Source organism: Agelaius tricolor, unplaced genomic scaffold, assembly GCF_023055355.1.
Source record: "Agelaius tricolor isolate 1412-34295 unplaced genomic scaffold, bAgeTri1.0.p SCAF_4, whole genome shotgun sequence".
Lineage (NCBI taxonomy): Eukaryota > Metazoa > Chordata > Aves > Passeriformes > Icteridae > Agelaius > Agelaius tricolor.
The window spans coordinates 816612-888450 of record NW_027269264.1 but is presented as its reverse complement, the minus strand read 5'-3'; the positions used below and the strand labels follow the sequence as shown (position 1 = coordinate 888450).

Genomic DNA, 71839 nt, shown 5'->3' with positions numbered 1-71839 from the left:
TCCATTCTTTGACTTTTTCAGAGCTATTTCAAACAAAATACCGTGTCCAATATGAAGCTGTATACAGTGGCATAGTGGCATTCACTGCTTAGTTGTTTACCCTTTTATGAACAACTTGCCTCTTCCTTCCATTTTGGAATGGTGATGAGAACCAACATTCCTTGCAGAGCCATCCGGTAGATTTGGAGCCTCTTTACAATGGCAACATCTGCCTAATAAAGAAAAAGAATCAGCCTGAACCAAGTCAATGTAGTGGCAGGCACTGGCAAAGCTTCCTACCTGGATTCCCAGGCGTGTCCTTGCCCATTATGTAGGAAGGTGAGCTGGAGGGACCTACGACCCACTAGGGCAGGTCTTTTGTTCACAAAAGGCATCAAGGGATATTAATAAACCAAGGCTTGTGGAGTGGTGCTATCCTAGAATTGCATTAGAAATCACTTCTTAACTAGTCTTGTAAAATTTATTTTTACTGAATATACCACAGTAGTACTCTTAAAAAGGATGATGGTCCCTGCTGCAAAACAAGACTGCAAACTCGTGGTTGGAGAGGGTTCCTGCATTATGAAGCCTCTTTAAAGGCAGGATCATTAACTCCAATTCCCTCCCAGGAGGGTGGCCTGCTTCATGACTAATACTCAGCACAGTTAAGTGGCACAGCTAGAGTTCTTGGCAAAGCAACACATGGTGGTTTTGAGCATTGTAGATGTTTTGTTGTGTATGTTTTCCACTCTGTTACCTCACAACACTTCAGGGCACTGCTTGTCTCTGTTTATTATTTCTGTGTTAGTCCTTTAGACTTTTGTTTTCAAATGTTAATTATTTAGAGTATTGACAGCAGAAATTTTTAATACAAAGATAGATATACCGCAAATACACCTTTTTGGGTGTTTCTTGTAGTTGAGACTCCAAATTATGCAAATGATGCATATTTTTGATGACAGGCTCTGTCTCTGCTTTCCATCATATTGTGCACTCACAAGCTGGGGACTCTTTGTACAAAGCACCAAGGCCTTGGGTTTTTGCCAACTAGAAACTCAATACACTGTTTGACTGCTTGCCTGTGTTCTTTGGAACAACAGCATTTTCATTTGCACAAGTAGCCTTACATAAATAAGCTTGGTTCAGAGGCAGGCAGAAAGATACATAGGCACACAGAGCAATACAGCCCAGCAACACCGAGCTGGACATTGAGTTAGTACGCTCTGTTTTTTCAGGGAACTCTCTGGAAAAGCCATTGTGATGTTTCCTGCAGAGTCTAAAGAGAAAGTCCCAGAACAATCCTTCTGAGTCACCAGTTTCCATTTGCACAAACCTGGTCTTAAATGAAATGATAGAGAGGAAAATAATTGTTAATCCAGAGAAGAGACAAAACCTATCCAATTAAATTAAACAGTGGTCAAATTCAGATGGAAAATGCCTCCCCCCAGTCCACTAAAAAGGAGAAGGGAAAGTGGATTACTTTCTACTAAAGCTCTTTGTTACAACTTATTTTCTTACAAATACACATTGCAAGCAGTTCAATTAAAAGTATGAGGATAGATATATCAGATTAGAGGTGAAATTGCCAGCCTTGTTTGATCTGAAAATCTCATCTGAACCATATCTAATTAGCATAATTGTAGCTCTAAGATCTATGAGTTGTACAGGTAAAGAGTGTGGATTTCATGCTGCCTATATGAGCTAGCAGATGCATATTGTAGAGGGGTGAGGCACTGGTCCGGGGTGCCCAGAAAAGCTGTGAGTACCTCATGCCTGGAATTGTTCAAGGACAGGTTGGATGGAACATGGAGCAACCTGGTCTAGCGGAAAATATCCCTGCCCATCATGACTGGGTTGAAGAAAATTATCTTTAAGGTCTCTTCCAACCCAGAGACCTCTACCTACCATTCTATGCTACTATGATAACTTGTTCACATTCACAGGACTGATGCTAGAGTGAAATTGATTGCTTCAGAGAGGGTTTGTGGGGGGCAAACTGCACTAGCCTGCACTGCTGAGAATGGAGCAGCTTTCTTCACCAAAGAAGGCAGGTGGCTGTAACATTAGTTCTCTTCCCAAAACTGTGTCCCATTATTTCTTGAGTATACACTGAGGAACAAGGAAGGAGGATTTTTTTTTTTGCTAGGAACTTTTTGAATTTCTAAACTTTCTGTCCACGGTATATTTAAGAGAGCAGCTTGTTGTATAAACCAAACAGGAATCTGTTAACAGCAGTACTACTGTTAAAAGGCATCCTGCCCTGGAAAAAATGAGGACCTTTGATTTCTTTCAGTAGGCCAAACAACTGAAAAGTGATTCATGCCCAATAAGAAATCTGGCATGAAAAATGTAAATACATGTAGGGCACCACTCTGCAGGTGGCTGCTCCACACTGGCTCAGCAGTGTCACCCACAGCAGAAATGTGTGGACCTCCAGGAGAGAGCTCATCGGTGCCTTTGCCTCATCATTCTTGCTCCCTGCAGAGATACTCCTTCCCAGAAGCCTTCAAGCTGCTGAAATAGTCCCCAGGTAGCCCTGCTACCATCCATAATGGACAGAGATTGTCAGTCTAATCTACACTGTGGATGGGGTGAGACCTACCCCAAAATGAGCAGAAAGCAAAATTGTTTCACCATAATTTTGATCCCTAGGTTTGGCAACATGTATCCTGAATAGGAAACCTTAAGACTTTTTTGAGAGAGCACAGAAAACCCAGGAGCCTCATGACCTTTGAGAAGTCAGGATGGTGACTGCCTTAAGTCCTGAAGCCAATGTCAGTGGCATGAAAGGAGCTGTGGGTCCTGTATGAGCTCTGTAAGGGACTGGCTGGACATGACTCCAACCCCACAGAAATCCAGGTGCTTTTCAACCCCTCTTCTGATGACTTTTAAACACCTCAGGATAAAATACGATGAGCAAACACTCACAAGCGAGGTAAACTGAAAAAAAAAATTTAAAGTTACATTGCATTACACTGGGTCACCCAGCCACATACTGACATCTATGAATGAGGAAATAGCTGAAGAGTAAATCATAGCCAGTTAAATCAAATGGCACCAAATTCAGCAAAATAGTTCTCTTGAGGGTTCAAAATGAAATTAAACTGTAACTTTTGACTGCTCAAAAAACCCAGTGTAGGCCTATTCCATCTACACTGCTGACTTTCTCTCCAACAACTACTTTTTTCTTGAATTTGAAGTATAGAAAACACATCATCTAGAGTGCTTAGTCACTGCAGTATTGTCTCTGCAGTTTATTTTTCTTTATTTATGTCTATGTTTGCAATGATTTGTGAGTTTAAAAAACACCATATCTCTTAAATTGAGTTTGATATGGACTCTGTAAGGTCACCATACAAGAAATAAAATGTAGATAATTTATTTTGCTTTAAGCTGATATCTAGTAACTTACATGTGTTCCCTGATAATTGACTGCAGTTTGTTTGACTGCAGTTCATTTTCTGCCTGGGCAACACCTTCTGTCAACCACTTGTTTCATTCACTAAATAAGTTTGGGAAATTATGTGATATGATCAAAGAGAGGTAAATTGAGCAATGTTGCTTGTGGATGAACATTCTGACTGATGTTAAACCTGATGTTTTTGTAGTGATGCAAAGCTCATTTTCTGCAAAGCTGGGCTTTGTAGCCTAATGGTATTTCATTCTCTCACCTGACAAATTACGGGACTTTCTTCTGTCCTGCCTTTATATGCATAAAAAAGGAATGCATATGTGATGTAAACAAAATCAGGAATCAAGTCAAGAGCATTGTCATTTGGAAGATATGTTCCCCCCCCCCATTTTGGCTTCAGAGGAGGAAGCTTAGAGTAGCAGGTCTGCAGGAAGCATATTGATTAGCTGCATATATTCCTGTCTTGGACTATAAATGCACCTATGGATTAGAAAATATCATGTGTTGGAATATTACTCTGTAATAATAATACCGTAGTCCTAATAATGCTACCATGTAGCATTAACAATAACACCACATATTGATAGTAATGCCACAAAATTAAGAGATCCTGGAAAAAATCAATAGAAAACTGGATCCCCATGAAAGGGGGACTGACACTGACTGAATGCTTAACACATATTTGCACACACATATTCACTCCATGTGGGCTTTCCTAACTGTTCTGTTCATTCTGTTAACACCATGACTGACCTTTTCATTAATCATTCAATCCAAACTCCCATCATTCACCCCTAATATTTCCCCCTGTAACAAAGCCCTCTCAACCACAAAAAAAACCCTTGAACCTGACCATGAACTTTGAACAATTCACAAGCCCCTCTTAGGAATCCCTCTAATCCTTCTTTCAGTATTATTTCCCACCCTACCACTTCCCACAACACCCATGACCAACACTCTTCCGCCCTCTAACTACAATTCTTCCTCTTAATTACTAAACAGTAATGATCCCACTAAACAAGGGACGACACAAATGATTTTTAATCCTAACATCACTAATAACACTCCTACTGATAATTAACTTTCTAGGCCTACTAGACTACACATTCATGTCAGCAATCAAACATTTCCCCATTGTGTATTTTATTGTCAAATTCTACAGCTCTGTGGTACCCAAGTTACTGCAAGACCCTTTCTGTGAGACTGATACTTTTACCACATGAGAACACCAGCCTTTCAATCTGGCCCAAGGACACTCAGCAATTCCTACATTGTTTTAGTAAAAGTCCTCTTCTGGAGGGAGATGTAAGAAAACACAAAAAACTACATGTGTGCTTTGGATTTTCTCTTGTGGCAAATGTCCATGGTTTCCCCATTGGCTGAGCAGGTTTCCTTCTTGGAAAATTAGTTTTTAGTTCTTCCCTCTTCATGCGCAAAATAAATATATCTAGCAATGAGTAAATACACAGCCACCCTGGGTAGGCCTACAAAATGTTCTCAGTGGTGCTGAAAGCCTGTTCAGAACAGGTATAGGAAAAATTTCAGGGGAGTACCTGCCAACTTGCTGTCATGGGCATGATCCATGGGCTCTAGGAGGCAAAGTGTGCTCTGCCAGCCCTCTGCCATCCACGCAGTCACAACCTCTGGGCACAGCAGAGCCTGCACCTACAGCCTCACTCCCGTTTCAGAAACATCAGAAACTGAAGACTCATTAGAAACGGATGACTCAGGAACATTTCAGAACTGATGACTTCTTTCTACCTCTGTGACCTTTTCCATGGCAGGCAGTAATTTCACAGCACTTACATGGTATTAAAGGTATGGAAATGGTATGGTATTAAATAATTGGAAACACAACATGTATGTATTCTATTTTAAGTAGTAAGACAGTGACCCTTTATCATCAAAGAGATACTCCTGCACAGTCTGGAGCCTCATAGGCAGCTTCAACAGGCGAAGTTGTGTCTGTAGCACTCTTGGCTTGCCTGTATGCCATTTCAAAGCTATGTCATGAAAATGCCCTTCTAAAGAAGTGTCAACATTCAGAAATGTTGCAAGACTAAAGTTCTAATATGGTTGTACTCCTAGAAATTGCAGATTTATTGGCAGGTGTTTTTGTTTCAGGTTCATTTTAAAGTGTCCTCCCAATAAAACAGGACAGAACTGCATGCGACTTTGCATTTAGGTCCAGGTATCTGAAGGTAAACTTAATTTATATTTATGTTGTCTTCTTCTATTCTAGTAAATGGGAGATGTACACACTTTTTATGAAGAAGTGAAATTTTCTAAGATGAAAGGTATCATGCAAGAGGAGGAAAGAAATTACCATAATAATACTAATACGAATTCATTTCAAGTGGCTTTACAAACCCTAGCTTTTGCTCAAGCTTAGTGTTTGCGTGGGCAGGTCTAAAGCTCATACACATATTTGCAGTTAGGCCCCATGAATTTATTTGCACAGAATATGCAGAATCACAGGTATATTTGGTGAGCAGTGGAGTCACAATTATATAAAGGAAAGCCTTCTGTGAGAAAGAAGGGATTACGTTACTATCGTTGTTTGTCAAAGTAGTGTTTTCAAACATTTCCTAGCTATTACTTGGCCCAAGGCTCTCTTTCAGTGAAGGACCATCCCTGAGTCCAGAAGGTGTTGGATCAGGCCTTCCTGTATATCCATCCATGTCACAATATTTGAAGCACCACTTAAATAGCTTGTTTTGTCTCATTGACGTGGCATCTGCCTTTATAATCACCAATTCTCTTTGTGGCAGCTGTCTATTCATTCCCCAGACCATTAAACTAGCTCTAACTAGTGAGAAAGAAACTAAAATTAGTGTAACACTTCAGGCTTCAGCAGCTGGGTCTTCAAATAGAATTCCTGGCAGATCTGTGCTTGTCTGTAGCACATTCCGCTGCAGATGTGCTGCTGTAGGTTGAATGGCCCTTTATTGCACAGTTTCTATCTGGATCTACTAGATCAACTGTTTAAAAGTCAACAGGAGAACACCAGACCAAAAAAGGTCCTGATTAAATCAGTTAGCCCGCTATACGCAGAAAATAATGGTAGACAAGGGAAGTTGAATATATACCCAAAAATTAAAACCCTGATATTGCTCAGTCAAGCTGGACGAAGATACTTGGCACATCTGCAGCTTCCTAAACCAGCAGGAAGATTGACCTGAATTAAATTATTTTATGTCTGCTGTGAACTGCACTCAATCAAAAGAAATAAAAATTATTCATGTTAAATAAGCGATCCTTTTTATTTGCTATAAGAAATTTATATTTTACTTAGGAGCATTAGGTCTTCCCTCTAACATCTAATAGGCTTGGCCTCCGCTGGCAAAGCAAAATACAAAAAAACAGGTAAGAGAAAGGCTAAATCTTTTGCTGTTAAAGAAATCAAAAAGCTAAATTTAGAAGATATTATTCATAGCAAGAGCTGTATGATGCAGAGAACAAAAATGGAGTCCTTTTCTGCAAATATCTGTCAGATGCCTGACAGGGGACCCCTGGCAAACACGTGCACTTGGGTGGTGTGCAGTCTGTACCCCAGCTTTGGAAGCTATTTTGGGACGGCCATGTGTCTCCAGGTGGTCACCATCCCAGGAGCAGATTTCCAACAGAAATGCAACACTCCAGCCCTTCAGCAGCCTCTGGAGGCAGTGTTTGGGTTTGTCCCAGTGTTAGCTTCCAGGTGATGGTGGGCACCCTGCTGTAGGGCGTTATTCCCCTGTGAGCTGTGGCTGTGGTTTGCCAGCAGCATTTGCCTTTCTTGTTTCCCTCCCAGGCTGCCCCTCAGAGGCTCATCCACCACCTCTGAGGGATTTGCCACACACAAGAGCAGAAGGCAGGTCTTGTCTTCTCCTGTGAAGTGCCTCTTGTGACCCTAATGTGCATTGGGACAATAACTTCTGGTGCTGACTTATGCAATAAATCCAACATTTTAGTGTATGTTTAAATTTATGTTAGTGTACCTTCAAACTGCAAGAGTAAAAAACAAGCTAGAAAGCAGAGGTCTAAATATTTATTTGGATCATTTGAGCTCCTGCTCAAGCATTGTGGTGTCTGATGCACTTTAGAGCAGTCATTATAGCAATATATTGATTTTATCTAGGTATTGTGAAAGCTTGCTAACATTTTTCTGCAAGATAAATTTCTTGAACACCTTTAATATACTGATGAAATGCCAGAAAAATGAAAATGTCCCTAGGACTAAAGAAACAGACAGCTTGGATAGCAGTTTTAATGTTTCTCTTTCTGATTCACATTGTAATAGTCCAGGTGTTACATTCGTACTTGTCCACAGAATTTTACAACGATGTAGAAATAAAACTTTTACTATTGTCATCAAGAGTCAGAGGCCTGTACATTTCTGGATTGTGTATAAAACTTTCAAAAGGTGAGCATTCATTTTGTAGGACCAATTCAATATATTATCTGATTAATTTCTGTATCCATTATGTATTTTCCAGTATCAACTTATTTTTGTTTTCCAAAAGACAGTCAAGACTTTTTTCCAGTTAAAATTTTTATATTAATCTTTTTTTTTTTGTATTGTATTGTATTCAAAATATAAACACCCCTAACCACTGCTCTGCTAACAATATAGGAAATTATGAAGATAACAGCAGTTCAATGCCTTAATTCAACAAGCACCAAAAGTGTTTACTGCCTGGTTTCTGGCTCTGTCATTAATACTTTCAGAGTACACAGCTTTCTGGAGAAGTTCTGCAAGCAACGCATTAAATTTGTAATACTGACCCATCTCTGGCTTTTAGACAGCTGGCTTTTGCTCAGCAATTTCAAATGAAAATGATAAGTGCTTTAAACCAGCTTTTTAATTATATCTACTGGGATTACTAATGCAAATGCATGAAATGTATCAATTTACGATTACTAGTTTTTATAATCAGGGGAACATCTGATTTAGTCTATTTGGCTTTGGAACAAAAAAGCCTAAGGTGAGTCTCTCTCCCACGGTACTGGTTTCTGTAGAAAAGACAGCTATGATTTAACCCTAGATTAGCAGAGATTTTGAACAGACTTGTGCATGACCATGTGTCCAAACTGACTTAGAAATGGTATTTCTGCAGGGATAAGGTAATTGTTTAACAAAAATAAATTTTGTTAATTGTTTAACAAAAATAAATTTGATCCTCATACACTGTAAGCATAGTACAGCATGTCTGAGACTCAGTGGTCATTGTTTCTATTCCACAAGGAACTAGTGAACACTTCTATTTCAAGTAAAGTACAAGATTTTACTTCCTAATAGTCCTTAATTACTGTAATGAAAGGTATTTCAATTTAATCATGTCTTACTTGAAGTAGTAGGCCAGTTTTGTAAAATAATGTAACACACTGAAATGTAGTTGAGTATAATGCAGAGAGGGGTTGAGTTGTAGTTGAGTATAATGCAGTTGACTATAATGCAGAGTAAATGTAGTTTAGTATAATGCAGAGTATAATGTAGAGACAGAGGTTACTGCCACCATCTAGGTACATGCACAGATACTGTGGGGAAAGGTGCATTCTGAAACTCCAGATAAATACTCGACAAAAAGGACAGTATAACACTCTGTCTTTGGGGGTTTTTTTGGGTTTTTTGTTTGTTTTGTTTGTTTGTTTGATGGTTTTGTTTTGGGTGGGGCTTTTGTTTGTTTGGGGTGTTTGTTTGTTTGTTTGTTTGTTGGTGGGGTTTTGTTTGGTTGGTTGGTTGGTTTACAGTCTAGTACAGAAAATATATCTGAACATTCAGGGTGTCCATCTCTGGGCACTCAGCAGTCGTGTCACCACAGCAGCTGTGCGGCTGTGTGCAGGACTGCCCCAAGCCAGGACAGCATGGGGGAGCTGCACAGGCACTTTTCATGCCCCCCAGTCAACACCCAGCAGATGGCAAACATGGAATGGAAATGTCCTCAGGACTGGAGAGAAAATGGCATTTACTTGTTTACACTTTTTGGTGAACTCTGACAGCAGCTGCCATTTCAGGTGCTCCCCACAGAAAGCTTTCTACACATCAGAAGAAATGCTTAGACATCTCAGGCACAGGTCTGGGGTTTAGTCACTCTGTACAATTTTGTATTGAATTTTCTTCTAGATACAGTGTTTAATGCTGCATTTTTTGGTCAGATGGGGCCTAACTGAGGAAAAGGGGCCTATGGAGAGACATGGCCTGACTCACTGAAAAGCACACTACGATTGAAATGTTCAAAGCTTTACTATTATAAATGAAAAGCATCTGGAAAAATTTGATTCTTATGTTTGGGTTAATACTAATTCCTGTGCATTAAGTCTCAGGAGTTACAGGTGGTTACACAAGCACCTGTAAATTCCCTTGCCATTGTTTTTTTCCTTTAATTGCTGATTGTGGTCCTAGCAGTGATCTTTCTTTTAATTTCCTTGCTCTTCTGTGACTTTTACAAAGAGCATTTCAACTGTCTGGGAAACCAGACATAGCAAAATAAGAAAACATTTTGAAGACATATTTTTAAGAGAGATAAAATAGAGCTGTTAGACAAGGAATGGTAGTTCAGGTCATTTTTTAAGTTCGTAAAACCAGACCACATATACATATCAGCAGGTTCCCACAAGAATGTGTCCGGAGGCTATCAATTAGTATTGGCATGGCGATCGGGTTACATATTCCTCAGTACCTTGGAATCTGAGACCACAAACATTTGTTTCATGGGAGACCTACTCAACCGTGTCAAGTTATCTATGCATGTACCTGGTTACGGGATTTGGCACTTGGGTTAGGATTTGACACCAACAGACACCACAGGTGACAGGACAGAGCTGGCAGGCAAGGGCTCAGTCTGAATGGGTGTCTCCACAGCCAAGCCACTCTTATTTCCTGCAGATGGTCCAGCAGCAGTACTAGAGAGGGCTCTGTCAGCATCTGCCTCTTCATCCATCCAAGTGTAATCTCATCAGATAAAAGCCAAGCTATGTAAAAGTTGTATGAAATGAAAGGGTTACAATTTTGGTCACTTGTCATTTGCATATTCCTGGGAGTAAATTGAGATATGACCCATAATAGTCAGATTTGAAAGGCCCAGCATTCCCTTTTGACTTCATGGCTGTGGACTGTGCCTGTCCCTTCGCCCCTACAGGAACCTGCGTAAGTGCAAACACAGTCAGAACAATTGTGAAGTGAAGCATAATCTGGCAGTCAGACACACACACCACACTGATTGCACCCAGAGGGAGACTGAGGGCAGGATGGAAGGCAGAACTACAGATGCTGATCTGCAGGTAAATCATGTTCCCCATGGTAGAACTCATTGTACCAGATCCCCATCAGAGTCAGACATTTCCAGGTATGCGGCCCATTATTTTAGAACAAGCTTTGACCCCTGGCTGTGGGGTTCCCTCAGCTGGGGAATGGAATAGGCATCAGCTCATAGCCACCTGGGACATGGGTGCACAGGGAAATCCTTCTGGGCCATTCATCTGGCTTTGGGAAACAACACAAAGTGGCCTTTAATGCATAGCAGCAAGCAGCATCTAGTGCCATGGGCACAAAAGCTGAGTGTTAGAAGGACTACTTTTTTTTTGAAGAGGTAGTGAAATGCTAGTGTGTATGGGCTGATGTGTTAACAGAGGCCTCTGACACAAAGATCATGCTAAATCCATGTATCTCACTGCAGGACAGTTCTCCAAGTGCGGGAACTCTTCAAATTACATGACATCAGCACTGTGAGTGCAGGAGTGTGCCTTGGCTCATGTCCCTGAGTCCTAGCAAATGGTACTCATTTGAGTGCTCTGTGCATTGCTGTGACAAAACCCCCACCAGTTTGCAAACAAAAACCTGAAAACGTCAATTGAGGTAGAAAAAAAAAAAAAAAAGACAATTACTCTTAGGCACACTAGGGTCAGATAACTCACAGTATTTTGTCATAAACTTTTATTATCCTCAGCACTGCAGGATACAATTGGGATACTAAAAGTTCTCAGCATACTAAAAGTTCTCAGCAGAGTGGCAGGCTCTGATTTTGTAATCTGACTAGCAGGAATGGTCAGGATCCAGATTTTCTCTCCCTAAAATAAAGTTTACTGGAAATAGCTCTTGACAGATGTCAGAGGGAGAGACAGTGTATCAGTCCTACTGGAGTTCTCCAATAAATAAAATGACACAGGGAAAGAAAGAAAAATGAACTTTGCTTGGAAATGGAGAAAATTGCCTAAGAAGTTCTGTCAGAGCATATAACATTTTGCTTAATGGTGGAATTGCTCAGTGAAATAGTTTCTAAGGAGAATGTTGAACTTGAGGGATGTTTTCCAGCATTATCAAGTACCAATCTAGAATATGCTTCCAGATGGACTATTGTATGCTCAGGAATTTAATACCTCTCACAACACAGCTTCAGCTAAATATCTGTAAAGGGCACACATCTGTATTTTTTTTTGCCTTGAGTAATAGCTGCTATTTTTTTTATTTATGTGGCACTGACAGTGTGTATTTATCGATTTACAGAAGTGTGCCTTCTGACAAGAGAAAAATCCTGGCATCCAGCTGCTCCTTTTTGATTCCCCATCCCATGGGTACTGAAGTGATGCCTCAGCCAGAAGGCAAGGAGGGCAGTGGCAGTGGCAACAGTGGATTAAAACAATCTTTTGTGCTGCTTTAGCTCAGAAGTATCCTATGAAGATTTATGTGGGAAGTAGATTGGGTCTGTGATTACTGCCCATTGAACACAGGAAGAAGTGAAAACCTGTGGATGTAATTTTTAGCAATATTGCAGAACAGCCTACACCAAAAAAGACCAGTTTGGCAGCTAGCTTTGTGAGCATACTACTCTTACCAGCATTAAAACCACTTGTAATATCACCCTGATCTTTAGATTTTTAGGCCATACGCAGCTAACATCATCTAATTATCCCAGACTATCTGCTGATGAATTATCCTTGCAAATTCTCCTATTAGCAATCTGTTAAGAGGAAACATACTGCACTACATATTTTTGTCCCAATCTGCCAGGAAGTTCTATAACATATATTCCAGCCTCTCACCTTTCTCATGCAGGCTATTTTCTCTCAGACATTTAATCATCAGAATTACTCTTTCTTAAAGACTTCATTAAGGGAAAAAAAATCTCATTGCATGACTTACAGCATTTCCTTATCAGTGCCTGAAGTGTGGCTTAGCCTGGTGCAAGAGCTTGTTTGAGGAGAAATCAAGCATGTGTCCCTCACTTTCTCTACTGTGCCCCACAACACTGTTTTTTTTCCAACCAAATATATTTCTGATTTTGACAGGATTATCTAACTAAAGGCCACCATGATGTGCAGGCTCACAATCCATGTTAGCAAGAATAGCATACTATACAAACACTCTACATATGATTGCATGGGTTTTTTCTCCTAAATCATGTATTCCAGACTCACTGCATCACCGTGCCTCTACTGTGAGCTATTGCACTCCAGCCGTCTCCAGTACCTCGTATTTTTGATATCTCATTATGCATGAAAAGGTTTTCTTCACTTAGATGCAAGTGACTGTGTTTTATATATTCTGATAGCCCATTCATTTTCATTGAAAATAGCTTGACAATTTGCAGTTCTGCCAACAGGCAGGAACTAATCAAAAGAGCTCCGCTTTAATTTTCTGCTTTAAAAGAGATAAAATCTGGTATCTCAAGAAAAGCAAAAAACAAAAATAGGAAAGAATAAAAATTGCAAAAACATAAGTTACTGACTTCTGTTTGGCTGTGAGTTTCTTACTAATTAAATCATTTTCAATCCCTGTTACCACAATCCTTACCTGACACTGAAGGTTTCCAACAGATGATTAAAAATAATGTTCCTTTGATCTATTTTCACTTTCTTGATAATTTCAACTATTTTCTAATTTCTGTCTACTGCAGATAGGAATCAATAATGGCTATGCAGATCCTTCTAAGGTAGCTATGCAGGAGTAGCAACACAGAAAAAAAAAGGGTCTGTGTCACTTTGTGCTTCTTGTTGGCTAAATATGGAAGGAGAGATCATTGTCTTCAAGCACACCTGCAAATTCATTGACACAGAGTATGTTTCAGGTTCTTATTACAGTGTCAGCTTCCTGGGGCTATGCTGGGAGCCATAGAACTGGCATCATGAGGTGCCAAAGGTATTGCTACAGGCACAGTTTTGTGGGAGTGGCAGCAGACTACCAGATCAGTCCCTGCATTGGTAACTGGTGCTATCTCTTCTTGCCCTGTTGCCTACCTGTTTCCACTTTTAAATTTTCTACTGGATGTTTTCTTGCTTTAAGTACTATTTTAAAATCAAGGAAAATTACAAATTAGGACAAGAGCTTAAATGAAGGCCTTTAAAGGCTCCTGAGCTGTTTCCCATCTCACTGCTTGTCAGTGCTGCTTCTGTAGTATTTGAGGTGGAAAAACCTATCCAAAACCTTATCAAAAGCATCAAGTACCATTTATGTCAATTTTTCCTACAGCAACATTCCTAATGACTTCACTGGGAGGTTATCGGGACAGAAATCAGGAGTACTTACCCCAGAATCACGACTTTGAGAATGTATGCTCCACAAGAGACCATGAAAGATCAACGGGACAGACGATATGTTGAGGGTCTTCACTAAATCCCTTCCTGTAAAATAGTACCAAGATCCTATCTAACACCCACAAAATGTCTTTACCATGTCTTGTGCACAAACACTTAGTTGACTTAATATTGGCACAGACTGGTATATTCTTGCACATGTACTGTCACATTTTCCAAATTGTTCTGAGGCAAAAATTAAAGGCAATATTTAATATGGTCTGGAAGGTCACTCTTTGATAAATGGGTGTTGGTCAAAGAAAACTCAGTGAATGTGAATAAAACCTTCTAGCAAACTGCTGGTTTTCATTGCGAGAGTAAATCGGTGAAAGCCACAATGTTTAACTCTGTGCTACTGAAATCTGGAATAACCTGTGAAACTGAGGTAGCCTTATGGTGGCCATGAAAGCAGTAAACGCTATCTCTATTTCAAGCTTATTTTTTAATCTGAATTTGGACAATATTAGGGGGGTTTTGCTATAAATGGACTTTATGTGTTCCTGTTTTAAACTACAAAGACATGTTAAATAGCAGTGAGTGTGTCTTGCACCTTTCAGCCATATATCCAGAATAATGGAGGTGGAAATTGTGAAAATTGTGACTGTGATGGACATATGTGTGTTGCTGTGCTTGTTGTACACATACAGTCCCAAGTCACACACATGCTCTTTCAGCTGCTTAAGCATAAGGACTTAGAGTAACTACAAAGAAAAAAATATAGAAGTACGGCATTCTAAATTACACCTTCTAATTTAATCACTAATTTAATCACTTAATTCTCATAGATACTATAGCAAGCAGGTAGGAACCAGAACTGAGAAAAACAAAAGCAACCATAAAACTTAACGGGTTTAATGTACCCATTAGAAACTCTCTTTTCTGCAGCACACACTTCCCTGGAGAACCTGCCATTACCTTGGTAATGCATTCTCATTTATTTGTCTCTGACATATTTGAGGTCTTCAGAGTGCTGCTCAGTGTGACTTGAGTTAGTCAAATCTTGGCCTACAGGTGACAGGAGGAATAAAAGCTCCCAACAGCCCAAAGTAGGCAGCCAGCTTTTTGCAGAAGCTTCAGAACAAGGCAACAAAAGGCCATAAGAAAGTCAATCACACTTGATTGCATTAATAACCAGTTACAGAAAAGCAGTATGGGAGCTGATAAATTAAAAACTCATGATGAAAAAGTGGCAGAGACAGCTGCTGAGTAAGGTCTTAAAGCCCCAGCATGACTGATGTAGTGTGTGACCTATACAGTCTGCCAGTTCCCAACACAAGCAGCTGCTAAGGTTGTTGATTGAATGTACAAATGTGTACCAGGGACAGCATCCAACTTTTTGCTGTGTTGAGGTTTGGCCAAGACTGAAATCTTCTGTAATTTTGCCAGAGCACTTTTCTGTCCTCTGCTTGCCAAGATCTAAGAAGAGCAGTATTTTGGAACACAGAGACTTGAACTTAGAACTAACACCTTCATCACATCCAGAATGATTTTCAAGAAAACCTTTGAGACTTAAAACACATTAGGAATTGTTTGTTTACTGGCATGCTTGCTATCTCTTTTTGTTTCTTTCAAGTACAGTTGTGGGAAACATTTTCCTTCTCCTTTTATAACAGAAAAGGGAGATAAACAAGGAGATAATTACAAAAGAGGTGAGAGTCAGAAATGATGTGAAAATATAGTAAAACTTCTAGAAAACAGAAAAAAAAAGAAGGGAAGAATTGGATGGGGAAAAGGAATGAATAAGATTAATAATTATTCAGTTGTCTTTTATATAGTTATAAATCAGGAGAAAGGGAAGAAAACGAAAATTATGTTCACTTGGGACCCTTGGACTTTTCCAGGGTTTTTTCTTTTCCCGTTTGGTTTCCATTTCAATTTTAATGTGAAATCTAGATTTCAATGAGATTCAAACAGGGAGGGGAGGGGATATTTCAGTGGACACTAGAATACAGCTTTTTTATTTTATTTTTATTATTCCTACCACCTATATTCTTCTATGTCGAGGTTGTTACTGGGTCTAGGGTCTTCAAAGAGACACGAGCAGTTGTTGGCTGTTATAAGGTTGTTTATTGCATGAATACATCAGTCTCAACGGCAAAGAGTTCAAGGTGTTAGAGTCTGTTTTAAAACCTTCCTAGTATAGAGTCCCAAGCTGGAGCAGCAGCTGCAAGGCTGCTTTCTGGTATACAGTCCCAGGTTCTGTGCAGGAACAGCAGCAGCAGCAACAGTTGTTCTCAGGCACAGAGTCCAATGTCACGGGCAGCAGCTGCAGTAGTAGAGTCTGATGTTCCAGAGAGCAGCAGCAGCAGGGACCACAACTTTTCTTCTTTCTTCTTCTGCCATCTTCTTCTTCTCATGGCTGCTGATGTGTTGATGCTGTGACGATTGATGATGATGGTGAAGCTGATGCTGAAGATTATGTTGCCCATGATGATGATGATTGTCCCCACTATCAATCTTTTCATTTATAAAACATCCAATCAGCTAAAAACACAATTCTAAAACATTCTTTCTAAACCAATCTGAACTTCATTCTAATGTGTGAAAGTAGTATAAAAGTAGTGTCAGTTCTCACCTGAAAAACTATGTATACAATATTTACCCAAATGTGCTGTCTGTTTTCTTACTTCAAATTTATGTGAATAAGTTTATCTATTTACGTGAATAGTTCTATCTATTTATGCATGAAGTTTTATCTATTTTACGTAAATAAGTCTATCTGTTCTAGTGGCAAGGTTCTGCTATGTTTTTGTTATGCTTAGGACTAAGTTGCTGGACTTTCAACAAGGCCTAAGGGCCTTTGCTAGTTCATACAGTTTCTTAAGGCACTTAAAATGTATTTCTACTTACTTAAAACCTAAAACTTAAATTTACTTAAAACTACAACTCACGCTTTTATTTACTTAAAACTTAAACCTACACTTCTACTTTATATCTGTGTGGCTTAATATATCTTAGTTTCTCTAAAGGCTTTAATTCAACCCCTGCATTCATCTCCCTCTCTGAGGAACTCAGAGAGGCTTGCATTCCAATACTCCTACAAACACATACTAAAACTAAGTTACTGACTCCAGGCCTCTTTCCATATCTAGTGCTTTTAGTTTCTTTGGAACATCTAGAAGGTACTAAAGATGAAAGCCAAGCTACCTTTCCTTGCCATCATGCCACCAACCAAATTCCCTTCTACCTAAAGCACAGATTTATGCTAAAATGAGTTGGGGTGAGTGGAATAGGTACTCATTTAGGGAACAGAAAGTAATTTCTATAGTGCCATTGTTGCAGCTCCTTGACTTCTGGGGCAAGTTAGGCACTAGCAGGAGAAGGTACTGGGGGACACAGACACTGGTCTGCAGCTGCAGAGCCACAACCTCGTCTGTGTCCAGGCTGTCAGGTCTGCCAGCACTCCAAGTCAGGACTTAGGAAAAAGTGATTAGCACTCAGTCCTCATCAAATAACAGGAAGCTGATGGAATCTATATGGGGCCATATCATCCCATAAAGAGGGATAGAGACAGCCAAAGTGCTGAATGCAGGCTCTGCTATCTACAGACACTAAAAGCTTGCTGTTGGTTTCTTAAAAAAAAAAAAAACCAAAACCAAAAACTACAACCAAAAAAAAACCCCAACAAAAACCCAACAACCCAAAAGCTGAGCCTTTAGTAGCTATCATGTGCTTCTCAGATGACACCTGGTGGACAGAAGCTAAAGAGATGAAAGCATTCTGCCTTCATAGTGCAGAACCTTGATCCTTACAACTGCACTACTGCGCTTACTGCAGGTGCAGCTGTCCTCCATATTCTGCTAATCCACCCCACGCCCCTAGTCCATTATTAGTTTCCCAGAATTAGCACTTATCACCCATGTATCTTCAACAGCATTTTTTTTTCAGCACTCATATCCATTTTCTTTATTCTTTAATTATTATACTGACTCATGTCCTGAGTTTGTTTGGTTCTGACTTGCAAGTCTGAGGCTAGGCTACAGTGGACACACTATTTCCACAAATAAAAATACAAGGAAAGCCCCTGGTAGCAGCAGGTGCTTTTATGGTGTAGGATAACTAGACAATTTTATGAGTGTCTTCATAAGTGGATAGTCACACTCAGAGGGTCAAAGGCTTTAGTGTCTTCTGATTATTAATTTACTGTTTTAAACTAATTCCAGTTTGCTTCTGTTACAGTGTCTGTCTTTTCTGCAATTGTCCTAATGCATCCCAGTTGAGGTCTCAGAAATAAATTAGCAATATAAAGCAGGGGGGGGAAGGTATCTGAAGAGAAACATAGAAAAGTGTTTCTTATGGGGATGCTTATACCTTGAGGTGAAACAGGTGGTTTCCTCAAGGATCTCATGGATAGGAATATTAAGTTCTGGTGCAGTCCTGTCTCTCTATTTGGCTCAAAGGATTTCAGAAAATGTCAGATACTGCTGAATCAATGCTGTGACATATGAGGCCTCTGCCATAAATAAGGTGACTGCCATCAATTGTTTGACTGCTGGCATTGCATCTTCTAGGATTTTTTTTTTCTGTTATTTGCTTTTTTCCCAGTTCTATGTGTTTAAATGTTTAAATGTTTAAATGTTTAAATGTTTAAATGTCTTTAAATGTTAACAACTTTTTTTCCTTGGTGTATTTCCATGCTTTTTTTTCTGTCAAATCTTGGAAGATTTTATGAAGCAAAACACACAGAGAAGTCAGGGACTCATTGACTTCAAACACCTAGCTAAGCCGAAAAATAATGTGGTAGACGTCAGAAGGAAATGATTACATAATTATCTGGATTGCTTCTTCTGGATTCAGATTATCTGTTTACCTGTTTGGCAAACAGGCCATCCAAGAGTTGTGGCATTGTATTTGGTCTGGCTGAGGTGGAGTTAACATCCAAACAGCTGTGCTTTGTGTTCGTAGCCACAATGGCTGAGACTACTCCAATGCTGGGCTCCTAGTGAGCCATGCTCAGGTGACATCAGGGCTGTCTCTCCAACACCTCCCACAAAGGCCTGCAGGCCTAGAGTGTGCAAGAGGCTGGGATGGGAGACACAGCTTGGACAGCTGGCCCAAACTGACCAGAGGGACATTCCATACCATATAATGTGTGAAAACAAAAGCTAAGGGGTGGTGAATTTTTGTTATTAAGGTGTTTGTCTTCTAAAGCAACTGCTACATGTACTGGGGCCATAGTCCCAAGAAGTAGCTGGACATCACCTGCTAAGAGCAATTAGAGAATGGATCTCCTTGCTTCCCAATGTGGTCTTTGCCTTGATCTCAACCAATTGAGTTTTTCATCTCATTTTCTTCCCCTGTCCTGCTGAGCAGAGCAAGTGGTGGAGCATCTTTGTGGAGTCCTGGTGCCCAGTCAAGGTGAACCCACTGCAGGCATATCCTGGATGAAATGTTTTCTCCACAGAAAGAATGAAGGAATGTCCTGGCACAGCTGAAAGCCAGGGTTCATCTTTATACCAGCATTGCAACTTGATGTCCGAGTCCCTGCTACCCAAAGCCAGAAGTAACCAAATCTAACTATGTTCCGACACCTGAAATATCCCTTCATATGGTTTCAAGAACAACTCTGTAAAGTCCTCAGGATTCTGAGTAACTCACAAGTAAAGTAAAATAGTCATAATGATTGACCACCCAGAAACTGGTGAACTACTGAGCAGTACCTGAGTTACACCATGAGTGGAAACACCTTATTAAAGCACTTTCTGAAAAAAGGTGCTTTCTGCAGAGCAGTCCCCAACAAGTGACCAATTTGCTGCTCACAGCAATAGGAAACTTGGAAGGGCTGACAATCACCGAAAGAAAGCAAATGCTAACATAACTTACTTTTTTCTCTTACACCCAATAGTGAAGGCCAAGGCAAAGAGGACTTTGAAACACTGCTGAGAATACTTTTACAAGCTTTTCAGGTAGCAATCTGTGAGAATGGCACTCTTTATTTTATGCTGAAAAGTACTTCCAGGCTTTGAAATGTTCACCTTTACTTTTTAATTCCTATTCAGCAAATACCAAGAGAAGAAGTATAGTCATAAAATACAGAGGAAAATGTATCTGGAAAGTGCTCTGAAGAACATCAATTAGATAATACAACGTCTTCAGCATAGTCCTTCGGGCAGCATCTGTGAGGGCGTTTGTGTCCTGCAGCCGGGGAAACACCGGTTCCTAAAGCCTCTGTGGCAGGAAAGCCACTGGATAAATAATTATTTCTGTTCCACAGAAATGCTAAATGACCATTCATTTGAAAGTTTGACTTGCATACATGAGCGAGAAACAAGATCTTCAGAGCCCGCCCCCAAGAATTCATTGAATCATGTGGAACTCTCCACATTCTGACAGGCTAATGAGGGTCCATCCCGGTGTTCCTGAAGGAAGCAATCCATACAAGCCCTGCAACATAAATCAGACCAGGCCCAGCAAGGGCACCCCGGGAAGGGAAGGGAAGAAGGAAGGAAGGAGTTAATGGTAGCAGCGAGAGGCGCGGCCGCCCCTCCGCTGGGCGGGCCGGCGGTAACATGGCCGCGCTGGCCCCGGCGCTGGCGGCGGCGGCCGGGCGGCTGCAGGTAAAGGCCGTCGGCACCCCGGCCTGGCGAGGCCGCGCCTCCGGAGGAGCCCTGGGCTGCGCGGGTGTGTCGGGCTGGCCTGAGACAGCCCTTCGGTGTGGCGGACTCGGCGTTTCTCTGTTGAACAGTGCATTGGTGTGTGCGGGCGTGTCACACCCCTCACTCCACCTGCTTGCCCCTGCCGCTTAAACTTACCTGAATCGCGCCAATAGAAATCGAGCTCTGCACTGTGGTGTTGTCTGCTTGAAACTACCGAGCATTTAAAAAAAAAAAAAAAAAACAAAACAAAACAACAAACAAACAAAAAAAGGTTGTTAATAACAATTGATTTTGTTATCTACAGAATGAGAGCTGTTCCAGTACTGCAGGTGCTGGCCGACAGGTTCAGAGCTGGAAGATCAAAGCTGACCGAGCTAAGAAAGTTGAATTCATAAGAACTGCAGAAAAGCTAAAAGCTCAGTAAGTTAAACAGTTTATCATAAGTATGTTTTCATTCTGTTCTGGAGGTAACATTATTAACTCGAGGTTCAAAGTAAGAATGTATGATAATGAAATCTTTAGGCTAAAGGTATCTTTTCAGGGGCTCAAATTATTGTGGTTATTACAGTAGCTCAGGATAGGCTTATGAGCTCCAAAATGCCCTGTTGTTTGAATTACTGTTTGGACTTACGCCAGTGGTGTAGTAAGACTTTAGTTCGAATTGCTGCTCTTAGATGCACCAGAAAAGGAAATGTGTGAGGCACAATTGAGTTCTCAGTCTTCCTACTTAGCTGTGCTTACCCTGTAAGGACCTAAAGCCCTTAAGACATGCCGACAAAAAAGGAACTGCAGCAACTGCAGAAGATTGAAAGACTTCATCTAGAATATCTAGGCCACTGTTTTGAAAAACAAGGGTTCAAGACAGCCCAGGCACAGAAATGATTTAAACCTGCTTCCCCACATCTTGATCAAGTGCTGATGACAACTGCACTGGCAGCTGAAAGAACAGGGAAGCTCATCCTCTGGAACAGATCAGAACAGGGAAGCTCATCTTCTGGAACAGATGAGCTTTATGGGGAATAGCTAATGTAGCCATCTGACTGAAGGAGAGTTTTGCAGTTGTGAATCCTGATTTAACAGGGCACTTAACTCACACCGGTATTTTACATTGCGTGTCTGAATCGAGTTCACCTTGATTACCCTGGATCCCGGGTTGTGGTTGAAAATTTGACCGCTGGGTAATGTAGATGTTCCCAAGCCGCTTGAAGCGAGGCATGCCATTTAACTGTGGCTCAGCGTCCCTCTGTAATGTTGTCTGTGCTGGGGCTCCATCTAGGTGTGCCACTGCATTAATACAGCCTGTCTGCCTGCACTTCCCAGGGAACACTCTGGCAAGGCTCCCAGAGAGAATGCATGCACATAAAATTTCAGTGTGTAAACCGATGCATGCCACTGAGGTGATTTCCTTGTTAATTTCTTGTTAAAGTTCTTGAGTTACTGTGGTGTGTAGTCTTATAGCTGCAGAAATATTTTCCTTGAAAACAGTTGTAGAACAAACCAGGGATTTGTACCAAATCTAAGGCAGTCCTATTAACACAGCCTGCCCACTCACCTTGGAAAATCTTGGAGCTTTGCTGAGAGTTACTGAGAAAGGCACCCTTTCTTCCTAGGCTTGCAAATATAGAAAAAGACAAAACTGGACACCTTTATAACAGGAAGAGTGATTTCAGGGTAGAATACAGATTACTTGAGGAACTGGAACACAGCATGACTGTCAGCAGGAAAATGGAAAGTAAGTGAGGTTTTATTTGGGCTTATTTGCTTTTTTTAAAATATGCTTTTGTTTTTGTAAATGGTTTAAAAATCAGTAGTACAGAGAGATCAGTTTAGATGGAAGATGGATACTGGTAAGTGTGGTATTTCACCATGTGCTTAGAAACAGACAGTTCACTGCAAAATTCAGAAGCATAAACATTTTGGGCCTCATATGTTACTAACTGTTATCTTTTAATCTTCAGTGTAAAACCACTGTGGTGGAAAGGTACTGTTCAAGAAACTTGGAATCAATTTTGTGTGTATATTGTGTGTATATTTGTGTGTCCAGCTAAGGTACAGTAAAAATATTCTTACTTCAACATTCACACACTGATTGTTGCCTTTAAATACCCCTTTAAACTGTTCTGTGTTTGCATTTTTTGAGTTTTTGGGCAATGAATATTCCTACTTCAGATAGTACTATGAGATGGTAGGCAGTCTGTCCTACAGTATCTGTTCCACGTAGACATTATAGTATAGTTCCAGAAAAAAAAGTTACCCCCTTTACTCACAGTACTTGAATTCTTTCAACAATAATCGCATAAATCATGCTATGCTATCTGATACAGATCAAAATAAGTTGAAGAAAGTAAAGGAATGTAAAAACAATTAAAAGTATACTTTCTTACAAATTTGCATGTGTTCTGATGTGCGCCTTTTATTTAAGGAGTCTTAGAATGTCCTTTACATCTTGCGGTCCTTAAGAAATGTACATTTTTCAGGAATGACTAAGCTAATAAGTTCAGAAATTTTTTCCATGAGTAAGAAGGGAGCATGGAATATGGATGGAAATGATGCTATGAGATAATAAAGAGGACAGTGATGAGAGCATGATGAGAGCACTACATGTCAGATGTGAAGGAGTATATCCTGCAAGATAAAAAAGTGTACAACCCCCTCTGCCCACCAAATTCCCATTTTACTATGTTGAGGTCTTTCAGCATGATCTGTATACTGTAAGATTTTCTGTGGTCTCAACAGGAACTTGTACTTCCTTAATGCAAATCTTTTAGGATAGAAGATAAAGGTCCTTAGTATCTAAGATGTAGCCAGAATTTCATCCTCTTCAGCAGTGTATGTATGGCCTCACGAGGAGCCAAGTGGTAACAATACAAATAAGTGCACACATGCTTGGAGCACATGAAAACATTGATTCTTCGCTATTTAACCCAACAAATAAATGAATCTTGTTGAAGCAGTACATTCATATACACTTTCAAAGTTTGTTTTCTCTTCATAAATGGGTGTTTTGAAGCCTAGGTCAAAGTCTGCCTCAGAACTCTAGAAGCTATCACCTGCATAGGCAGTAAGTATTCTCCAAGTTCCCCTTTAGAAACGGGAGCTACTAATTTTAAAATCTGCTGATGCTGTATAGGAAGCTAACGTGGATCACATGGTCAGCTACACGCAATTACCAGTTAAAATGCTTAGTACTATGGCAGTTTCTTATCATCAAATAGAATTTGTGTCCCTGCTTAGATGAAACCCCTGGTTTATTTTGGACACTTCATAGCTCTTGTTCTTTTACTGAATATAATGCACAAAGAAACTGTCAGAACTATCAGCACCTTATTTTATTTAACAGAAGCTAAAATCCTGCAGCAGCTATCAAAAATACAAAACAATGTGAAGAGACTTCAGCAGCAATTGAAAGATGTGAAGCCTACACCAGAGTGTAAGTCAAGATGACAGGTTTAAAAACATTTTCCTCTACAGACAGGTTTCTTGCATAGTTGTCTTTCTCCTGCAGACTTGGGATACTCCTCCAGTCTTTAAGATGTTGCAGGAATCTGGAAAGGGAAGACTAAACCTAGAAATCATAAAAGACTGTGCAGTTCTGTGTGGAAACAGAAACTTACTTGTCTTACAAATGGTGTGTGTTTGTTCCTTTAGGTTGTTGAAAGCCTGATTTCCTATCTGTAACATTTGCCTTATGCAAAATAAACCTGGTATTCTACTACCATGTAATTCCCTTTGATCTGGTAAGAGGTCACAGAGTAGGTTCTACAGGGAATTCATTTCTAGCCACCAGTTTGAAATGTAGACTGGAATATTCCACATAAAATGCTGCAGCAGTTTGTTCAGTTTGGCTGTTTTAAAGCTTTTGGGAAACAGGTTCTGAAAGAACCATCCTCATGTGGTACCTACTACCTTTTGTGGAACTCAGGTTGAGGGCCTCCTACTAGCTGAGGGCTTTCTGATGCTAGATAAAATGCATCCCCTTTCATTTATTCAGTGCTTTATCTATTAAAAAAATCATTATCTATTTAAACTGTCAGTTAAGATACTGAGGTATGAAAGACGAAAAATTAGATTTAGTTTATATAACTTTACCAAAATACAGGTTAGTTGAACTGCATTCAGTGTGTCCATAGAGATGTTGGCTGATTTAAAAGAGATTTTAGTCTAATAATATAATCTAATCTAATGGGTGGATTTTCTTCCACTGCAAAATATATCTTCTCTGGACAGCTGTATTACCATCTTAAGTCAGGACTACAGCATGCTGACAGTACAGGACAAAGTCTTACTCTGATGTTTCTTTATCAGCTTCATAAAAGTAGTTACCTGCAGGTCAAATAGGATTGCTGTAATGTGGTATAAATCAGAGTTGAGTGTGCTTAAGTCATTAACTGCATTGCTCTAAGAAACACAAGTGGAACTCTAGAAGTCTGTCTTAGTTTGGGCATCAGTTGAAGGTTAGTCAAGGTAAGACTTCTTTAAGGGAAATAAACATTTATATTGGCATTTGCATCCAGCTAAGTCCTTTCATAAACACACCTTTTGGATAAATAAGAATTTGTCTTTTAAGGCTGTTTGAGATGGAAATGCTGGTTTTTTGTACAATGAGATACGTATCCTGAAAGTCTCCAGAAGTCCTGCATTTCTGGATAGTGCTTAAGTTATATGCTTTTTTTCTTCTTTTCCTTTTTTAGTTGTTGACAAGATCAAGGAAATGATGGAAGAAATAGAAAATGCAATCAATGATTTTAAAGAGGAACAGAGGCAAATGTATGTTTATGTACTTCAGTACATATAAACATACATATGTATGTATGTTTATATGTACTTCAGCTACTAGAAAAAGGGCTGTTGTAAGACACAATGAAAACTTTGCATTAATCTAGCAAACTGTTCTTATGATTTACTCTTTTGGTAGTGATTCCTGAGGTATGTAAATCAAAGTACAAGCTGTCAGAGTTAGCATCTTGATAAACTGACTTTCAGAGAGGGTGTTTATACAGCTATTGCAGCATTCCAGCCTAACAACGATTTGCCTATGAATAGGCTTTTTAGAGAGGCTGTAGAAGAGATTAGATTGTGGGGTTTTTTTTGTTGCTGTTCTGTTTTCTAATCGGGTTTTGGGGGTTTCTTTTTCTTTCTACTGGTATCAGGAGGGGATTGAGTTAATTGTATGCATGCCATAAATGTGTTCTTTCAGTAAAAGGGTAACTTAATTCTCATTGTGTAGGGCTTTATTACCGGATCATTACAACTGTGCTGTTACCACTTCAGTTCTTAATCTTTGAAGAATAGCTCTTGTGTGGCATTGAACAATTCCAAAATTCATTTTTGGTGAATGGACAATGAATACTGGATTTTTTTTTCTTACATTTCAGTGTTTGTCTCTTTTCAGATATCAACAGCTTTTGAAAGAGGAAAAAGCTGTCATTAATGAGCTCAGTCTCTTTGAGAGAAAAGTGGAACTGTGGGCATTAGGGAGCTCAACAGCAGAAAAAGTTTGGAAATTACCATCAGCCAAGGTCACAGTTGATAAAACACTGGAAAATCATCTACCCAAAGAAGTAATAGAGTTTGAAAAATTTCTTCAGCGAACAGGGGGGCGGCAAGGAGGCTGGGATGATTATGATCATCAAAATTTTCTGAAAATACGGACAAAATACAGAGGAAGGCTGTCTTACATGGATGAAGCCCTTGAGTATCTCAGCGGAAGAACAAAAGAAGATATAGAACAGCATGACAAATGGTATCAAGAATATGTAATTTTACATGAAAGAAAGAAAGAGGTAAAATCATCCCTCTAAGGCTTTTGAAGATTTCAGAAAATGTACTTATTTTTGAAAGGCATAATCTCTTGTTTTTGTATCTGCCTCTCTGGTTGCAGTGCTAGGCAGATTTCTCTTACAGTTGATGGTATATAACTGAGGTCTTTAACATCCCCAACCTGCCAAAGTGTTTGTCTTTAATAAATAATTACAAATAGACAAAGACCTAACAATGCAGAGAAGTGGCCTGTGTATTGCCAAAGGATATTACAAACACTTTTGAAGTCAGTGATCTTGCAAGCTCGGTGCCAAGCCCAGAGCAGTTACTGATCCTGTCTTCCTGTTATATTTGTCTCTAAGAATGTGTGTCCCACTGTATAAGCAATACACCTAAGACAGACTGACATGCAGAATTATGATTCCCTCAAGAACTGTCTAAGTAATAAAAGGCATACTGACATAAGAACTACTATAAAACAGTGGGTTAATTGGAAAGAAAGCAAGAACTGAGATACATTTGCATTAAAAAAGTATATTGCATCAACATTCATAACTACCCAAAGTTATTACGATTGCTGTAACAGTTTTAGCAGACATATGTTGAACCTGCTTGTGTGATCCACAAAATAGGGGAAAAAAAAGAGAGGAAACACATACAGGTGCTTCTTGGTTTTAGGTTTTGCCTTCAGTAGACTTTTAATTCTTATGTGTATATTTTGTGTTCTTGGAACAACTGTCTTCATCAGATTGAATCCATGTGAATATGTAAAATTTTCGTGAAACTTTGGATTTTTTTCTTATGGTCTCTTGCAGTCAATTAAAAAGTGGAAAGAAAAGCAGCAGCAAGAAAAAGAAAGAAACTTGAAGGAGAAAGAGAAATTAGAAAAAATGCTGAAGGAAAGATGGGTGCAACATGAAGAAGCTCAGAAGCAAAAGGCAGAAGAAGAAAGAAAAAGAAAACATGCTGCAGTTGAAGTCTGGAAGAAACAGAAAGTAGTAGCATTTGCAATAGATCAAGCATCCCAACTAAAACTAGAAGAGAAGGAGAAAAAGCAACAAAAAGAGTGCCGAAGCCACGTGAAGTTACTGTTGGAAAGGAATACCTTGCAAAAAAAAGTAAAGGAGGAACTTGAAAAGCTTGAAAATGAGAAGAAAGAGGAAGCTGAAAAGGAGGGAAGGAAGAAAATTGCTGCAGAAGAAATTTCTAAGTTTCAAGAGCATGTGCGTAATTTCACCTCCATTTTTGCATGTCGTTGTTTTAAATTTGATATGTCCTACTACAATATAATCAGTTAAACAGGTTTTAAAGTCCAAGTACTATTCATCTAAATCCATGATTGATTCATTACAAATAACAGCATCTATTGCAGATAAAGAGTATGAAACTTGATTTTAGACAAAGATGCTCCTTTTCTTCAATAGATATTGAATTCTACAAGATTACTCAAGATCATATTTCTTTATCCATACGGAAGTGCGTTTATTTCTTCACTAAATAATTTTTTTGAGAAAAACTACTTGGGCTATGCTGCCTAAGAAGACTTCAGAGGACCTGAGTGCTGTATTCAGATGGGAGGTAGAAAAAGTTGTTGGAATATCCTGCAGGTTTCAGTATCTGTTAGGCAAAGTCAGATTCCGTATCAATGTAAATGCAATTACTGGGAAGTTGGTATTATTGTCAGCATTCATACTGAAGTTTTATAAACACACTATGAACTACTACTTTTTTATTTGCAAGCCATGAACTATAATTTGTTTGTGCAGGACAAGCTATAGCAGGTAGCTACGTAGTGAAACCTTATTCTTTGCTATTACAATAATTTCAAAACAAAACCAAAAAACAACCAACCAAAAATAAAACAAACAAACAAAAAAAAGCTGTGAAAAGGCTGCATCTATATTTTTACATCATTTGTCTTACTTAGGAAGAAAAGTTTACTTTTCCACTCATTATGTTTCAGGATCCACATAAACTGGAGCTAAGGGTTCTACAGAAACACACTAAAGAAATAGAGAAACAGGAAAAAGACAAAAGATTGACAAAGTTAAGAGAGAAGGTAACTTTTTGTTTGTTTTAACCAGAGATGTGTGCAGCTTGGTGGTTTAAGCAGCTTGGTGGTTTAAGCTTGGTGTTTTCTTTTCATTGATCTTAAAAGGCAGTTGTTTTAAATTATCTAACTAGTTGATAAGGAAAACAAAAAGTCATGCCTTGTTATCAGTAGACAGAATTGCAGCAGGCATAGTTGTTCCTGTTTAAAAAAAATGGGGAAAAATTCCTAGAATTTGTGTCTCTCATAGTAGTATTTCACTGGGTAAGGCCTATAAAAGTGAGCTCCAATGTGGGTGGTGGCTTTCATTTTTCATATAATTTTCTACCATTAGTTAAATAAGTAGGCTGTCTCCCAGAAGCATTTTGCATATACTGGGTTTAAAAAGAGTTTAACCTTTTAAATTATTAAAATTTAATGTGAGCAAGTGGTGTCACTGTCTTCTGCAGTGAAGACCCAATGAGCGTCATGGAACTCCTTTTGTGAAGAACGAAAGACGCTAATTATTTTTGGTTGTTTGTTTCACTCTGAGGTCGAGGTTCGGGTGACCAGAGACCAATCCAGGTTGAACAGACCTTCCAAGGGCTGGGAGGAACGCAGTCAAGAGATGGCACCAGCAGCTGCAGAACCGCTGTTGCGTGTTTCTCAGAGGTGAGGAGGGGACCGATGGATGTGCAGCATGACACAAGTGCACTTTTATATTTTAAGCCTTTTTGTTTTCTTGTCAGAGCTGTCCCAGCCTGGAGAGGAGGGTCCTAGCTGCGCACCAGCATGTCCCAGCCGCAGTACGGAGCAGCAGCCAGCAGTTCCCGGCACAGAGCCGGCCTGACCCATAGCGTGTATTACCTCTGTCTTTTGCGAGTGTCGGGTTTGACACGCCGGCTGCCAGACCGGCCGGCTGTGATGTCCCTTGGCATTAAAAGCGCGTTTTCCCCGCAGCTGGTTGTGGCGGTCCCTTAAGCGTGGGGTGGCCACGCCGGCCCCCACCGCAGTGCACTGAGGCGCCCTTTCCCCTTCCCGTTCCCTTTCCCCGCTATCCTTCCTTTCCCTTCCCTTTCCCTTTCCCGCTGGTTCCCCCTTCCGTTTCCCCGCCCCGGGGCGGGCGCCGCGGGTGACGCGATCCGGGCGCGCCGGGCGCGGGCAGCAGCGGCGAGATGGAGATGGCGGCGGCGGCGGCGGCGCCGTGCCCGGGGGAGCCGGAGCGGCTGGACTTCCTGCGGGAGCGGCACGTGCGCTTCTTCCAGCGGTGCCTGCAGATCCTGCCCGAGCGCTACTCGTCCCTGGAGACCAGCAGGTAGCAGCGGGACGGGCGCCGCCATGTCCGCCCGGCGCCCCCCGCCCGTCCCGGCCCGGCCGCGCTCCCCTCCCGCCGGGCGGTCGCGGTGCCGGGAAGCCTCTCCCGGAGCGCTGCCGTCTCCCGCGGCCGGGAGCAGCGCCCCGCGGCCTGAAGGAAAAACATCCCTATAAATCTGCCCACCAGCAGACGGCTCCCAAAAAATACGTGTTAGTGTAGGGGTGTAGTCACCGCTCGCGTAAACTGCTTGACATCCACGAGGGAAGACTTGTTGATCTTTCTAATCTGTTTTAAATCCAGTGCTTCACTCTCTTAATCTGCCTTGGAAGCCATTTTAAAATAAATCACCTAAGCTTCGGCACGCAGGAGACTCCTCTTCATGTAACAAATATTTTTAAGTCTTCATTACCTAGTATAAAAGAGAAAATACTAGTGAAATATGTTCCTCACTTTCAATTGGAGCGGCATTTGTTCCTCTAATGTTTTCAAAATGTCTTTATATTCTTACATCAGAAGCATAAAAATACCAGTAATGTGATCAGCAAGCTGCACTTGGTAAAATATTGGAGACAGGTAGATGGTTTGATAATCTTATTAAGCCAATAAAATAGTAAAATTCTTTCCACTTTATAATGTCTGTGCAGCAAGCTCCATGGCTTTGATCAGGTCATCCTGCTTTATTTTGGTTGAGAGCACTAACACCTGGCATAAACATGTAAGGACTAGAACAGGTAGTGCTGAGCTGGGTGTGAAATAACACAACTTTATATTGAAAAGTTAGAAATAGAACTACTGGAGAGGGGCCAGCAGAGGGCTTAGAAGATGGTTAAGGGACTGGAGCATCTCTCCTGTGAGGAAAGGTTGGGTGAGCTGGGCCTGTTCAGCCTCAAAAAGGGATGACTGAGAGAGGGTCTTACCAATGCATTCAAGTATGTTAAAGGGTGGATGCTGAGAGGATGGGGCCAGACTCTTTAAGTGGTCCCTGTGACAGGGCAAAAAGCAGCAGACAGAAACACAGGAAGGTCCATCTCAGTGGAGAAAAACTTCCTCATATTGGGCTGATCACTGAAACAGACTGCCCAGGGAGGTTGTGGAGTTTTCTTCCCTGGAGATAATCAAAACCTGCTTGGACACAATCCTGTAAAAACTGCTCTGGGTAAACCTGCATTAGGAGAAGGGGGTTGTATGAGATGATCTCCAGAGGTCCGTTCCAACCCCAGCTATTCTGTAATTTTGTGACATTTTGGTTGCACAGGTGTAGATCATTTATTCGTTAAAATTAGTTGGTGTTTCAGTCTGCTTTCTCATTTATTTTAGGTGACAGCAAGGGGAAGTATAGGCATTCTATGCCTGTGTATAGGCCTTAAAATGACCACAGCATGCAGATGTACTAGAGCAATAACACAAATAGCTAACCTTAGCCCCACTGACATTTGAAAAGAGTTAAAGAAATGGGATGTCTTCAGCCTAGAGGAGGGATCTAATCACAGTCTTCCATGGGTGGGAAGCTACTTCCAAAGAAAGATGGAGGTGTGCTGTTTGCAAGGGATCATGGTGACGGGGCAGGAGGCTGTGGGAATGAGGTACTTGGGGGAGAATTGTGTGGCTGTAGAAAAAATGTTCTTCACTGTTAGAAGAGTTAACCGTAAAAAGCTTGCCCATGGAAGTGATGGAGTCACCTTTGAGGATGTGGCTTCTCAGGATCCTGGGTCATCTCCCCTGAGGCCCCGTGTTCTTGAAAAGGTGGGACCAGTGATCTCCAGAGGCCCTTGACAATGTAGACATGTTCTGGAGGGCTGCACACCTGTCTGTTGACAGATTCTGAGTGGGAGATTGAGCCATAAATGCATAAATTCCAGCTTGATTTCAAGGGTATTAAGTTTCCCGTCTTGCCAAGTTCAAGGTCACTGAGTTCAGCAAACCTTCAGCAAACCTCTGGAGCTGATTCAGCTGCAGAAAGAAATGCTGTTACCCTTTTATTCATATTTCCCCTGTTCCTGAATTGGAGTGGTTCTATTTTGAGTTAGATGGGGAAACTCAACTAAATTAAAGAGAGATGTGTTAAATAAATAAATAAAGTCATTTGTCAGATCTTTTTTTCACTGCACTGCAGTAGAAAACTGTATTTGTTGTCACCAGACAAGGATGGTAGAGGAATTTTCCTCACTGTGATGGTGCATTCCAGCTTAAGCTGTCAGTTGTCAAACAATAACGGAGAATAAAGAAAATTCATTTCATGTTCTCTGCTCAACTTCTTGCCTCAAAACCCTTTGTAATTATTTTTATCTGTAGCTATTCACATGCAACAGTAGCTGCTGCAAGAGTAGTTTTTTAACATTCTGATTGATGGTGTTTCATACACATTGATTGTCAGCACTGTGAGGTTTTGCAGGAAAATGCAACTTTCTGGTCTCTGAAGTCTTTAAGATTCTGGTACTCTTTTTTTAAGATTCCAGTGCTCTTTGTAGCACATTTAATCAGTTTCTCAAATTTGTCACTTCCAGTGCTTTTTGAATTCTTCTGTAAAACTGTAGTCTTTGTCCTCGTTTGAAGACAAAGAGACAAAGGGGTCTGAATCTGCCATCCAAAGTGTCCTGGTGGCCATCCTCTGTGGAAATGGTTGTAAATAAAGTTTTACACTTCTTGGCATGTGTCTGTCACCTGAGGTGCTGCTAAGAGTTGCTCTTGCTAGGACATATGTCTGTTAATTTTTGGTGAGGGAGGATAGCATATGGAGAAAAGATGCAGTACCTAAACAGCTGTATTGCAACCTGTGTATGACCAGTGCTGCCAGACACTCTTGCCTACCATAAATAAATTCCATCACACTACAGGCTGTTCTTCAGTAATGCTGGAGACAGTCAACTCTGAATAAATTAACTGAACCCTAACTATACTGAAAACTACTTTTTAAGTGTATATATCTGACACATGCATTTTCAACTGTAAAGGAGATTTGCTATCTATGTTGTATGTATAGCCTTGTGGTTTTGGACTTTGCAGCAGTTTCTAGTGTGGATGTTGGCATGTTTGTACCTCATTGGAAGTAACTTAGCTGGGTAAGATGGAGTGAAAACGTCTTTTTAATAGCTCTAGTAAAAGATTGTCAGTGTTCATGAAGATCAGAACGTACAGGCAGTGTTTCAAAGAAATAGTTTATTGTAGCTGAACAGTAAATTCCTTGTTTATTTAAAATAAAATTAGTGATTTTTTTTTGTTAGTTATTTATTATCCAGGGTCAAATTCTGGGTTAAACAGGGATCTGATCAAAAAGTTGATATAAGCCTTGAAGTGTTAATTTTACACTTTGAAAAACAATTTCTTAGTCATCAGAAGGGTTAAAATAGACTCTTGTTCTACATAGAATCCTTTTGTGTGCAACATACTTTTTCTGGCTTTCTCAATATTTGAAATAATGGCAGTAAATATACATATTTTACTAGCTAGCTGGTAGGAATGTCACCTTAGGAGGTTGTGCCACTGTATTGAGATTAACATCTGCTGCGTTGCCATTTGGCTGCTGTGTTTTAATTAGAATAATTCTTTTGGATGTGTGCTTTGGGCTGACTCACATGGTCTTACTGTTTGTGGTTCTGATGCAGAACCTCATGCAGACATTAAGTGGCTGTGATGACTCCTGTCCACATCTATCTCCTCAGTGGTACCAACCTCTGGCCAGGGTGGCTCACCAGTTTGTGAGGTAAATACTAATTACAACTTAATCTTGTAAGGAAAGTTGGTATTAAGTGATGGCTTTCCTTTGCGTACTGTATTTTAGTTTCTGCATGTGTAGCAGTTGTTTCACAATCCATCATCTTATCTGGTGTATGGAGAGCAAGAATTTCTAGAAGGGTCAGACAAGTGTGGGTGGCAAAATAAACATCCAGCTAATTTCAGTGAGTCAGAACATCCAAGGGAACATTACAAGAGTGTTTTCTCTCACAGTAAGTGCTCCCAAGTTCCTAACCCAGTGCTGTTGCTTTGGTGCTCTGTCAGAGTGAGTAATGCGCTGCTGGAGGGCCATGCCAGGGGTGGCTGCAATGGTTTGAGTTAAAACAAACCCAGTAAAGAAGGTGCTAATTAGCAGGTATGATAGCACACATTCATGGAAGGAAACAAGTTGTAGGAAAGAAGGACATTCAGCATGCTAGCTACTCCACTGCTCTGTGGGATACTTGAATGTGACATGCTTAATTTTGGATGTTTAAGTAAGGTAGTCATCTAGGCTGCTTTGCACCCAGGGACCAGAAATAAATACCTCTAGATGTTAATTCATTCTATATGCCTATTTATGCATTGTTTGCTTACAAAGTAGGTTTTGCTGTTTGACCTTGACATCTGAAATTGGGTTTGAGACATAATAAGAGGCAGCTTACTATAGTTAAGGGTTACCTTGCATATCTGCCTAATGCATGTTTAGGGGATTGTTCATGTAAGAATTCTTCACAGAGAACTAGTTCTCCATATGTTGATATCATAACCTAGTTTACTTCTTAGTGGGTTGTTTTGTTGGGGTTTTCTTTTGGGTAAACAGGCCCTTACATAAATTTTTAATTGACATATCATTATTATATAAAAGGAGGGACAGCTTATATGAAAAATCTTGCTGAGGCAGAGAAATGTTTTCAGTACAAAGAACATTATTTTGTCCGGTAGATGACTTTCATGTATTCTAAGCTAGGCTCTGTGTTGCACCACTGTCAAAGGCTGAGAATTCATAGATGTGTCTGTTGCTGCAACCATTTGTTAATTTCCCCATGATATTTATGGTGGGAAGTGTAAGTCTTATCTTTTTCTTTTAGGTTGACAATTGCATTTTTCGCACTCTCTGGTCTGGATATGTTGGATTCCTTAGATGTGGTGAACAAAGATGATATAATAGAATGGATTTATTCCCTGCAGGTCCTTCCCACAGAAGACAGTGAGTGAGTTTTTAGTTTTTTTTTATTGATATTAATATTTTTACTTCTGCTTTTTACTTGGGGAATAGTGGATGACTCTTGTTTTTATAAAATACACGGTTGACCTTCCTGAAGTACAGTCCTGATAATTTCAGGTAGTGATGTTTAGCAGATCTTGGATATAGATCCCTCACAAGTAATAAAGCTAGAAAAAGCCAAAATTAATTGAAGATCAGCCAGTATAAAATAGTATAATAAAGTTATTTATTTATATATATATATACACATATATATGCACCTTTAGGTATTTCAGAGGAATGTTTCACCTGCTTCTAAAAGAAATGCATTTGTTTTAAAAGTATTACAAGTGTAATAGTGATTATATTGACTTCCACTTCAATGTCAGGATCTGTGATCACAGGTGTGGTTTTTTACAACAGCTTTTGGAGATTTGGAGGTGTAAGAGTAAGAAGCAAAAAGGATAAATGCAGTCCCTGCCTGATGTTCCTTAGATCTGTGACGGTTGAATTTACCCTAGGTTTTGAGAAGGAATAATGCTGCTGCTGAATCCCAGCTGTCCTCAGAATGGAAGGTGCATAGCAGAAAAGCTGACAAGGGAACTCGCAGGAAATGTCCCTTTCCTGGCTGGTTTGACAGAAGTTAGGGAGGTGCTGTTCCTGTGGGCTAGTTGGTGTTGGCAGTTTTTTGTGTGGCAGCCCAGGGGAATGGCTGTTAGCACTACAAGGAGTGGGAAGGAGGGAGGGAGACGTAGGTGAGGCACTGCTGCTCTATGACAGAAGGTGCTGGCGTGTTAAATGCTGCTGTGGGCATAGCTCCAGGCTGGTGGTCTCTCCAATTGCCTGTCTGTAAAATCATTAATACATCCATCCATGTACTTTGGATGGATATAGGCAGAAAATTCAGTGTTTCCTTCTATTATTTATTCTAATTATATACAACAAATAATATTTGTCTCTAAATACAACAAATTAGGTCTCTAAAATCAGTTTTATGAAATAAGCATATGGAAGTCAGGACTGCTGGTGCTTTATTTATACAGTAATAAAAAAAATCCTTTTTCTTACTCTGGAGATTTAGAAACCATCAGATCCACCACAGGAACTAGTTTTGATGGATTTGTTTTTTCTCATATTGCCTTCCAGGACTGATTCTTAAAAAATAGGAGTTTGGGCTATATAAATAATCCTACAAAGTTTTTTAATGATTAGAAGGTTCCTGTGCTTCTTACTGTTAAGAAGTCTTTCCACAGTGTACATGCTTTGTTTCTAGAAGTTGCTCACTTTGTGACTTTTATACCAGTCTTTAGGATTTAATTCCAAAAGAAGAGGGAAGTTTGCAAGAAGAGAGATTAGACCAGGCATTTCTGTTTGTTTGTTTGTGTTTGATAGTATGCAGTAATTCTCTGGGGATTCTACCTGGTCAGTGTTTAGAATATTGCCATTGTCTGGAGCCTCCTAGGGAGGGCAGTAAAAATATCAGTGTGCAGATGTACAGGCTGACAGTTTGGCAGAGATGTGCTCCTTCTTTTTCTAGCAATCATCCCCTCAAAACTGAGAGGAGTTTTGGGGAGGGCACTTTTGGCAGTGCACTCTGTGCTTTCCAGGTAATAAATCTGTTTTTCACTAGAAGAACAAGCTGCCCTTCAGTTCTGTGTTTTTGTATCATACTGTAATAACTCTTGTTCTTCATTGGTAATAGCACTGCTCTTATCTGGTCACTTGACTGCTAAAACTTCAGCGTCATTTGTTTTTCCTTTTTGCTTTTTCTGTTGGACAAAATGTGCAATAGAAAGTGCAAAATGTAAATGATGCTGATAGCAGCAGGCTAGATATTGAATGACTAAATGTGAAGAAGGAAACACCTACACTCTGGTAATGTCTACTTCCAGTAAATTGTATTGGCTCTCTGGTTTATAATCCTGAGTGGGTGCAATGCTTGTTAATTGGCAGCCTCCCAGCAGCAGAGCTCCTACTCCCTCTTTCGGCCTCTTTGGAGAAGTGACTAAACTGTGGTAGGCTACAGCACTGAAGTTTTTGGTTTCAAAGTGCTTGTGCATCTCCAGTTAAAGAGGAGATTCCTAGCTTGATGGATTGGAATCTGTCTGGATTTGAACAAAAAGAAAACCAAAACCAAGAAAGCACAATGTTTTACTTTTAAAGAAACATGCTATTGCTCAATTTTTTTCATGCATTCTGATAAATGTCTCTTTCCCTGGAGTATTGATTTATAAAAATTCAAATTAAAATACTCTTTTATAATGATGAATTCCACCAATCTAAAGTGACTGCATTGTATTTAAGGAAAGTCTTCACAAAGTTTGGCTCTGGGACCGAAAACCAATTTAAAAGCTACATTTTAAATGGTAGTATGTTTTTACAGAATCTTGGGATTGTTATTGATTGCATCAGTGGTTGAATTTCTAAAATTTGGTATCAGTCAAAAAGAGAATTCCTGTAATTCTTATTGGAAAATAAATTTCTTTGCTTTTCATGTTTGTCCCTCCAAAGGTTCCTTTATGCACAGCACTTAACTTGATTTTTATTTAAAGCATTTTTTAAGAGGGTAAATTCATATTATTTTGAGAACTACTGCTATCTTAGAGCCTTCTTTCCAGTGGATGGGAGACAGAGTAGTTGGTGCTCCACAAACTTAGTATCTGTTTATCAATAACTGTTAAAGTGGGTGCACTGGCTGGGCTAGAATTAATTTTTTTTACAGTCGCCTCTAATCTGCTGTGTTCTGAGCCTGGTACCAAAAGAGTGTTTTAGTCTTTCAGCTGTTGCTGAGCAGTGCTAATCAAGGCTAGCTCTTTTTGCCTCCTCTGCACTCCTTTTCCAATGGCAGATATCGCAGGGGACACAGCCAGGACAGCTGACCCAGGCTGACCTCTGGACTATCCAGAGGGACACTCCATAGCATCTAGCATCATTTTCAGAAAAAAACAAAACAAAACAAAAAAAAACCAACTTGGGAAGAGAAGGAGAAAGGGGGCAATATTCGTGGTTCTGGCATTTATCTTCCTGAGTAACCCATACACTTGCTGAGGCCCTGCTTTCTGGGAAGTGACTATATACCTGCCCAGCTGATGGGAAGTAGTAAATGAATTCCTACTTTGCTTTGCTGTGCACCCACACTGTCAAACTGTCTGTCTCACTCTCTGAGTCTTCTCTTCATCTCTCTGTTTTCTTGCCTCAGCTGCTGGTTGGAGTCAACCCACTACAGCAGAGTGTTACAGAACCTGCTAGAAAATTCAGAATTTGGTGATTTAGAGCGCTTCTTGGATAAAGTCTCGCAATACCCTATGATAGTCTTAAGTGACATGTTTGTATTTACTGGTATGTAGTATGTCTAATGGCTAATGACAGCTTCACTTCAGAGGTTTGTAGTTTTGAAACTAAAGCACACTAATGTTGAGATCTTGATCTACTGAGTAAGAAGGCAAACATATGCTCTGTCAGCCTAATCAAAATGCACTTGAGGAAGCTGAAGATTAGAATCTGTCAGGATAGACTGTATTCTTCTGTGGGTTTGTTGTAGCTGTGATTCAAACAAAATATGTCTTTTTGGTACCAAAAGTTTAGCTCAAGTCTTCCAGAAGCTGGCTCAATACCACTTCTAATTAGGAAGGAATGGCAACACATCACATGTGCAAACTGAGCCTCACACAGAAACACATTCTTAGATGAATGCTTCCACTTACTGCTGCCTTCTGCTTGTTTGAAGGATCCCCATCTTCTGTAACTCATGCTAAATAGTTTGGCTTTATCTTTGATTTTGGCCATTGTTACCTTTCCTTCCCTTTTAGTGAATGCTTTACTTAGGTGGATAGCTACTGTGTGGTTTTGTTTTCTTTCTGTGGTCGCTGCAAGAAGACCTAACTATGTTTCCTCTTAGAAAGAAGTTGAAATCTTAAAAAGTGCATTTTTCTTTTTTAATTTTGTGGAGGGTAATGTTCTTTTACAAGCTTCGCAGAAATGATACATTTTTAGATTAAAGTGCTACTTTTTGAAGTGTTAGTGAAATTGGGAAAGGGTTGACAAAACACCCTCTTTTAGCTAGTTGCTTGTTCTTAAGATGATGTCAGTGTTTTACTGTTTTTCCTCTCTTAGTGCAGCTCCTTGACAGAGCTATTTCAAGTTTATTTTAACTAACTAAAGTGCAACTCATACAATTTAAGAAAGATGTATCCCAGTTTCTTGCAAGTCACATTCAGGGCCAGTTCAGCACTTTTAAAAGAGAGTGAATCCAGAGCTTTGTACTCAAGTAATCTAATTACACAGTGGAAGCACACTGCTTGGCCATATTCATCTACCATCCTCCCCCATAGGAACAGTGGCATTTGTTTGACCCTGCTTGAGAGCTTGCTGCAGTGGCAGAAAAACACGCATTTATTTATCTAACAGAAGGTTAGCTTTGTGTTGCATTGGTGAACTGTGTTGATTGGGAGCGCCAGTGCCAGCCCACTATGGAAGAAGGAAGAAAATTGTGTTTTTTGACAGCTGGATGCTTCACTAGCTTTGCTGTACTAAAAAAATGGAACTAAAAGGAATACCAAAACATATGTTATTTATTGGTCTGAATCCCCAGGACCCATGGATACTAGACTGAAAACCAGTATGATACGTGACAGACCTAAAACTTACTTCTGTCAAAGTCTAAATTCAGATTTGTATTAATGATTCTTTCTTCTTATGTGGCAGTACTGAAAGAAATGTATAAAATGACATTGCCTTTTTTGAAATCATTGATACATGTGAGCTTTCTGATCATGAGTTTCTTGAGGGAAAATGCAAATTTTCTTCCAGCCTGACTTTCTTTTATGGCTGCATCTGAAGTGTTTATCTAGATGTATAATGGACATTTTGGAGAATGCAACTTTGCATTTAGTGACATCCTCTAGTGCTTTGATGTACAGGAGCAATCACAAGCTCTAGTTCAGTGAGAAGAGCTTATGCTTACTTTTATCTGGATGTATGGACTGAATCAGCCTATAATTAAAGCTGTGATTTTTTTTTATACATTATAAGATTTTAGTAATGTGTGTAAACTCCTGTAGTTAGCAAAAGGAGACAAGTCTTGCAGCCAGAGGAATGCATAGATAATCTGAATGTGAAAAATTAGTGGTAAAAGTTTATCAATTCTTCCATGCAAGAGAAATCATAAAATATAAATAACAAAAATTCCCTGTCTGTAAAAAAAGAGCTCATAGGATAAGTTGTCTGTGGTCATCACTTGAAACTCTTTTACATATCTTAAGGACTTTCTGGTTTAAGGACGCATAAGTAACATTTTTTTCTTCACAGGGAAGTTTCAACTGCTCTTGATTTAAGCATGAAGTCTCTTAGTTTTGGAAAAGGGTCCGTTTTCTTTAGTTGTCAAATGTGAAACATTTTTCCAGGTGTGTTTTTTCAGCTTTCGAACCACCACAAATAGTTACACAGCAGTTTGTGAAGTATTTGTTACTCTTTGCTCTGTCTTAAGCTCCTGTAGAAAGTGGCTAAGTAAGGTTGGTGGTGGAAGTGAACCACCAGGTGGTACCATTTCACAGCTGCAGTTGAGGTGAGGCACAGCAAACTCTGCTACAGCTGAACTGGCCACTCCAGCAGTTTTGCCCCAAGGGACATAGGCTGCAATCACATCCTTTGAATTTGTTTCTATTTCGTTTTTAACTCTATTTCTGATTCTGACAGCCCATTTTTGGTTCAGGAAAGTGAAGAGTTTGATTAGCAATACTAAGCTATTACATAAAACAAGAAGTACAAGTAAATTGCAATAAAATAGTAAAGCCAACTTTACAGAAGATGAAATTTCACTTTGTAAAGTTTCTTTCATAAACCGAAAGAGAGTAATTTCCGGTAACTTGCCTTTGGTTTTCATTTGATTTTCAACTAGTATGGTCACAGGATGCTAAAAAACCATTTTGAGACGCTACATCAGTGTTCCAGAGTCCTGTGGTTAAAAACAAGCTGTGTTCACTTCCTGTTTTAATGCTTCCTTTATCAACTCAAAATTCTATTTTTTACTTCATGTACTGTGACTAGAGATTTAGCAACTCCCTTGTAACAGTCTGGGAAGGTCTAGGAAGCATCTATTGCAAGCACATTGCATTTAAGGGGGGAGATGATCAAATTCCCTGCAAAGTTTGCCCTAAAGTTTTCCTAAAAGGGCATGTTGGTCTTCTCTTTTTCCTAGGAGCCAGTGTATGAAGTTTGGAGTGGGAGATGAGAAGTACTGACAAAAAGTGTCAACATAGATTTTTAAATTCATAGCAATACAGTTAAAAATCCAACTTTAAATCCAAATTTAAAATTGTTTATTCTGTTTTCTAGTTGATAAAAGTTCAGTATTAGAAGAAAGGTTTTGAAATACTGCATGAAAATTGAACATCTAAAGGGAGTAATACATCATGATTTCATTAATGTAGTTTATTTTTAATCTATTTGTATAGCATCTGTGAACTCAGAAGGGGATCAGACTGACCCACTAACAGCACACAAACTTGTGTTTCATGCTGCCATTTCTGCCTTGATAATGAATTATAAGTTACAGTCCAAAAGGCCCGTGATGAGGATTGGTATTTCTGGGATGAATCCTTCCATCTAGCAACTATCAGCTGAGTTCTGTTCAGCTGCAGAGCTGTCTTAATTGTAGCACGTGTCCTTTGCAGTAGGCCAGAATAGCTGTGTTAGTAGCACAATATCTCTTTTCTAGGTAAAGGGTTTCCATACCAGTATCATTTCAAAGTGAGGGTTCTAGTTTGCTTAAGCACTTAAGACACAGGTTAATTTTTACTGAAAATGAATGTGAATGTGATTTTTTTCCCCCCTCCCACGATGTCACCTAGGAAATCTGGGACTTACCAGGCAAGAATTCTAGGTCCTCTCTTACTGATTTGGTCACATTGTGTCATTTTTGAAATTGTGATGCTTTTTTGGGCGGTGTCCTTTGGGACTTTATATTAGTCTTTAAGACTCATTTAATTTTTTATGCTTTCCAGAGGCGGAGGCGACATGAAATGCAAGTTTTTGACTCTACAAGTGAATAGACAAATGTTCTCTGCTAAGAATGTTTATATTATAATAAAATAAAACAGATATTATTTTTTTCTTTTTGTTTCCTCTGTGTGGATCAGACTATGGCACACCAGCTTTTAAGCAGGCTGAAGTTGCTTTTGTTACATGTGTAGAATCATTAAGAAGTGCTTTTGGCTGAACTGTGGAGGAAGTGGAGAATTGCAGGTGTTTCACTCTATGTCATTTAGCTCCAAAGACTTGTCTGGCAGAGAAACTTGCATACTTCTGGCCAAGTTGAAATTCTTAAGCTAATAAAACCTTTCTAGTTTAAATTTTGCATATATACAGAGTATGTTTAGAATTAGAAGGTAATATGCTGCTAAATTATACCAGAGCTTGTAGGCCACATTGCATAGTGATGTGGCTTAGAGCTTTCAGCTTTATAAATATTCATTCTTATTTATTCTGGGGCAATTTTCTTTAATATCCATGAAGATTTTTAGCTTAAAGGCTGAATAACTTAAAAGAGGTCAATAGTATTTAAGAACAACTAGCTGCTGTTTGACTGTGGCGTTCATTCATTAGGTTTTTAGTTTCAGACATTGAGCACTAAACTGAGGTTTTGCCATGCAAAAGCAAGTTTTGAGTCCTGCGAAGCTGTACTTAAACTCTTGACAACATTTGGTTCATGGTTCTTTGTGCCACATGCTCAGGCATTGTGATTCGTTTGAAACAAATTACACTGTATCACTGACAGAAATGTTTGATAGCTACAATGTGCTTAAAACTGCGAATTGTTTGTCCTTGAACGTGTTGCGAAGTATCTTGAAACAGTTCTGCTTGGGAACAGATGGTATTACCAGGCAAGAATCCAGAGAGGAATAAAAAAAATATGTTAACTCTGGCCATTTTCCCAGGGGAGCAGTCCTTTTCTCTTTTTTTCATGTGGGCATGGAAGACAAGTCTGTGGTGACACAAACTGTATTTCCACCAAATTAAAAAAACATTAAAAATCTGATGCTTTGTGTTTTGTCACTACACCGATAAGTAAGTTGAGTTTGCTTGTGGTTTTCTTTATTTTTTTTTGTTAATGAGAGAGATACCAAACTAAGGTTGGGAAATGAGAGACACATGCACACTTTATTATGTCTGTGAATAGTGTTGAGCTAACGGGTCTTGATCTCATTAGATAATTATAGTTTATAATAAATGTTTCAACAAAACAAGTTAGTTGAGTATTGTTTTAATCTTTTACAGGATCAAATATGAATCGCTGTGGATTCAGAGGTTCTTCATATTTAGGGATGCCATTCAATCCCTCCAAGGTCAGTTAAGAATGTATATGTGAAATGTTTTCAATTAGGCAATAAATGATCTTGTGTCTTTTCTATAATATTAATTGCATAATTACAGAATGTCTGGACAGCAGGGAATTTTGTGCTGTTAATAATACTGAAATGTTTGCAGAACTTTTAAGAAACGTGCATAAGAAACATACTAAAATGATACCTAGAACTTAAATTCTCACAGCAGTGAAGAAACTGACACACAAATTGTGGCTTATCTCAGTGCGGTCTCCTCCTTCTCTGGTCTTCTCCTAACAAAGGAAAACTTCTCTAGCTGAAGAATTGTCATGAGCTAGAGAAGCCGGGCAGAACAGCCCTAATTAAGTGATGCAGAACATGCTGTTCTTTGGTATCATAGAAAGGTTCAGGCTGAAAAGGGCCCTTAAGATCATCTAGCTCCTGTCCCCTTGCTGCAGGCAGGGACACCCTCTGCTAGACAGATTGTTCAGCATCTCATTCAGCCTGGCCTTGGATGCTTCCAGGGATGGGCATTCCACAGCTCTGGACAATCTGTTCCAATGCCTCTCCACCCTCACAGTTAAGAATTTCTTCCTAATATGTAGTCTAAACCTGTTCTCTTTCAGTTTGAAGCCATTGTCCTTGTCCTGTCACTGCATGCTTGACAGGAAAAGGAGTCTCTCTCCATCATTCTTGTAGGTCCTTTCAGGATCTGGAAGGCCACAATTAAGTTACCTCAAAGCCTTCTCTTTTCCAGGCTGACAAATCCCAACTCTCATAGCCTTTTTTTATAGGAGAGGTGCCCCAGCCCTCTAATGAACTTAGTGGCCTCCTCTGAATGTGTTCCAACAGGTTCCTATGCTCTCTGTGCTGAAGACCCCAGGCCTGGACACAGCATTCCACATGGGGTCTCACCAGAGGAGAGCAGAATCCCCTCCCTCCCCTGCTGCCCATGCTGCTATGGATGCATACCAGGACACATTTGGCTTTCTGGACTGTGACTGCCCAGGGCCAGGTCATGTCCAGCCTCTCACCCAGCAGAACCCCCAAGCCCTTTGCTCTCCATGACTTCTCTTCCTCTCTGTACCCTCCCAGTCTGGGGTTGTCCTGACCTGGGTGTAGCACCTTGCACTTGGTCTTGTTAAATCTCATGAGGTTCTCATGACCCACTTCTGGAGCTTGTCCAGGTCAGGTCCTTTGAGAAAAGTGAATCCCATCTGATGCTGCCAGTGTGTCTGGTGCCATGTAGGCCATCCCACTGTCACCTAAAAAAAACACCTAAAAAAAACACCTAAAATCTTGGCGGTGACACCAACCAGGGAGGCATGTATTAATAGACTGGGCCTGGCTGTTTCTTCCAAAGTGGGTGTCTGCAAGTGTCAGTGTTTGCAACTGGTATTTCTCTTCCTGTGTTGAATCATTCATATTTGACTGCACCTGATACCCACCCAGACTTAGGCATGTCTGTTCATCCCTGTTTGTCATGACAATGAGAGCAAATGCTTTGAAGCCCAGTTCAAGAGAGTTCTTCCATGTGAAAAGAAAATGCTTTTAATAAAAGACAGAAATGAGGTTAGCAGAGGCTAGTTTGGTGCTTTCACAGATTTTTCATCTACTTTTCAGTACAATTTGATTCACTCTCAAACACAGGACAGAACTACTGTACTTCTTTTGCAGTCCTTCCTGCACACTGGCCTCTACTTTCCTTTTCCAGTTGTATCATACCTTTAGCAGCTCTACAGTGTAGTATTTTAAATAGTAGTAGTAGTAGTGCATACTTTTGGAAACCTTTTTCAAATCCTCCCCAGTGTATGAAGCTAGAAGAGTTTATTCTGCCTATAGTTCTGAGATCACGTAAAGGGCTGTGAAGACAAAAAGTCTGTAAGATTGGCAGAGCATTGTTTTCTCCTCCCAGCACTTTCTGGTGTTTTAATTTAATTCTCGCCTTCCAATAGTAAATGCTTCATACTGAAATATTATCTTTACTGGAAATATGTTTCTGTCCACTGGTGTCTTAGAATGTGTTGGCCACTATACATATGAGATAAAGAGGTAGAATCAAGTTACTTGTAGAAATTAGCTACAAGGTCACTATCTCTAGAAAATTGTTTGCACATGAATGTGGTTTTTATTCAAGCATTGCAGTACTTTCTTCGTTGTATCTGCATTTGAAGGATTGCATCTGTTTGATTTATTGGCAAATAAAGGTTTAAAGCATTTCCAGCACTGTTGCCTGAAATGTCCTGAAATAACTCAGAAAAAAGAATCAGAAATTCACTGCCATGACTCTGGGATGTGTTTACGGTCAAGTAATTTTTCTTTTTTCGTTATTTAAAAGTGTTCTATTAAGTCTGCCATAAAAAATACTTTTTGAAAAAGTCTGTAAGCATTTTGGATTTGCATGGACAATTGCTATCTATTACATGCCACTATAGTGATTTCATTCTTGAGCTCTTAAGAAAGTGATAGCCAAATCTATTCAGTCAGTAGGGGCCCTTCAAACTAATAGAAAAGTGTGAAGGTTATGTTAGAATGTCCAGCTTTCCTAAATTTCTCAAGAGCAGGTTATTTGGGTTTGATTTGGGAGTAGTGGTGTTTTAGCTGTTGCCTTTGAGGTGTTTGACAGCAGCGTCTTTGCAGCTTTTTGGGACAAAAGCAAAAGTGAAACAAAACCATATCCGCTTCACCGACTCACAACACAGCCCTCACGAGATGTAGCCGTCTTAACTGTGAATGAATGCTTAGAGTGACTCCTCTAGCTTCACATTCAAAACATGATTGCTTTTAGAATTAGAAAATTATTTTATACTGAAATGTCTCCAGATTTTGAAGTGTCTCAGATTTGCTGTTACTGCAGTTTAAACTAGCTTTTTAATTTAGGGCTAAACAGCCTCCTCAAAGTTTCAGGTAGGCCTAGGTCTTTTCAGTATGTTGAAAGTGTTGTGATTAAGTTTTAGTATGTTGAAAGCATTGTGAATCAGAATTTTGTTTTCAATAGCTGCAACTTTTATGTAAGATTGTGGTAATTAACATGTCCTTTCACTTGGGGGGAAAAAAGATATCTTTTGTGTTCCTGACACAACATTGTATTTTCTCAAGGCTGCAACACTGATACTGGTGAAAGATGAATAGTTATAAATATTTTGCCGAGTGAATCACAGAAAAGATAACAATGAATAGAATATAAAAGTAAATGTAAGATTAAAAATAAATACTATAAAGACCCAGGAAGCTTGGGCCAAAACATCTCTGTACTAATATTTTTTTATTTTAAGCAGGCATCTCTATATATTTTAAGGGGTCCTGTGAAACATGGTCTACTGAAAAGTGTCTCTGTCCATGGCAGGGGAGTTGCAGCTAGATGACCTTAAGGTCCCTTCAAGCCCAGGCCATTTTGTGGTTCCACAAAGTGAGAAACTTAGCAAAAGGTCTTGCAGAATAGTTTTGAAACTATTAAAGAGATTACAGAAGCAGAGACACCTTGGATTAGTGGCTAGATACTAGCCACTAATTATTTGGCAACAGCTAAAATCTTGTACTTTAAATGAACTTAAGAACATGAAAAAGAGGCCTCTAAAGCTGAGGCTACCCATGTCCAAGTAAAGACCCTTACGAATTGAACACCTGCAAAATGTGTTGTGAAATACATCAAAGCATGCAAAAGATAGATTGTCAAACAGCTATTGAGTAGGCATTTATTTAGAAATTAGGTAATTACATGTGGTATTCACATGCCCTCCAAATGGAGAAAAGCAGAGAAAAGAATTATCAAAACAATTCTTATCTCATTAGCTGCTCCTGTGTTTTTGGACTGGTGAAATGTGTTGGAAGATTATTTACCTAAAGGGATTGCTTGATTGGATTTTGGTGGACACTGTTTGTGTTAATTAGCCTATCAGTCAAGCTGTGTTGACTGTGGTCAGCAGACAGTCTGGAGTTTCTTCAGTTTAGTATAGTTCTTGTTAGTGTAATACAGTGTAAAATAGTTATAGTATACTATAGTATAATAAAGTAATTAATTAGCCTTCTGATATCGTGGAGTTCTGCACATCATTCTTCCCTGCATTGGGGGATCTTCATAAATACAAGAACTACATACTTGCGTATTTTGAAAGTATAATTATGCTTCTTGGCTGCAACCAGGTGTGTTGTCTTGATGGACTTAGCACTCAGCACACACCTCTGTGCAAATGTGTCAAAACTGCTTAGCACCGTGTGTGGATTGGCACCTGGGTGAAGGAACCCTGTCTTGAAAGTGGGACTGTGCCAGTGCTAGTGCATGTTTAGTAGCATTCTTTATTAGTGTTTGAAGAGATCCTGCCCATGCTTCTGCAGCAGAGAGAGTTTCTTGGCTCTGCAGTGGTCACTGGGAATTCTTGGTGGCCATGAGTTATGTTATAATAGCTGTTTTAATTGATATAGTAGGGAACACTGTCACATCACTGAGCCAAGTTCAAATGTTTGAAAGCTTCCCCCAACTTAAATCTTTTAAGTGTTAATTCTTTTAAAAAAGGCTGAGATTGTGAGGAACATGATGGTAATTCCAACAGAACAGAACTGTTTACTCCATCTCTGACATCCAAGTAAATCAATTTCCTGTGGGACCTACAGACTAATTCTTACAAAAGGTAAAGTGCATGGAGAACAGACCCTGGCCATACCCCCCTTTGTTGTCTTCTCGGAGCATACTCTGCACCAATGCATTAGCTCAGGCCAATAGAGACCACTTAACAAAAGCAATTTAATGTGCCCTATATGTCTATTTAATGTGTAGGGTATGAGATAGTGATGGGGGCACCGGCAGTACAGGGATGGGAGTGGGAGCTGTTGAAATTTGTGATGCCACCTCAAGAGAGGGTCCAGGACTGGAAGAAAGGGAGAGGAGGTGCAGCTCTCAGCACATCCACTCCTGTTCTCCTCTGTTACATAGCTTTTTCAGTGCTGCTGAACCCATTTCACCCTGTTTTCTGCCTCCCTTTCCCAATTGTCTGTGGTTCCCTTGTGTGAAAGCAGTCTCTTGCTGGCTAGTGGATGATAACAATTTTTCTCCCAGTTTCTTACTAGAAGAAAAGCCTTTTGGCTTTGGAAATAAGCATGACTTGCCTGAAAAATACCAATTAAATGTAACATAACATTAAATTTGGTTTTATACTGCTTTTTCCTTGTGTTTTAAGGATTAATTGCAAAATAAGAATTGCAACTGATTAGGCAATAATACTAGTAAAATATCATTTAAAAATCTATCTCTAGTACTCAGTATTGAAATAATTTTATTGTGTTTAAAATAGTTATCTTCCAGTTGCTTCAAACTGAACCATCCCAGGTATCCACAGTCATCTTGTTACATGTGGCTTCTGTTTTCATGAAGTAGTGCAGTCCAGGATGGGCCCCTAAAATACCATAAAGAAAAAGAGTAGTTTTAGCATAGCTGTATCAATCCCTTTCCCATTCCCAAAAAATACAACTCATTTTCCCATGAGTTGTATTATGGGACTAGTCAGCCTTTAACTATAATTTTTGCTTCTCAGTTGACATTCAGTGATCCTTGTGAGTCCTTTCCAACTCAGGATATTCTATGTTTCTGTGATTATTTTGTATATAAATACTTTGCTTGAACTCTAATTATTATTTCAAAATAGAGCTCAAAGTAGGTAAGTGGCTAATTTGGTATTGCTTCAGTTGACCAAGAGATTACTAATAATCTCTCACACTTCTTTCTCCTTGTAGATCATTATGTTGTAAAATCTCTGCTGAGAGACCTCCAGAGTTAGGCTGTTTAAGAGTGCTTACCCAGCTGCCAGGAAGCTAATGCCCAGTGGTGTGTCAGGACAAACTTAGGTACTTAGGTGAAGACAAACTTAGGTGAAGACATCCCCTTTTTTCCTTAATTGTTCCACAAATGGAGTTCTTGGCAAAGCTTTTTTCCAAAGCTTCCTACTGACCAAGTGTTTACAAGACCAGCAGAGTTATGCAGTAACTTAGTTTGATAAGGAAAGCTGAGCAGAGTTTGGTGAGGAAAGCTGAGCAGGATACCTTTAGTTTAACCATAATGAGTAAAGGGTAAAGTAATTTGTTTACCTCTTACCTTAAAAAAAATATATATTTGCTGTAGTGTAAGCTCTTGCAATGTTTCAAAATTTCTATTTTTTTCTCCTTTTTTAGGGTCCAGGTATATGTCATCCCTATGATAGTGGGCACATAGCAATGACTTACACAGGACTATCATGTCTGGTTATTCTTGGAGATGATTTAAGTCGAGTAAATAAAGATGCCATACTGGCAGGACTGAGAGCTCTCCAGCTGGAGGATGGAAGGTAAAAGATACTTTATATGCTGCAACTCCCACTACCCACATGTGGAATGAAACGTAAGAGACATGTTCTTCATAGAAGTAGCTATAATCTTTTTGTTCTATTAGAAAAATAGTTTGATTGGTAGTCACATAAGTCATAGAGCATGTGCTGGCTTCTTGGAAGTAATTAAGTCATCAGAGGGTACTAACTGGCTCTTCGAACCAAATGGAGGCTTGCCAAGCAGCAAGTCCTAGAAGAAACAATTAAAGGTTTATTTATTGTCACAGGTAATTCAACCATTTACCTAGTTTTGTATATCATAGAAGCCTTTAGGTTGTAAAAGACCTTTGAGATCATGAAGTCCAACTCTTAACCCAGCACTGCCAAGTCCAGCACTAAACCATGTCCTTAAGTGCCACATCTACATGTCTTTGAAATACCTTCAGGGATGGTGACTCCACGATTTCCCTGTGCAGCCTGTTCCAGTGTTAGACAACCCTTCTGATGAGGAAATTTTTTCTAATACCTAATCTAAACCTCGCCTGGTACAACTTGAAGCCATTTCCTCTGTCCCACATGGGAGAGGAGACCAATCCCCAACTTGCCACCTTTCAGGTAGTTGAGTGATAAGTTGTCCTCTCGGTGTTTATTTCTGTATGGCTCCTTCAGCTGCTCCTCATCAGATTTGTGTTCCAAACCCTTCCCAGCTCCACTGCCCTTCCCTGGACACACTCTAGCACCTCAATGGACTTCCTTGTCTTGAGGGGCCAAAACAGAACTCAAATCTTGAGGTGTGGCCTCACCAGTGTCCAGTACAGGGGGATGGGTACTGCCCTGGTTCTGTTGGCAATTTTCTGATACAAACACCCAAATCAGGGCATCCATCATCATCTTAAGAGTCTCTGACGTTGTGCTAAAATAACCCAGATACAAAAAATTTAAAATATTCATAGAGTTTGGTGCAATTGTAACAGTAACTAATTAAAAACTGATTCACCATTTGTATTAGAAATGGTCATATTAGCAATTGCCTTTATACATACCTGGGAAACTGGTCCTCAAGTTGCAGTAAGGAAAGAAAGCCTTGTGAGCTATTAGGATTCCTAGGAAGTCAAAGAATTCTGCTCAAAAGAGGTAAAATGGTAAGTCATGTATCTGTATATACTGTAATAGGTGAAAGACTGTAAGTATAAACATCTTGGAATAAATAAGCACCAGTATCATTATGTTGCTGGAAATAGTTACTCAGGCTCCTAAATGTTTATTAGAGTTCTGTGCATTTTCCTTGGCTTAGAATCACATCTTCTAAAAAGAAAATCTAGTGTAGCTTTGGGTTATATTTATGAGACTACTGTAAACTAATCTTTAGAGGAAACACTGTGTGATTCTTTGAACCGCATTTCATATTTTCTGGTGTAACAGGCAAAACAGTGTTTAAAGACAGAAATGTTTCTTTCAGTTTCTGTGCAGTGCTGGAAGGAAGTGAAAATGACATGAGGTTTGTGTACTGTGCTTCCTGCATCTGCTACATGCTCGATAACTGGTCAGGCATGGATATGAAGAAAGCAATAGACTACATTAGAAGAAGTATGGTGAGTGTTCACAAAATGTTACTTCTTCCTATGCTTTCAGGCTTTAAGCTTTTTTTCTTAACTGTGGCTTAAAAACATGTCTGTCCAAACTGTATTACGATATTGTCTTTATTTTTTCTTCCTGCTCTAGCGAGTTGAGAATTACAAAGTACATTGGCTTTTTGCATTTGTATTTTCATTAAAATGTGTGTGCTAGCAAGATAATTTTATTTGGTGTGTTTGTTTGCCGCAAATTGTATGAAAAAGCCTCTTTATTTAAAATAATTAAGCAACTGAAAGCAAGTTTTTGAAAACTAAGGTGTGATGTTTGTGTTTAGAAAAAGTGCAGAAAGCACTTTAGAAAAGTGTATCAATAAAATCCTCATATTTCATTGAGCTGTAGTATTGCTTTTTAAAAGGTACACAGATTCAAATATACTAATTATTGACATCAGTTCATCCTTAAATGTTTCCAGTCATGCACTTCATAATTTATTTATTAGATATTTGGAATGAAAAAATATATGAGTACGTACACATGTTTTCTGTGTCTGTGCAAATTGTCTTCATATTTGATTGGAGTAAAGGAGATTTCCATTTTTTTTCATGTTGTTTCACTAGTTTAATTGAGTTACATTTTCAAAGATTGAAACACAATTTTTTAAGGAAGCTGAGCAAGCTTGAAAATTGCAGTTCCCTTAGTGTGAGTAAACACAGGTTAAATTCTTGTGGTCCACAAAGAAGACCCAAATTTATGATGAGTCACAGCTTCTGTTGTAAATTACTATTTTCAGTAGTTGCTGTAAGCAGTAAGATTGTACAATTTATGTGAGAAACAAGTTTAAAAAAAGACTTCAAAATCTCTTGCTTCAGACTAAGTTGTTTTTTATTTGTTGTTTATTTTTAAAGGAGGTATTTGGATGTCTTAATATTTCTTACTGTACACCTCAAGAAGCTTTCTGGCACACTGCCATAGTCCTGGACAGACAGAGATAATCAAGGCCAGGGCTCAATCATACAAGGATGTGGACCTGCAGTCTGTTCACATCCTAGTAGCACTTTTTATCCCATTTTCCCCTCTGTTTCCCCTTGTTCTTCTCCAGTCTGCTTTGATATTTCTGTTTCTTACCATCAGCCCTTTCCCTAGCCATCCCATAGTAAGTTATGTTTACCCCTGCATTCCCCAGAAAACAGTCCATGATAAGGGGATTTCTGTACAATCCTAGAATCTTCGTCCCCTGCTTCCCATAAGAGCCCTTCTACCATAGCTGGTAGCTCCCCTTAGTTAGCATGGGTTCTCAGCATGAGAATATCCCTGCTGAATCCTTTCAGTGGGTTTCACCCAAGGACGATGATTTATCCATTCTCCTTTCAGTCTGAGAGAGGAGCTTAGGCAGAGTGCTTGCTTGCTCTTACTGATTAGGCTGCGAACATTCTTCCTCCTCTGATCATTTCTGGACCTTAATGTTTACTGAGATCAGTCTTTAGTAAAATAGCTTAGCAGAGTTACAATAGGAGAATCAAGTGTTAAAAAGAATAGAAAACAAAACCAAAGAGCAAAATCCTCATTGTAGTTCTGTACATCTGTCTGTACAACATTGTCTGTTAGTTGTGAACATTTGAGCACAGTTTTGATCCCAAAGGAAATGGTGGAACTAGGAAGGGGACAAAGAAAGTTGAGTTGAACTGTGGAAGGTATGAATCATCTTGTGTAAAAGGAGTATTTCATATACTAGGAGTCTTTATTCTGGAAATGAGATTGTTAACTGGAGTGTGACGGAGATACATAGTGTAACAGGCAGCACTGAAAAAATAAAGAGAGGGAGAAGCAACTGTTTTTTTCTAAGACAAAACAGACAGACAGCATCAGATGAGGCCATTAATAGAGCAGACAAGTGGAGATTTTTTGAAAGTTTAGAGCTTTGAAGTGGTACTGGAGATTTATTGTGTAGTGTGATCTTGAACCAAATTTAAACTTTGCTTCTAGAGCTTAGCATTAATTGTTGGACCTGGAAATTCCAGTCATTATGTTCCTATTGGAAAAAGAGATACCTTTAATAATTTAAAAAACCTCTAATAACTGAGGCCTTACCATGGCAAGACATCTTGGAAGGCCTCCTACTAATACTTCAGTTCACTAGTAAAGTAGAGAACTAAGTCTTGCCATGGTCAAAGTTCAGAAGACACTGTGGCTTATCACAAAGATTGTGTCTTTTCCTGGCTAGCTTAGTCTGTTAAGAGTTTAAAACTAATTGTACAGCCCAACATAGTAGTGTCTGGGATGCACACTTAGCAGCTTTTCTCCAGAGCTAATTACTTCGTCATACATAAAGCAAGCCACCTCCTCTTAAAATTGCTGTTTGTAGAGTTAATTAGCTCTGCCAGCATAGCTTTGCTAATCAGCTTGCCTTTTCTTAGCAATTAATGCATCTGTGGAGTGTGTAGCACATTTGTATTGCATTCTCAAAAAGCAGTGAAAAAGGAAGAGTTCACACTGTGTGCTTTAACATTCAAAAGTTCATAGAGATTGCTAAAATTTACTGGTTCAAACCTGAGAAATCAAGCTGCAGCTTGAAGTGTATTTATCAGGTATTAGTATTTTTAGTTGCTTCAGCTTTCAGCAACAATTCAAAACTAGAAATACAGTTTTAGTGTAGCTTCTGTATTTTCTTCTGTTTACTTTTTTCTTCTCTTTTTCAGCTTTAAAAGCAGATGCACAAAATGATCCTTAAGTAGTTTCTAGAGATACAATAGTCCTGTAACCATTCTTTGGTTAGGACTACGGGAGTCATTATTGGTTTGTCAAGGTGTCCTGTATCTACTAGCCACTGTTTCTGAGAAAATGTGAGAAATTCACAGTCAGCACCTGGAGGATGTGGGGGAAGGATTTTTAGTGCTTTGTGTCTGATCAGATACTGATCCAGTCATTAATTGAACAGTTGATGTAGAATACGTAGGGCCAATGTAATTTAACTTCAAGAGTTACACCTCATTTTTCCTACTAAGCAATTTGGTATTTGTTCAGAGATAATTCAATAAGTATTCTATGAACTCTTGTAAAATAAATATTTGCTATTTTATGAATAATTTCTTACATGGTCTTTTGTTTCTTTTCAAGTAAAATGATTTAATGGATTTTTAGGGAAGAAAGATTATTATTCTTACATATACATGTGTCCATAGATTGCTCATGACAGACATGAACTATGATATTCTTAGTGCTTTGTCAGACTTGAGTTTCCCGTTTTGTTGCGCTTAACAGAGTGATTTTTCAGCACTGTAATGGTATTTTTTAACAGTAATATTTTACAGGCCAATTTTAGTTTATTCCAATGCATGTTATAATTTTCTTCTTGCTTCTGGTTCCCTTCTCATTGTTTTTTAAAGCCTGATGTACTTGATTCTTACTAAAGAATTGCTTGGATTTGAGTATTCTACACACAGGCGTACTTTGCATTTTGCCTCTTTTTTAATGTTAAACTGCTCTTGGATTAGAGACAGATTAAGTTATCTATTTAATTCTGTTTTGTTTTGATTACATAGCCAATTTTTTTCTTTTTATACCTGCATTACATGATTTTTTTCTTTGTTGCTTACCCTTTTTCAGGTTTCTAACATGTGTCACAACTAAAATTAATTCCATGAAAGTCATAAAAACATCCTGCATTGAAAAAGAGCTGATTTGTTAACTGTGTTGTGGCAAGAATTTTTGGAGGTTCAGAATTTAATGAGGTTAAATCATGGCAATGATCTGATGATAATTTTGCTGGTAAACTAAGAAATTGCAATGTCTGTCAAAGTGCTATGGTTCTAAATTAACTGCTTTTTGGGATTTTTTTTTTCTTCAGTCTTATGATAACGGCCTGGCACAGGGAGCTGGACTGGAATCTCACGGTAAGAATGTCCAAGTGCTCTACACCTTTCAGAGTGGTATTGAAAGTGCTGTAGCAGATGCAGGGTATGCCATACCTTTCCTTTTTTTCTAAGGAAGTTGTGTGAGGAGGAGCGAATCCAAAACATGCCTCCAAATGTCACTTCTTCCTTTAGATCGAGCTTAATATCTGAACAGACAGGCTTTTTTAAATCACTCCCATTAATCTTATCTCATGAATGTTTTTGTTGAAATCTTATCTCGTGTTTTGTTGAAAGGTGTTGCGTTTAGTTCTCAGTTGTTGCTGACAGAGCAAACTTTTTCCACATGTGTCATTGTTACTCTGAGGATTTTATGTGCAAGAGATTTTGTGCCATGTAACTGATCGCTTGCAATTTCAACAGCTTTGGTAAAACATAGAAGCATTTCCTCTGATAGATACAGCATCTGTTGTATGTTCAAGTCTTGAAGCAACAGTTAATTTTTGTAAAGAGTTACTAGATCTGAAGATAGGAATCCCCAAGGGACTGCTAGTTTTAAGCAAAATGTTGCTGTGCCATGAAGTAGCAGTCTGCTTGTGACAGAGGAGTTTTTGGCTTTTAGGTGACTGATACTAGATCTAGTGCTGTAGTCTGTTGGACTGATTGGTCCAAGGTTAGACTTGATGATCTTGGAGGTCTTTTCCAACCTAAATGATTCTATGATCCTATCAGATGTTTACCCTTAGTATTGAGCTTTGATAGGATTTTGTCTGTTTCCTTCTTGCTGGATCAATGAAGCTGAAAAATTTAAATTATACCCCTAAGTATTAAAACAATTGGTTAATTAACTTTCTGTAAACTGTTAGTGATAACAAATAGCAGTACTTCAGCACTGCATTTCAGCATCAGAGTGAAAATAATCTTACATCTCCTGGGGTCTTCCAGCACCAGGATATTGTAAGGAACTTTGGGGCTCAAGTCTCCTGTCAGCAGCTTGCTTATGGTCTTTCCCAGACTCTGATTTTATCATATCAGGTGTTAGACTCAAAATAAACTTGGATGGGCTTTAAAAAGTGGTGGCTGGACTACGCAAAGATCATAAGTTTATCTTTTTTACCATACAGTTTCCTTGACAGCAAAAAATTCCTTAGAAGCACAATTTGTATGTATTACAACCACGAGAGTCTGGGAGTATTTTCACCATATTAAGTGCGCATGTTGTTTGGGGTTTTTTTAATAATTTTAGTTTGAATTTTTTTTTCTCCTTCTGCTCTCCAGACACTTCTGTCTGTTTATATCCTCTGGGGGATTGTGTCTGAGGCTGGCTTTGGCATTTCTGCTTCAGTCTGATTGCTGGCATTCCAATAGCTTTCTTTTTTAAGTTACAAGTGAAGAAATATTTCTGTTGCAATTCCTTTTACTTGTTTCTGGACTGCTATGTAATGTAAATTGCACAGCATTGTGAAAAAAAACATCTTTAAGAAAATGAGCTGGTTTATTTCTACAAGAGCTGGATTGAGGGAGTTCCTGAGTTCCCCCCACCCCACCTTTGACATACCTGCTGAACTTGAGTGTTCTTATTTATTTGGATTTTAGACGCAAAATTAACTCTTTCATACTTTTAAAAGTCCATTGATTTCATTGCTAATAGCTTAGTTAAAGTTCTGACTGAGATCATACAGGCTTCAGAAAATCTGTGTATCAAAGCATAGCAAACCCTGCTTTCTCTTCACAGAAACAAACCCTTCTCTTCTCTTCTGTAGGGGGCTCTACATTTTGTGGTATTGCATCACTGTGTTTGATGGGCAAACTGGAGGAAGTTTTTTCAGAAAAAGAACTGAACAGAATAAGAAGATGGTGTATAATGAGGCAACAGAATGGCTACCATGGACGACCCAACAAACCTGTAGACACTTGCTATTCCTTTTGGGTGGGAGCAACATTGAAGGTAGTGTACAGAACAAGTGTAGGGATAGCTATTGACTTGTTTTGATTTCTTTAAGCACTATTTTCTTTGCTTGAAAGCATTAGATATTTGACACAAGTGAACCAATATGCACCAATGACTATAAATGTCTTTCATCTCGCAAAAAATGCAGGAAATGGAGGTTTACCAGATTAGTGCTATCTGTGCTGTTACTGCTTATCTCAAAAATAGGCACTATATTCTAGTGTTAAAAATTTGCTAACTCTTAGTTAAGACTTAGTGTTAAAAGTAAGACTAAGACTTATATTAGTGTTACAATCTAATTTTTTTCAGCTTTTGAACATATTCCAATATACAAATTTTGAGAAAAACCGAAATTACATCCTGTCAACTCAAGATCGCCTTGTTGGTGGATTCGCCAAGTGGCCCGACAGCCATCCAGGTAAAATAACTTCTCAAAACTGCAATGAGTGTGTTCTAAGTAAGAAATTAATTCCAGCAGTCAGATATCTGAGAGGTGTAAGGGAAACCGTACCCTTCCAAAAAAACCCCAGAAAAACAAAAAAAGCCAACCAACCAACCAAACCCCAAAAAACCCTCAAAATATAAAAAGGTTTTCATTCCTGAAGTGGAAAGAGGGAGAAATTTGTCCTTGTTCAGCCACAAAGGAAGTGAATCTTGTTGTTTAGATTACTGTTAGAGTATCACTGTCTATTTAGTATATGTTTAACTGTTCTGCTTAAAGGATATACTGTGTTGTAGGAATCTCTGTAAATTGCGCTTAATATATCAAAATATTTGTTTCTTTAGAAAATTAATAATTTAAGCTTATTCAGAAGTCATTAAGTAAAAAGAGTCAAAGTTTACACAGTTATGTACTATGATTTACAGATTGTGTTTATACAAGTATGTCTGACACTTATGCTTTCAGAAGTGGATCATTTGAAGTAGTGAAAAAAACTCAAAAAGGTGCTAAAATCTTTTAATTTTAAAAGTTGTTAGAATTTAATTAAGGTATTGCAAGTTTCTGAAAACAAAGCTTGTGCCAGTAGGTTTTCAGTGCCCATGGCATTTTGTACAGGGAAGAATAAACGGTCTTTGTAAATGGACCAAATAAGATAAAAATTTAGTCATAATAAAGGAAGAGTATGTTTAGAATCTGTGCCCCGGTATTAAATCTATTGATAATTTCATTTTGAACAACAGTTCAGAATTTTTCAAGGTGAACCCACACTGAAAATACAGTGCTTGTGATAGATTTGCATTTCCTCCTCATCATATAGATTTAACAGTATCATTTGGAGGGAGTGTTTTGGTTTGTCTTAAGGAAACATTTACCTTGTGAGTCAGAGATTGGAAAGTCTGGTTCAAATCCTCATCATGTGTTAACCTGTCTTAAACTTAATTGCCTTTTATGACAAGATTGTCCCCCCAGCTGACCAAGGGAAGCCATTTGATGTAATATAAGGCTTTCAGTAGTGTCCCTTCCAAGATCCTTCTGGACAAACTGTCCAGTACATGGCACCTTGAGTGCCAGGGACAGTTTTGGGTCCCACAACACAAAAAAGGCATTGAGCTGTTAGAGAGTTCTAAAGGAGGCCATGAGGATGGTGAAGGTCCTTGAGGGGAAGCCGTGTGAGGAGTGGCTGAGGTGACTTGGTCTGTTCAGCCTGGAGGAGACTGAGGGAAGACCTCACTGCAGTTACAGCTTCCTTGTGAGGGGAAGAGGAGGGGCAGGCACTGATCTCTGCTCTTCTGTGACAGTGACAAGACACGAGGGAGTGGCCTGAAGTTGCATTAGGGGAGGTTTAGTTTGGATATTAGGAAAAGTTCTTCACCCAGAGGGTGGTTGGGCACTGGAACAGGCTTTTCAGGAAAGTGGTCATAGCACCAACCTGAGAGAGTTCAAGAAAGTTTTGGACAATGCTCTCAGGCATGTGGTGTAACTCTTGGGGTGTCCTAAACAGAGCCAGGAGTCAAACTTTGATCGCGTTTGTGGGGACCCTCCCCACAAAGTTAGTGCAGCTCTGATACAAAGAAAGACTATGAATGCATCATTGCAAAGATTGCTTCTGTGTTTTCATTGTTATAGATACACAACTGAGCTTCCTGCAAGCTCAGTCTCATATCTGAAGGGCAAGTTGTCTTTCGATCATGTTGACACTATAAAGGTTCCTAAAACTTAATCAGAATTAGATTTTAATTTCTGGGGCTCCTACTTTATAAAAGTTCTGTTTATATTTGGGGACTCAAACTGTATTTGCTGTGCAATAATGTTTTTAAGAAGACTAGAAGAAATTTCAGAAGACAGTCAACTGCTGGTGATAATCTATGTGTTACATGGACTTGCAATGTTAGCAAGTAACTCTTTCCAGCTGATTATTCAGGGAAATAATATTTTGTAGTCTTGTTGTTCCCATGCTAAGAGATGTCAAAATATTGTTGATTGTAGAGGCCACTAGCATTATTTAACAAAGAACTGATGGGACAAGCAGAAACAGCCTCAGGTTACACTGGAAGAGATGTAGATTGAATAGTAGGAAACATTATTTCACCAGAAGGGTTGTGAAGCATTGGAACAGGCTACCTGAGGTGTTTGAGTCACCATCCCTGGAGATACAATATGACACTTAAGGGCAGGGTTTCATGCTGGTCCTGGCAATGTTAGGTTAAGTATTGGAATCTGATATTAGAGGTCTTTTCCAGCCTAAATGATTCTGTGATCATTTTAGTGAGATACTAAATTATTGGCACCTACACAGAGTACTACATGTTGAGCTTTTTCAAGGAGCACATGAAATTCCCATCGTCTTTCTATCTTTCACCTGTGATTTCATGGGCAGATAATCCAATCTGATAGCTTGCTGCAACCCAGAGGAGGCAGACTCAGCGAGCTGCAGCCCTGGTATAAAGTGGACATCAGGAGCAGTATGGAACAGGAGAATAAGAGTATCCCATTTTGGTGGCAGCTATCTCTTTATCAAGCTACATGAATTCCTATCCTTAGGATAATCTCTCAGGAAAATAGGAAGCTAGGAAAAGTAATGCCTTCTTAATTTCTCTAAGTCTTGCTATTGGCAGCTATTTGCACTAATTTTGTTGTTTCAATAGTTAGCTGCTCATAAAGTAACCAGCCAAAAATGCTTGCAAGAAAAAAAATTTTCTTTCTGGACTGGTTATTTTTGGATATTTAAATTCTTTTGCTTTTTGGCTGTGGCACTCAGAAAAATGTAGTGCACAAGTTGTTATAAAAGAAATGTGGACTTTAGTTCATGCTGGTAACTCTGGGCAGAAATGTTTTCCTTCCATCAAAACTCAAGTTAAAATTACAGCTGTGGTATTCACATGCCCTCTGAACAAGGGGAGACATAATTCTCTCTCAGATTTTTTCCTGGAGAAGCACAGAGGGAAAACAATTCTTATCTCATTTGCTGCTTCTGTTGTTTTGCAAACATGTGGAATGTGTTGGGAGATTATTTATCTGCAGGAATTTGATGATTGGATTCTGGTGATGGTGTTTTGATTCATTGGCCAATTGAATCCACGTCTTTGTGTTGGGACTGTCAGCTGAGAGTCACGAGTTTTCAGTTTAGAAATTAGAAATTAGAAGTAAGTATGATGTGGTATAGTGTATATCTCTTTAATATAGTATAGTATAATAAAGTAATCAATTTGGAGTCAGATGCATCATTCTTCCCTGAGGAGAGGGATTGCCTGCTGATCCAATATATGGCACCTGATTATTTGTTTTCCTTGGTTGTAATTACTCAGAATTGTTTGAATATGGGTTGAATATTGGCTGTTACAGCCTGAGATGGTTTTTTTTCCTTTTCTGTCTTTCTTTCAGATGCTTTACATGCCTACTTTGGAATCTGTGGTTTGTCATTAATTGGAGAATCTGGTATTTGCAAAGTTCATCCCGCCCTAAATGTAAGCACAAGAGCATCAGAGCGTCTTCACCACCTTCATCAGATCTGGAAAACACGGACTTTAAACAGCGTTCAGACGACACACACCTCTCTACATGACTGATTTAGACTTGAATTTAGTTCTGGTAGCATAATTGTAGCCCAGGGTTAAAAGCCATGTATAACCAATGTGCTCTTTTAAGTGCTGGAGTCATACAATCAGATCTGTGTTGCTGGCATCACTTTGATAGGGAGTTGCCTTCAGCAGGTTATTCTGCATTGTGAAATGGGGAATATTTTGATTATATAGAAGTTTGTCACCGCAGACTGTAAATGGCTTTTCAGATGGCTTTACTTCTAAGAAATCCCTTGAGGCATTTAAACTTCATTTTAATTTTATTTTTTTAAATTTGTGCATACTGTGTCAAAATATATAATGGGGAAGTATTTTCAAAATTGTTTACATATCATACAGTATAGCACAGAATGTTGAAGTTCTTTATAATCTTACTGTTTGACATATTTTTGGGTAGAGAATCTCCTCTCATATTAAGTCTCAGTTAAAAATTACCTATTATCATCAACTTTCAGATTCCATAAACTTTGTTTTTCACAAACAAATTAATTAAATACAAATAAAATTATTTTATTCAATATACTGGACTTTTAAGGTTGTGTGGCCTTACTAAATGGATTTCATAATTCTTCTGAGTAGGTTTTACACAAATGCAGTGGATTGTTAGCCAGACAGAGTTTTCATCTAAAATAGTTTCTTCATGTGAAGTTCACTAAGAGTGTGGCATATTGATGTGCATCAATAAGAGATATTCAGCCCAGTCTTTGGAAGCATACCTGTATGCAAGAGTAGCATTAGAACCTGCTTCCAAAGACAAACCTTTGCAATACATTGAAGTTGTTCAAATTAGAGTAATGATGAACATTCTCAGCTTCTTTAGTGCTTTACTAGTGCCTTACTTTGTATGCTTGAAGTGCTGTTCAGAGTTGAAGGAAGTAACTTTGCAGCTGGTGTGTTTGTGGCAGGTCAGTTTGTGCATTCAGTAGACACCACATGTTTCTACTTGCCAGTCATTAACAGCACTTTTTTTTCCTAAAGGTTCCAAAGATAACTGAAGACTTCCTGAGACAGGTTAGGTGCACCATTTGCCACTGCTGAGCCCAAAGAAACAGGATGTAGATCTTTTTGGCTAGCAAAAAGAGCTTTGGGGATAAACATGATTCCTGTTTTGCAATGCAGGGCAAGTGAAAAGGGTAGTGTAGTTGTACCCCTAGCACACATGTCAGAGAGGTCCAGTAGGTATCTTTAGGCTACCAGAACAATCCCATTGTCCAAACCTGTAGCAGCCTTCCTACCTAAATAGATAGGTTTTGTTTCTATAGCAGATTAATTTTCATGGCAGCATTGGGAGCATAACTAGTGATAGTTGTCTGCTTGGAAAAGCAGAGGAGGAGTGGGGTAGGGTGTGTGTGATCCAGACACGTCCCACTAGACACTTTACTTTTGGAGGAGGAGAGACTCAATAGTTGTAAAAACTGGGAAGTCTGGAGGGGTGTGAAACCAAGAGAACTGTGAGGCCAGTACTGGAGAGGGGGAATGAGGTGCTTGAGTAGGACTGTTGCAGAGTGAGAGAAATGAAAACTGGGAGATACTGAGGCTGGAGGCACCAGTGAAGAATGTGGAGTAGTAATGGAACCAAACTGGTGGAAAGGATTTGAACTGTGTAGGGTAAGATTAGGGAGCAAAAGAAAGGTTCTGACTCAAGGAACATGAAGGAGTTAAGGAGCAAAGATAGAGCTTGGGAATTGGTTTTATTGACCACATGCTGAGATGACCAAAAATCCAGCCACAAGTAAAAAGAACTAGCAAGATACCTGAAAGAGAGTATCTCCCAGGCAGGGGGCTCACTACTGCAGTTCCTGTGGGAATCCCATTTTCCTGGATAGGCTTAATGGGATGTTGGTCAGCAAAGGCTGAAGTAGCTTCCCTGAGCAGAAGTTTCTAAGATCATAGGGGTCTGCCTAGATAAAAAACCCATTTAAAACCAAACAATTAAAATCTTGAAGTAAAAATTGATCAAAAAAGCATGGTATTTTCTTGTCTTTACATCAGATGGTGACGACAAGTTGACTTCATGGTAGGATAGGATGGGTTTCCGGTGTAGTTACAATGAAGGTGAGATGTAATTGTAGCTGTCCATCCCCACCACTGCTTCTTTGCCTTGCCGGTGAGCTATCTTTGAGTTTTTTAGCTTTTACCACATACCCTGGTAGAGGGAGTAGCTTTGAGTTTCAGAAGAGTTGAATAAGGTATTCTTAGTCTCTGCTGGGAAACAGTCTATATATTTGTTCTTACTTAGTGAAAAATGATGTATTTGATTATTGTGAGGCAAATCCATACTTGCAAAATCCTGAGCTGTAGTTCCTGAGTTGTCTTATGTGTGACCACATTCTCATCTGTGAGGGACATCGGGGTCCCTCAGCAGAAAATATGGAGGTAACAGTGAAAAATCATACAATGTGAATAAGAAAAATTCTCACGGAAAGTAATTTAACAGTTTTCTGTCTCAAAAAACAGGTAACGTTTCTTGCTATGTTTTCTGTAAGCTACCCTGGGTTCTTCATATGGATTTTACATTTCTTATCTCCTTGGCCCCCAGTTATTCTACACATCTTTTCAGGCTGCCTGTTGACTGCAGAGCTAGCCTTTCCTAAAGGTTGCATAAGGCATATTTGTTTCTCATTAACCCAAAGTTTGATGAAGGCAGCAAAATACCCATGCTTTCATCTCACACTGAGTATCTAATTACTCTAATTCTTTTGAAATCTTTAATCTTTTTTAAGTTGATAAAAATCAGTACTAATAAACAATTCTACATATATGATTTGCCATTCTGAATGTCCCAATTTATGTCAGGCAAACAAATGATGAACATGAAATGTTCCTGTGTAGCAGACATCTGGATTCTGACTGTATTGAATTGTCTCTCTGATTTTTGTGGTTTATTGTGTCTTTTGACTAGAAAAATGTTAAATGAGAAATCAGTGGACAAGAGTTTCACAGAAGTCCATAACCTAAAATCACTTTTAAAGGGGATACGTCAAAATAGAGCTAAAACTTAAATGTCAACTGTGAAGTTTAAATGTAGCTAGAAAAAGCAAACCATGTGATTATTACCTACCTCTAATAATTTTGTGTTAACCACAGCTTTACATTGCTGAGACTGAACCTACATAAGAAATTCATGCATTGAATGGCTTTACCATGTGCTTGAGGATGTAAAACCTCTTGGCTATCAGGCTGACAAATGTGAGTGCCTCTATCCTATCTGAAACACTCCCAAACTCTGTGTGTGGCCCGAGTTTCTCTTCCAGAAAAACAGCTTTAAAATGATATGTTGAACAAAGGAAGGCAAATGTATCTTTTCCATAGGATGTGAGGACTGGGGATTTAAACATTGTCACTGGGGCTTTCAGGCCCACTTGATTTGTACATAGCTGCTGACAGATGTAGTAACACCATTTTGGAAGGCTGCTTCTAAGCATGTTTGTATTTATAAATTTTCATATTGAGAACTATTTTTTCTAAATGGAACAATCATGATCACTGAAAAAAAACTAGCAAGTAAATTATTTCAGAAATATCTGACATGCATATGCTGAAGCACATATTAAGAGTACTGTGCTCTCTGCTCTATTGCCCAAGGTAAAAGACAACCTGAGAGGAGCTGAAGAAGCTGCATCAAATTTGCTTTCTCCATGGATGCCAGTATAGAAATTAAATATTCTGTAGAAACTGTTGTGTTCCCTAAAAAATACATTTCAACTTTGTGCCAAGTGAGCCATTCAGTATGGGGTTGCCTAATATAGAAGGGAAGAAACAGTGGTTTCCACAGTCAAAGCCTTTTATGGACAGCCCATCTCCTGGCATTTTGGAGAAACTTGCTATCAGTGTCCCTGTGGAAGTCAGAGGGATGTCAGGACATGCATAAGAAGCAGAGAGACCCTAAGTAAGAAGATGCTATTGTTGCAACTAAATATGAGACATCTCCAAAATGCATCAGTTGAATGAGATTATTGGTCTGTTTACGTTGATGTTAAATACTGTGGTGGTTCTGAAAAGCTCTTTTTTTGCTGTTGCAAGAAAAGACCACTTAACAAGTTTTCCTCACTTCAGATGACACTGGGTGGAAAAGAGGAAAGTCTCAACATCTTTATACTAAATGGTTATTAAATTACTCCACTGAGTGGTTACAATGTGTTGTAGATTTACACTTTCTGTTCACCATTTTTAAGCTTTTGTGTTCCTGGTCTCTATTTGCCTGGTTAGTTTCTGAGTTTAATAAAAATCAATGAGCTGTTGAGAAAATGTGGGAAAACTGTAATTTCTTTTTAACTGTAGCTCTTGTCGTGTGTTTTTTCCCAAGTTACATGCTCTGGGTGAGGACCTGTCTTCCCAAGGGCACAGAGCATGACAGCCTCCAAAGGTTTTCAAGCTGAACCCATCAAAGGCAGCAAACCCTGACACTACTGCTTTATTTTTGAGGCACTGGAGAAGTGCCTTGTTTGATAACTACATTGTGAGAACATAGAATCATGGAATGATTTGGGCTGGAAGGGACCTTAAAAATCATCTCATCCAACTCCCCTGCCAAGAGCAGGGAGGCATCCCACCAGATCAGGTTGCTCAAAGCCCAATCCAACCTGGATTTGAACACTTCCAGGGATGGGGCAACCACATGCCTCACTACCCTCAATAGTGAAGAATTTTTTCCTAATACCTAAAATTTCTCAATTTTAATCCATTCCCCCTTGTCCTGTCACTACGTGCCCTTGTAAAAAGCCCCTCTCCAACTTTTTTGTAGGGTCCCTTCATGTACTGGAAGGTGCTGTAGGTCTCCCCAGAGCCTTCTCTTTCCCAGGTCAAACGGGCCCCTCTCAGCCTGTCTTCACAGGAGGGATGTTCCAGCCCTCTGATCATCTTCATGGCCTCCCCTGGATGCACTCCTGAAGGTCTGTGTCCTTCTTAAGTTGAGGATTCCAGAGATGGATGCAGCAGTCCAAATAAGATCTCACCAGAGCAGAGCAGAGGGGCAGAATCCCCTCCCTCCCCTGCTGCCCATGCTGCTTTGGCTGCAGCCCAGGACACATTTGGCTTTCTGGGCTGTGAGTGCCCAGGGCCAGGTCATGTCCAGCCTCTCACCCAGCAGCACCCCCAAGCCCTTCTCTGAACAGCTGGTCTCAATCCATTTGCTGCCCAGTCTGTACTTCTGTCCGCAGGACCTGGCACTTGGCTGTACCAAACTCCTCCATGAGGTTCACACAAGCCCCCTTCTCAAGCCTGTCCAGGTCCCTCTGGATGCTATTCCTTCCTTCTGGTGTGTGGATAGCACCAAGCAGCTCAGAGTCACTGGCACGCTTGCTGAGGGTGCACTCAGTCCCCCTGTCCCTGCTGCCTGCAGGGTTGTGGAGCAGTGCCAGTCCCAACACCAGGCCCTCCAAAAGGCCACTCATCACTGGTCTCTGCTTGGACCTTTGGTGTTGACCACAACTCTTTTCAGCAAGACTGTACAGCCCATTCCTTATCCCTTGAGTGGTCCACCCTCTCCAGTTTGGAGCAAGGATGTCACGTAGTACAGTGTCAAAGGCTTTACACAGGTCCACATATATCATGTCAGCTGTCCTTTCCATATCCATCAGTGTAAGCCCATCTTAGAAGGCCACCAAAATTGTCAGGCACTATTTGCCCTTAGTGAAGCCATACTGGCTTGTCACAAATCACCTACTTATTTTCCACATGCCTTACCATAATTTCTAGGAGGATTTACTCCATGGTCTTGCCTTCCACTAAGGTGAGACTGGCATCCTTTAAAATGTTTTATCTGCAGATACAAACTCGGTACTTGGGAATAGGACTGGACAGGCTGCTATCACTGGAGCACAAGTAGGATTCTGAGGAAGAATATGGTCCTGACTTGCAGTAAAAAGAGAAAATTCATTGAGGAAGAGAAAAGTCTCTGTGAAAACAATCTGCATGCTCTTTCACCTGAGAATTAAAAATGTTCAGGAAAGAGGTTTCAGCTTGCCACACAAGTTGTTTATATTAAATTCATAAATGCAAGGAGGGAGATATGAATGTAACAGCTGAATTTGATAATTTTATTCTGTTTGTGAAAGCGACTTCCATGTTAACACCCAACAGTGATGATAACCAAGCCTTAGTACGAGGACCAGGAGCTAATCTGTTGTGTTGAGTCTGGCTGAGTTCATTTTCCCTTAGCAGCCCTCGCAGTCCTGTGCTTTGCACTGGCAGCTGGAAAGGTGCTGATAACACAGTGGTGCTCTGGTTGCAGCTGGGCAGTGCTGGCACAGTGCCAGTACTGTCTCCCCAGCATTCTTGCCTACCCCATCAGTAGGCTGGGGCTGGGCATGGTTCTGGGAGAAGACACAACCAGGCCAGCTGATCCAAACTGACCCAAGGAATATTTAGTTGCAAATGACATTAGCTCAGATATAAAAGCTAAGGAAAGGAGGAGGAAGTGGGACGATTTTATTTACAATGTTTGCTTTCTGGAGCAACCACTCCAGGTGCTGAAGCCTTGTTCCTGGGAAGTGGCTGAACATTGCTCGCCAACAATGGGAAGTAGAGAATAAACCTATTTTTTTCTCTTTCTTTGCTTTTGCATGCGCAAACTTTCACTTTTGCTTTAGTAAACTGCCGTGTCTGAACCTGTGAGTCCTTTTCAATCTTACTTTCTCTCTCCTGTCCAGCTGGGAAGGAGGGTGATAGAGTGGTTTGGAAAGCATCTGGTGCCCAGCCCAGGTCAGCCCACCACACCTGTGCACCACCAAAGCAACCGCTTTGGATGCTCAATCTGGGAGAGCATGGAGGCTTTCATGTTTCTGCAAGATCCAGCCTGGGCTTCCATCCAGAACTCTCCCTGTGTTCTCTTTGCTCCGGACATGAGACAAAGGCTCTGCCTCACCCTGGGAGGGAGAATCCCACCTTATCCTTTTACATGAAATCTGCAGAAGAAAAATTTGAAGTGAAAATGAGTCAAGATTTTCTGTCATTTATCGCTCTTCGTGAGTGCTTGTGGGACAGGTGCTTATGCTGCCTGGAAAGCTAAATATGCAAGAGTGCTGTTGAAATTGCATGCAGTTTTTGTTTAATTTAAAGGTTTCCCTAAGCACAGAGCTATATTAATTTGCTGTTGTGCTGTCCAGAAATCTTTGTGTAACAACCTTCTTTAAATTACAGCCAAGCCTTACTAAAATAATCTCACTTGACCAAACTGAATTTTCATCTTTGTCTCAACATCCATTCTGCTTATTTTATCATTAAAACCTTCTTTGAATACAATGGGGAAAGGGATCATCTGTGTAAACCTGTTGCCCAGGGAGCATTTATCAGGGGTGCTCTTTCACAGCAGGTTAGACTAAGAACTGTTGGGCATGGTATAGGAACAGTTTATCCTGCCTTGGGGCACTTTGGTGGACTATTTCTTACAGTTATTTAGATTCCATTTTAATTTTTTTTTACCACCCCTGAACCCCAAACCTGTGGATTCTTAAACCAAAGACAGCTTTGCTCTGGTGGGACAGTTTATTGTGGAGCCAATCTGTGAGGTACATAGATGGGAAGGCGGGACAGGGGGAAGGTTTCTACAAAGAGAACAAAAATACTTCAGAAGGAAATCAGAAATCTTAGTTAGATTGGGCATACATGCACTCAGGTCTGTACACTTGTGTTTTACAGATTAGCTGTCCTCAGGAGGTACTTGCTGTCCAGCATCTTTCCAAAATATCCTCTGAAATATGCAGTTCTCTGGTGAGGTCAAGGACAGGAGTCTGCTCAAGAGAAGTCCTGATGAGGCTTTCCAACACAGGCATGGGGCTCTTCTATATTTTTGTATACAGCTCTATATATAACTCCCTGTATGTGGCCAGAATGAGTCCTGCAGGGCAGTGATAACATGCCCTCTGTGACTTCCCAGTTGCTATAGATAGCTTCCTGTGCACACCATGCAAACTGCTACTACCACCAATTTTTTCTGATGGCTCCATGCCTTGACATCTGTTTTCACTGTAAAGAAACTCCAGCCTCCAACAACTTAATTCTACAGAGTGAGGAGCTGCTGGTACAAGTGAGGACTGCGATGGTGGGCATCTGAAGAAAAGGTGTTAACTGCTCTAACAAGGTGAGCTTCCCTGGCCTTAAGACAAGTCCTGTCCCCTTCTCTTCTGCCAGCCCTGGTTTATCCTAGTTTTTATTAAACACAGGAATGAGGGAACAGCAGAAGCACATGTTTACTCTTCCCAGGATGCACACTTCTCCCTGCTGAGGGGTGTTGCCAGCTCTGAGCACGAGCTGGGAATGGCAGCTATCAGTGGGAAAGCTGTTCCCCAGTCTTGTGACAACTTCTGAGCTCAGTGGCCACCAGCACAGACCTGGCCAGGCATCCCAGCCTGGGCTGTGCCCCATGGGCCCTGTACAGAGCAGCAGGAATGCTCCTGGCATGTTTCTCCTTCTGCCCCTGGATGGTCCTAACACTGCATTTCCCTTGGCCTCTACCTGCAACCTCTCAGGACTGTTGAAGGCTTTCTCAGGTCCTGTGACTCCAAGTCATGGTCCAGAAGCCACAGAGAAGGCAGGCATCACAGGTCCCTGCATAAAGCAAAAAACACAAGCACGCTGGTTTTGGCTGCAGCAGAAACCTGAGCAAACACACAGGCATCTGAGATGTTACGCAGCGTCTGTTCCCCAGGGAGGGCAGTTTCTTAAACCAAAGGCTCCACTGACTTTGGAGAGCAACAGTTCCCACAGTTTCCCTTCTATAAAAGGAAATTAAATTCTACAGCAGCTGTTGATATGATAGCCAGTCTGGACTGAACCCCCCCTCCCATCCCCTTACTAGCTGCCCAGCCTTCTCCAGCTACCCACAGGCTGCTTGTCCTGTCTGAACAAATTGAGCTTTCTGGTGCTTTTTGATGCTAGCTGGATTTGGGGTCAACAGAGACATAAAGAAAGACTTTTTTTTTTTTTTTAAACACGTAAATGCCCCAATCTCAGTCACTTCAGTAAAGTTTTGTGCTCTTGAAACGCTGGAAAATGAAGATTCAGGCACTTAAGGTGTGCCTTGTCTTGAGACAGCTCTAGTGTAAACACTTCTGTTCATCTACTGCTGTCACTCAGGAACAGATTTTTCTTGTTTGCTATAAACTAATGGTCAGGAAAAATTAAACCAGGCTAAAATGTTCAATTTTGCCAACATTTTACACAGCTCAGTGTGTAACATAAATGCAGTTCAACATAAATGCAGTAAAATTGTAATAAATAATATAATATTCCAAACTAGTATGAGTTTGTCTATCTTTAACATCTTTGAAATCCTTGCCCGACAAGTTATTTGGGGAGGGGACTGAGAGGGGTCACCCTTGGCACACTAACGTGCATTTGACTTTCCTCTCAACAGCAGGGCAAAGTGAGTGTGCCTCTGTGGATTTAGTGTGCTGTAACTGAACTGGAGGGAAGTCTGTTCTGCCCAGTTAGGCTGCTGCATCAGGGAGGCCTGATGAGGACTGCTGTACTTGTCAAGCAGTCTGTAGAAGTCAAAGGAAGGAAAAGAAATTTTCATGGGAATCCAGGGAGATTTCATTTCCTAGCAACTCCAGAAGAGTGTGTAAGTGCTTGTGGGCCCATGGCAGGGACTCATCATGGGAGTCTGTGCTGCTGCCTGTGACCCATGAGATGAAGGCGACCAAAGCCACACAGCAAGGTTGACAACAGCTCACTTTGCTCACTGGTATCTGTGGGACAGCACCTGAAGCCATGGCTCTCTGCTTCTGCACCCTCTGCCTGGCTCTGCACCTCGGGATGCTTTGCTTGCCCTGCAGAGCAGCTCACATGGGGAACCCAGCAGAGCCATGATTTGGGGGTTTGGACCCCAAATACTGCTGGCCAGGAACACAGTTATGCCCCACACTCCACACAACAGGACCAGGGAGTTGGAGTATCACTGTACTCCACTCTTGGCTTTTTATTAGCACTAAAAGGAGCAATTCTCTTTGCAGTGACTTCAGACAAAGTCCCCCAGGTGACATTTCTGACCTTTTGCTCTGCAATGCACATCCCTTTATATACATAAGCCAACTTTGTCTGAGCCACTTGTTCTTTGACAGGTCACCAGTGCCTTTGTCAGCCTTGGAGGGGGAAGGAGGCTCAGGAGCTCTCAGCAGTGCAGTGCTGCCTGCCCAAAGGCAGCAGAGTCACTGCTCCTGCAGGCAGCTACTCCAGCAGCACGCCTAAATGCTGATCCCAGCTGGATACTGGTGTGAAATGGAGTCATTGGGGGTGTAGCAGAGTAGTGGGGGTTCTGGAGAGCCTCAGATGCCCAGCGGGCACACAGGTAAAGGGGCAGGCTCGCTCTGGTGCTGTGTGACACAGGAGGGTCAGCCCTCGGGCACAGCAGGGTCTGCACCCGCCTTGCTCTGTGCACAGCCAGTCTGCAGGGAGCTTAAGCCACCTTTAGAGGGGATTAAAGACTTTATTAACCCATGGGTAAATGCAGGCGATGAATTTCACTGTAGGAGCACAGCATGCCACTTTGAAAAAGGAAAGTTAATTCAAACCTAATCCTCGTATAGTTAAGCTGAAAGAAAAGTATAGGAGCCCAGCTGACACACTTAAACCTTGAAGGCATGAATTGGACAGGCCTTGTAGAAGAGTGTAATAGTCTCTGAAGGCCAGCTGAGTCTAAAAAGCTTTCATGTCTATGCTTCATTCTTCCGAGCCTTCACAATTACAGACCTGCCCCTTTTGCAAAACACATAAAATTACTAAAACATACATGACAACATTTGCATGCAGATCTCAGCAGTGATCATCTTTCCCTTATCTTTCTCTGATTTGCATGTCTCTGATTTCTTCATTAGACACATTGTTTTAAGTAACTGAATAGAGTCAGTAAATTAATAGACTCAAGCTTGCTGTGTTTTGCTCAATTAATATTTGTTAAAACTCTAGATAGCCCAAATTCTCTTTGTATTGTCAAATTTGATTAACAGTAGTTGCAACAAAAAATGGCAATTATATGATATATTCATGGTATGCATAATTATGTACTTTATTCCTCATAAATATCTAATAACATACTCAATGCATTAAATATTAATAGTGGTCTACATACTTAACCCATATTTTTTAAATGAGCTTGTTCCCAGGGGCATGTGATACTCTTCTAGTGTCCCATGGGACAGGCTAGGAGGAAATCATACATAAAGATAATTTTTCAAACAGTGCAGATGCAGTTTTCTCTCTGTACTTTATTTAGTGTGCTTGTGTCTCAAAAATGCTGAATGAATATATTAATGGAACTTGAACAGAGGTCTTTAA

General features: G+C 39.9%; 2 protein-coding genes across 3 annotated transcripts; both read left to right on the top strand.

The window, feature by feature from the left end:
• Positions 1–20277: 20277 nt before the first annotated feature.
• On the top strand, positions 20278–29283 carry CCDC112 (coiled-coil domain containing 112). Of its 2 annotated transcripts, XM_071424341.1 has the most exons (10): positions 20278–20496; positions 20840–20955; positions 22146–22267; positions 23876–23965; positions 25227–25302; positions 25928–26318; positions 27111–27518; positions 28259–28354; positions 28878–28996; positions 29074–29283. In XM_071424341.1, exons 1-10 carry the CDS (start codon positions 20449–20451, stop codon positions 29102–29104), a joined length of 1497 nt encoding a protein of 498 aa, XP_071280442.1. In that variant the 5' UTR covers positions 20278–20448; the 3' UTR covers positions 29105–29283. The 2 variants fall into 2 exon arrangements, with proteins under 2 accessions (XP_071280442.1, XP_071280443.1); XM_071424342.1 differs by lacking the exon at positions 23876–23965 and having other exon boundaries at positions 20280–20496.
• Positions 29284–29428: 145 nt separating this feature from the next.
• PGGT1B (protein geranylgeranyltransferase type I subunit beta) lies at positions 29429–64813 on the top strand. The gene is given in 10 exon segments (XM_071424343.1): positions 29429–29639; positions 34442–34560; positions 42832–42899; positions 49041–49192; positions 50631–50763; positions 54591–54636; positions 56358–56542; positions 56855–56963; positions 60369–60503; positions 60506–64813. Coding segments are annotated over 10 exon segments (1131 nt in total). The 5' UTR covers positions 29429–29499; the 3' UTR covers positions 60550–64813.
• The last annotated feature ends 7026 nt before the right edge of the window (positions 64814–71839 follow it).

Excerpts from the sequence above, each read along its gene's own strand:
- CCDC112 (XM_071424341.1), top strand. The coding sequence starts at position 20,449 with ATGGCCGCGCTGGCCCCGGCGCTGGCGGCGGCGGCCGGGCGGCTGCAG. Across the intron at positions 25,303-25,927 it reads AAAGAGGAACAGAGGCAAAT|ATATCAACAGCTTTTGAAAG; the intron begins GTATGTTTATGT and ends GTCTCTTTTCAG. Across the intron at positions 27,519-28,258 it reads TTTCTAAGTTTCAAGAGCAT|GATCCACATAAACTGGAGCT; the intron begins GTGCGTAATTTC and ends ATTATGTTTCAG.